Below are 72,089 nucleotides of genomic sequence, written 5' to 3'. Positions count from 1 at the left end.
GGAAATTAAGTTGGAAACCCCCGTCATGACCTATTGTCATGAGAACTGTCTGTTCAGCAAGAAAATAAGACATTGTGGTTGATTTGAATGGAGTTTGACATTGATTACAACACTGTTGCAAATATTTAGGATGTTGGGCTAGAAATTATTCAGTGTGTGAGATCTCTGAGGAAAGGAAATTCTTTTCCACTTTTCAGTAATGTGTTCCTAAGCTTAACTTTTTTTAAAAAAATTTATTTTATAGGGTAGTTCACAATATTTGACGACATTTAATATTCAAACGCCAATCCCACCACCATTACACCTTCCCACCACCATATTTGGAATGTTTTCATCCCAAGCCCCAATCCCCGTCCCAAAGCACAACCGAAGTAATATATTTTGTATTGTTTGTTATGAAAAACCACTGAAGATGCTACAAAAAATGTATCCTTAGAGGAAACTGTGAAGATTGTTCTATTTTGACAGGAGCCATTAAGACATTCTTTAGGATATCACTAACGTTTTGTTAAAGGTTGAGTGATGTGAGCGTTCATATATATAGATAGATAGATGATAGATAGATAGATAGATAGATAGATATCTAAAAATATGAATATATGAGTATACATGTATATTTCCCTCTATAATTTGTTGCCTACTATTTGAACCCCATCAAATGTGGTGCAGTACCCTTGGAGAATGAATAGGGAGTGTCTTATTATGTGCCACACAGCCACAAATGCGGAATACATTCACTCATGCATGAGTCTCAGCCCTTGAGCGGCTGTGAGCATGGCAGCAGTTAGGTTGTGGAGGTTTTTGGTTGTTGGGACTGGGTCCCTTGAGCTCTCACTCACCCTGCTCTGGGACCCCCAGATTGAAACAGCCGAGGTCTAACATTTATGAGGGGCATCATGAATCTCTCACATTATACAGATTTATCTCTAACAAATGGATGAATAATGAGTAAATGGGAACTTTAAAGGTAAAGGAAATGAATTAAATGTAAATAAAGACTACGTGACTTCAATGATCATCAGAAAATACACATATTACAAGTAAATTTTAGAAAATAATTTCTTATCCATCTGTGAAAAGTTCTTTTTACCTAAGAGTGTTTTTATATGGTATAATAATTACATTACTTATTATGGAATTTTTAACTCAAAACATTGACTGGGCACCAATAAATATTAAATATATAGCTCAAGAAGATAATTTACAGTTCATCATATATCCTAAAAATTATATTAGAGAAGATTTTAGATTGGGGAAGATGAAGGCAGTGAAGTTGAGAAAGAGATGAGTCACTGAATTATTCATTGAAGATAAAATATGTTTACTATGAACTATATAACATACGCTTACCCATGCAGTCTCTCACATAATTAGAAGTGGTGTAAGGTTTTGTTTCTGTTTTATTTTGGAATATGTAACTAAATAGAGGATTTTTACAGAAGGGGCTGGGATATAGAAATGGTGCCTATGTCTACACTGAAATGCTAGGGATTAAAACAGAGGCTCCAGAAAGGAAATGGCACAGCTGTTATGCACTAACAAGGATTTAATTCCTAGAACCACAAGACCTTCTGACCATTGCAGATTGTAGCTCTGTTACAGGTGGTCTGGGTGGAATATGGTGCCTCAGGACTCAAGTAACACCTCATCTGTGGACCCTAGCATTGAACTGTTGGCCCAATTGACAGAGTATCACTGGAAGTGGCCCATTAACCCCTTAGGCACTTTTCATCGTTCAGCCTTTCTAAATCTTTAGAGAACAAGTTAATATTAACAACTATGGTCATTATCAGAGGAAAATGAAGGTCATTTGGGAGGAATGGATGGAAGGATTTTTATTGGTGGTGGGATGACCTTGGAACTTTAGTGCTGAGTTTAGGGAATATTATTTCACTTTAGACTCAACCTTGAACTTGATAATATTGTGAGCCAATGATAAAAGTATTTCTAAAGAAATTAATGATAGATTAAAAAGAACTCAGTTTATTACATACTATCACTACCACTTACAGAAATACAACCTGGAGCACTAAAGACTTGAGTGATATGTGCCAGGTCTCATGAAAATTATCAGTAGAAGCCAGCATTGAGCCCACAAGTCAGTGTCAGGGTCCTTTGCCTTAATTAGTCCTGCAGCTCCACTGCCTGGAAGAGTGCCATCTAGTCAAGGAAGCAGAGAAAGCCATGAATAATATTCATATAAAGCCAATTGGAATATCTAAATGGAGGAAAGTTTAGAGTAGATTAAGAAAATTTCAGAAATTAAGGAAGAGAATTAAATCAAATGAGGATGTGACCAAAAGTCATCCGAGAAAAAGTATCAAGATTATGCAGTTTTTCCCAGTAAAAAAAAGAGAAACAATACATTTGAGGATTCACATTATGGAAGACTTCTAATGAAAGAGGACTTCTCATGCCAGGAAAGAGAGGCGCATATTGAATCATCTGCTCTGTGTGGTCTTTGTTCCTGCAGCATTGGTAGGCTAATGAGAAGGTGGAGGAAAACTGAAACTTATGATGCTTATTTCAAGGTACCTGTGATTTTTACTCATGTTGCTGAACATAAATTGCAGTTGTGATATTGACTGCATGTCTTTTGCCCCTCCCTGATAACACAAAATCCTATAAGCCTGAGCTTATCTTATGTTGTTTGTTGTTGTTCAGCATTTAAAGCTCTTTATCTAGTCATTATCTCTTAAGAATCATCTATTAGATGATCCTTGGAAGCAAAGGATGACATTTAAAGTGAATTAAATGAATAATATCTTTTAATAAAGAGTAGGTCCATTATTGACCCTGGTCCTGGAACCCACCTGAGAGATCTCACTCTTGTGCCACATTACTTATGTCAAGGAAGCCCAATAAAAAATGTCAGGGCATCAGATTATGAGGAAAAATAGGGATCATAAAGATTAAATTCCTTTTTTAAAAAAAATTATTTTATATTTTACAGCCCATGTCCTCTTGTGAAGAATTAGTATTCACAGAATGTTTAAACTTAAAGGATCCATTTATCTAATAGTCTTTGATGCTGGATGACACTTTCTAACTATGCCCTAACAAAAGGAAGGTGAGTCAAGAAAGATGCCCTCTCCTGTGCTCTTCTTTTCTTTCTCTTCACAGAGCTGAAGCTCATATGTTCTGGAGGCTTCCTAGAGAGTAGAGTAGGAAACAACATCTTTGTAACTGGGAGGAGCATGTAACCAAAGACATGCACTTTCATCTCCTCACAGTGAGTCCAGTTTTATTTATTTTGTTTTAATTATTAGTGAAACACCATGAGGTATAGTTGTAGACTTACAAATTTTTGTGCTTGAGTTTCAGTTATACAATGACCAAGTACCCATCCCTTCACCAGTGCCCATTTTCCACCACCATGGGTCCCAGTATTTCTCCCACTCCCCATCCCCCCATCCCACCCTGCCTCTGTGGCAGGGCATTCCCTTTTGTTCTTTCTCTCCTTTTGGGTGTTGTGGTTTGCAAAAGGCGCATTGAGTAGCAATCATGTTCGGTCTATAGTCTACTTTCAGCATGCTTCTCCCATCCTGGGAGGATCCTCCCAACACCCTTTATTTGGTGCTCCCTTCTCTATCTGAGCTCCCTTTTCCCCTTGCATGCGTGGCTGGCCTCCAAGCCATGGAGCAAAATTCCTGGTACTAATCTCGGCCACTCTTTGGTAGTCTCCTATTTTGTTACTTTATGTTCCCCAGATGAATGCAATCTTTCTATGTCTATCCCTCTGTTTCTGGTGAGTCCAGTTTTAGTAATGAATGTCACAATAGCACTGGTATTTTGAATGAATAGGCTTAAGATACTTATTAACACATGTGCACCAAACTTTTAAAATAAAAGAACTAATTCTGTTGTTCATGATGCATTTAACATGACTGTGAGAAATCATTCACTCAAAAGTGGCAAAGATGGAGATGTGCAAACAGACACAAAGGCCAAGAAATAAGAAACCAATTCAATTATATGGGAAAATTCCCAAGACAGTCCTACTCTGGTTAGACTGAAGGTTGCCATCAAGCCCCTTTTTTGTTTTTTGTGTCTCCAGTGAAATGGAGAGACAAACTGGAGAGTGAGGACAGGAGGAGAGATATTTGGGTCTTTAGCTTTCTGGATGTCTCTTTGTCAGTTTGTGATTTGACTGTGGTTGTTATATAATCTACCCAAGGTTCTCCTAACGTACCTGCCTGGTGTCTTTTCTTACACCCACAGCTACACTAATTGCTTCAGCTGTATTCCTTTCTTAGTTCTAACATCTACTCTTTCCTTTCTTCCTTTTTGAAAATTTTACTTTAGACACCATGGTTTACAAAACTGTTATGGCAAGGCTTTCACATGTAAAAACTTCCAGGACCTCACCCTTCACCAGAATGTTCACTGCCCTCTGTCACTGTCCCAAAGTCCACCATCCTATCTTCCTCTGTGGTAAGAAATATGGAAAGGAAGAAAAGAACTTCAAAAAAATAGGTAAAAGAAAGGGCTCAATTACTCACAGAACTTTAGATAAGAGATACTTGTACATAGTCTACCATCATCTATCAGTTAGAAAAGCAATCTATTTATTCTAGTTACAGCCATTTCAAGTAGGGATGGAGTGGAGAATGACTAGAGGAAATAGTAAAAGTAAAAAATATTGCTTACTATATTTCATCTACCAAAGTTTACCCCCCCATCCCCAAAATTCTGAAAGGGACACTCCCTCTTTTCTCCTGCTGCCCCCATGTGGATCCCAAGGAAAGGTATAAGGATGGGTCTGAGAGCAAAATACACAGCGGTGATAAAAGAAATAAGTGTTGTATAACATACCTTTCCTCCATTCTTCCTCAAAGATGAAAAACAGACCTCTGGCAAAGGAAAGAGCTTCTTGGGATGAGCAGTCCCTTATAAAGGAGATTACAGAGGAAATGGAACTTACTGCTGGAGAGAGGCTTATCAGCTTTCTGGACAGCTCCAGTGGTTTCCTGTACAGGGACATGATGGCAAATGAGAATGTAGAATATTTGAGTCATGACTGCTGTGGAGTTGTTTCTCAATATTCAATCCGATTTTACTTCTGTCTCTCAACATCTCCACCCACAAGTGATTGCTTGCAAGTTATAGCTATAGTTCAATTCTTTCGTTCCCAAAGACATGCTTGGGCAGCAGTGTGAGTTATTCCTGGAAGATTTTATCACTAAGATCCTCCTCACCAAGCATTTAAACCCCTCTATGGTCTGTCCTATAGATTTTCCTTTATCATAATTCTAATTATTGAATTTTATGATTAGCTAGTAATTAATAAATACATTTAGAATTTTTATAAATTCTAAATGCAATTTCTAAATGTAATAGATCAAATCAGTAATGAAAGTCTTTCTGACATTCTCAGAATAATCAAATCATTTCAAGTTTCTTTATCAACTCTTTTGTTATGGTTGCATTTTGAATAATATATTTCTACTTATCACACTATAAATAGATCAATTCCTACTTATATGAGATGATAAAATTTTAGAATATAGAAGAAAATTTAGGTTGATCATATTTGGAATTTAAATTAACTTTAATTACTAGTCTAAAATTCTAAATAAAGTAGAATATAATAAGCAGTAAAAGATAAATAATATAAATGCAAATAATGGAACATGTACCAGAGAAAATGTAGAATAAATATTGTAAGAACAATAAAAATTGCCTTTGTATTTATTGTGTTTGAGGTATCACCAAATCTTAAGACAAATGCATAAAAATTTCTGATTTAAAAGCAAAGAGTAAATAAGTTTTAATGTGGGTTGCTATTGCAAATTGAATATTTTCAAGAAATTTATAGTAACCACTAAAAGTAATATGTAATGGGAATGAAGAGTGAAAAAATAGGTGAGAATATTCAAAGTAACAATGATCAATACTTTTTTTGGCAAATGTTTGATATCTAACCAGTTACCTTGATTTTTCAAAATTACCTGTTTATAATACCATTAACTGATTGTCTTACTGTCTCTCTGTCTAGACAGTTACACCCACCAACTTCCCTCAGCGCCATGTAATCCCATCAATGGCCAAGATCCAGAGACTATAAAACCAAGCTCCCAGAAGAGAATGACGCAGAGTCTCCTGCCCCCACGCCTGGCTGTCCTCACCGGGCCCCTTGGAGGGGGGCGGGTTGAGTTTCCCTCCCCACCCGAGCAGAACAGAGCAGAGACAGCTGAAGACCTCCGGAACACTGCGACAGCTATGCTTAAGACCACTCTCCACATGCTTAGACAAGCCTCACGTATGAAGGAACCGGCAGAGGAACCCAGGTGTGCGGGACCCAAGGCTGAGATCTCCAAACCTGCTCAGATCGGGGCTGAGCCTCCTCCATCCAGATCCCCCATCTTCCAGTAGCTAGACAGTTACACCCACCACTGCCCCCGGCACTGTGTAATCCCATCAACAGCCAAGATCCAGAGACTATAAAACCAAGCATCCAGAAGTGACCTCTTATTGTCTAATTCTCACTCTCAGAGAACCCCAAAGGCTACCAAGAGTATCCTGCATGCACAGCAGAGTCTGGCAAGCTCCCCGTGGCGTATTCGATATGCCAAAACCCAGTAAAAATGATGGGTCTAATTCCCTTGTCCCTGAAAGAGCTCCCAATGTGGCACTTGCTAAAATCTCAAGGCTAGGATAAATGGAGATGTTACTGGTGCTGCTAGAGGAAATCGATGAACAACAGGATAACAGTGACAGTGACAGTGATAATACCAATAGCACTCAGATCATATTTGCGGCAGAAAATTTATATTGGTTATTTATTAAAGTTTTATGAAAATTGATTTTCTGTGGTTTACAGTACTATTAATAATTATTTCTCAGGCACATAATTTCAACACCATATATCACCAGTGTACCCCCTCCTTCTCCTAAGACCTGAAGCTCTCTCTCTCCCAACCCATTCCTTAACTCAATTTTGTGGATCAGTTCCCCCATTATGTTACCTTTGAACCTTTGTTGCTAACTTGCTGTGTATTTTGCTATGTAAGTCTCACATATGAGAGAGCTCATTGTGTAACTATTTTTTCTTCCTGTCTTCACTCAGCATGATATCCTCTAAGTCCATCTCTGTTGCTATAAATTGCATGATTTTATTCTTTCTTAGAGATGTATAGTATTCTATTGTGCATATATACCATAACTTCATGGTCTGAAGTTATAGAAAATTTAAATTCTTAGAACTTTACACTCATTAATGAAGAAACATTGTTTATAATATTATGTTACTTTCAAGAGTATGACATTTCAAATCAACATTTGCCTATACCATTGTTTACTACAAAAATAGTACCATTTTATGATAGAAATTAGTATACATATTAATTCCTATGATCCAACATTTAATTTCAGACTATTAACTTGAAAAAAATGAAAACAAATGCTCAGAAAAATGTTGAATAAGTGCAGATGACAGCTTGTACACTAGAACTAAAACTAAAGTGTTACTCATATATCTCTCAACATTAAAATAAGCCATGGCATATTCATATCAATAAATAGGACTCATATCTCTACATGGGAAAAACCATTAATGCATATAGTATAAAGTTGGTAAATCCTCCCAAAATATTATTTTGATTAAAAGAAAGTTGTGAGAGAAAAGTTTATTCTATGATCTTAAATATAAGAAATCAGATGGCTGCCCAAATCAATCTTTAATGATACAATTAGGAATGACAGTTTCTTCTAGGGGAGAGGATGTCAGGGAAATATCTTTCAGTAGTGATGAAATGGTTACATGTTAGGGCTTGAGTTAGATGAGTGGGTTCATTATCTAAAATTGAAAGTAAACGTGTGATCTGTGAATATGTTTCTTTTCTTTATACATCTGCTACTAATAATTAAAAATTATAAATTTATATTATTTAAAGTTAATTATTTAAAGTTACTTAGATCATGTGCACCATAACCATATTTTTGAATGGATTGATGAAACAAGTTTCTAATTCTTGGAATATAAGATAAATTTGAAAATTATCTGGTCCTCAAAAGACATAGAGTCTGGTAAACCCTACTTTATCTTATGTAAAGGGTTACAGAGGAAGAATCAGGGTAAAGGAGAAAAGATAAAAAAAAGATATATCAGGGGATTTACTTGAAACATGTGAATGGATCATGTTCCTAAAAAACACCTCAACGATTAAATATACACTGATGTTGACTTATTTGCTTATAAAATTTCTCATTGTTCATGAAAAATTGATGAAAATATTGTAAAAGAATGCACTAAAAATGGCAATTGAGAGCTTTGCATGGACCCCAGGCAAGTTCCTAGGAGGTGAATGAGCGGAATTCAAACCCATGAAACTCTGCTAAACACCACCCACAGGTTAGAAAGGCAAAGGGCATGGTTTTTCCAGCCTGCGGCCTAACCAGATGCCAGTTACACTCCCCCAATTAGCCCATAAGATCCACTTCCAAAGTAGCTCTATATAGTTACAAAGGAACACCAAAAAAGTAAGGGACTATCTTAAAAGGGATAAGAAGCAATCACCTAACCCAGACTGCCACAGGCACTATGGGAAGACAGATCAGAACTCCACGATGAGGAGGGGAGGAAGATAGGAGTCCTGAAGCCTCAACACACAAAATCTCTCAGATAAAGCATTCAGAGACCATGCACAAAAGTTAGATCAAAATCAACATCAGGCCAAAATCCATAAGATACATCAAAGACAAGGTCAGCAAAACCCTCCATGATATTGAGGCTAATGGTATCTTCAAAAACAACACTCCACTGACAACCAAGTGGAAACAGAGATAAACAAATGGGACTATCTTAAATTAAGAAACTTCTGTAACTTAAAAGATATAGTGACCAGAATACAAAGACTATCTACAGAATGGGAAAGGATATTCACCCAATACCCATTTGATAAGGGGTTGATATCAAGGATATATAAAGAATTGGTTGAACTCCACAGGAAGAAAACACCCAACCCCATCAAAAATGGGGTAATGAAATGAACAGAAACTTTCTCAAAGAAATCCGAATGGCTAAAAGGCACATGAGAAAATGCTCTACATCACTAATCATGGAGATGCAGATCAAAACAACAATGAGATATCACCTCACACCACAGAGACCGGCCCACATCCAAAAGAATAAAAGCAACCAGTGTTGGCATGGATGTGGCGAGAAAGGGACCCTCCTTCACTGCAGGTGGGAATGCCGATTGGTTCAGCCCTTTGGGAAAACAGTATGGACGATTCTCAAGAAAATTCAAAATTGAGCTCCCATTTGATCCAGCAATACCACTCTTGGGAATATATCCTGGAGAGGGAAAAAAAAGTATAGCCGAAATGACATCTGCACTTCTACATTCATTGCTGCACTATTCGCAATAGCAAAAATCTGGAAAAAACCTGAGTGCCTGAAAACAGATGACTGGTTAAAGAAAATTTGGTACATCTACACAATAGAGTACTATGCAGCTGTTAGAAAAAGATGGAGTCAAGAAATTTGCATACAAGTGGTACTACATGGAAAGTATCATGCTAAGTGAAGTGAGTCAGAAAGAGAGGGACAGACATAGAAAGATTGCATTCATCTGGGGAATATAAAGTAACAAAATGGGAGACTAACATCCAAGAATAGTCGAGGTAAGTACCAGGAGGTTCACTCCATGGCTTGAAGGCCAGCTGCACATGCTAGGGGAAAGGTCAGCTCAGAAAGAGAAGGGAACACCAAGTAAAGGGTGTTGGGAGGATCCACCCAGGATGGGAGATGCATGCTGAAAGTAGACTATAGACGGAACATGATTGCCACTCAATGCCTCTTTTACAAACCTCAGCAATCAAAAAGAGAGAGAACAAAAGGGAATGCCCTTCCACAGACATGGGATGGGATGGGGGGGGTGGGAGGGGTGGGAGAGATACTGGAATCATTGCAAGTGGAGAATGGGCATTGGTGGAGGGATGGGTACTTGATCATTCTATAACTGAAACCCAAACACAAAAACTGTAAGGTCAACAACTGTACCTCATGGTGTTTCACTAATAAAAAAAATAATTCAGAGATGAAATGGTGAGAATGTTCAATGGACTCAAAGAAACACTGGAACAGACATCCAATTAAATTCAGAAGGAAATGTGAGCAGAATAAGGAAACTACAAAAATGTCATCAATATAAAACACGTTACACAAATGAAAAACTCAATGGGCACCCTCAACAGAAGAATGACAACAGCCAAAGACAGAGTCAGTGAGCTTGAAGTTGTGCTCCAGAAAGCATACAGGCAACATCAGAAGATGGAAAAAGACATCAAAAAAGCTCAAGGTTGGGTAAGAGACATACGGGATGAATTCATGAGGAAAAATATAAGAATCATTGGAGTCACAGAGGGACAGGGAGACAACCCCAGTGAGGTAGTAACAGTTAAAGAAATCATCGCTGGAAAGTTCCCAGAGCTGGAAAACACAGGCATCCAGATCCAAGAAGCCCAAAGGGTACCAACTAAAAGAAACCCCAATTAAATGACCTCAAGCCATATCCTAATCAGAACATTGAATATCATAGATAGAGATACAATATTGAAAGCAGCAAGACCAAAGAAGAAAATTATATACAAAGGATTATCCCTTAGAATTACAGCAGACCTATTATGTGGAACTCTTCAGGCCTGAGTTTAATGGTAGGAGGAGGTTAATGGTGGGATGTAGTTTTTAAAAAACTTGATGAATGCCTCACCAAGAATACATTACCTGGAAAGACTTTCATTAAGATTTGAAGGAATCACACACAACTTCATGGATAACGAATAGCTCAGGAACTTCATAGGATAAAATCAGCCTTAAAAGAAGGACTGAAGAGGCTACTGTAAGGCAAGACAACCCCCACAAACACAACAAATTTCTATCGAAGGATGGCACAAAACCCCATAATAATAATCTCTCTCAATGTCAATAGACCATATGTACCAATTAAGAGACATAGAGTGGAAAATGGATAATAAAAATGAATCCAACATTCTATTGCCTACAAGAGACACACAATATATTCTATTATATTATATTATATTATATTATATTATGAGACTAATATCCAAGGTGAGGGTAAACTGGGGCCAGGAAGACAGGTCAATGGTTGGAAGCTTGCCAAAAGAGTGTATGGGGGGTGAAGGACACAGGTAAAGGGATGAGGCAGATATCACAATCACAATCATCCTGTTGTATATTGATTGCCTCGAGCAGGCCCCAGTAACGTCTCCTTCATCCTAGCCCTGAGATTTTAAAAAGTGCCATATTCAAGGCTCTTTCAGGGTTAGAAGAGTGAGACCCATCATTGTTACTGGTATTTGGCATATTGGGTACGCCACGAAGAGTTTGCCAGACTCTGCCATGTGGGCAGGTTACATTCAGTCGCCTGCCAGGTTGTCTAAAGTAAGAATGAGATAATAAGATGTTGCATGGCCGCAAATGCAGCTGCATGCTTCCAGGAGCTGGGTTTTATAGTCTCTGAGTCTTGGCCATTGATGGGATTACACAGCACCAGGGGGCCAGTTGGTGGGTGTGACCCCTGCCTACTGGAAGATGGAGGATCTGGGCGGAGGATGCTCAGTCCCAATCCAAGCAGGCTTGGAGATCTCAGCCCCAGGACCCGCATGCCTTTGTTCCTCTGCCGGTACCTTCATGCGTGTGGAGAGTGGTCTCAGCATGGTGGTGGCTGGTTCTGGAGGTCTTCGGGTGCTGGAGCTCTGCTCAGGATGGGGAGGGAAACTCAACCCGCCCCCCTCCAAGGGGCTCCAGCGAGGACAGCCAGGCACAGGGGCAGGAGATTCTGCCGGTCAGATAATCTTTTGGGCAGATAAACTTTCATTATCTGTATTGCAAACCATAAGGCCCAAAAGGAGAGAGTGAGAGAAAGAGAGAGAGGGGGGAGAGAAAAGGAGAGAAAGAGAGAGAGAGAGGAGAAGAAGAAGAAGAAGAAGAAGAAGAAGAAGAAGAAGAAGAAGAAGAAGAAGAAGAAGAAGAAGAAGAAGAAGAAGAAGAAGAAGAAGAAAAGTGCCTGCCATAGTGGCAGGCAGTGGGATGAAAGGGTGGAAGAGGGGGTAGAAAGGAAACTGGGACCATTGGTAGTGAGAAAAGTACACTGGTGAAGGGACGGGTGTTAGAACATTATAAGATTGAAATCCAATCATGAACAACTTTATAATGTGCATACCACTGTGATTTAATTAAAAGTAAATAAAAAGGCAACTGAAATCTGGAAAATGGCCTCGAGGCATATGAAAAACTGTTTACCATCATTTACTTTCAGGGAAATGCAAATCAAAGCAAAGACTAGAAGTGGGAAAATAACCTATTAAAAAATTAAAAACAAACAGAAACAACCAGTGCAGCTGAAGAAGTAGTCACAATGGGACTGCCCCGGCTCCCAGGCAACCTCTGAATCCAGAAGTCATGCCCACAATCCACCCCCAGCACCATCTTACAGCACACAGCAGTAAAGAAAAAAACTGGCTGGAGGGCCCCACAGCTCCTGGAGAATTCTCCGGGCCCCACCCAAACCGATATCACCAGGAGGTCCCAGATGGGGTAGGTGCTGTCTCCCCGCCTTCTTCAGATGAAATCCCGTTGACCATGAGCTTCTACAAGCATGGCCCTGGCATGCGTGTACCAGGACTATTTTCCGAACCAGGTGGCCGCATAAGCGGTCGCGTGATATTTCCTGATATGCAAAATGATCAATGGAAAGTAAAATGACGTAGCATTTGTCCCTGAAAATCAGGCTTGAGTGGTGGTGGAAAAATCTGAGCAAAAGATAATGCCCAACCGAAATACATATGGACTGTGTATTTGATTATGGTGCTATGCCGCCCTGGGAGGGAAAGGGTGTCTGTCCCTCCGCCTGTCCCCCTTTGCAGCGGTGACATGGTGGCCTGCATCTTTTAGAGCCAAATGAACAGTCAGGTAAGAGACTGCATTGACGAGGCACATGGGGCTTCATGGGATAGGGGTGCAATTTGCCCTGCTCCCCACCATGACAATGATCCGGGTTGCCATCCTCAAATGCCTCCTTCGGCTTCTGACCCACCATGATCCCAGAGGCACACATACCAATCTTGGAACCCAGGGACTTCTGTTAGTAATCCCTCTAGGTTTATTACTAAAATATCAGAAATCCAAATTCGCCTGGCCACTATTGTGGCCACACGACATCATATGCTCTTCATAATCAGCGATAGAAAATAAATTTTCTAATGATGTCTTTATGGCAGGTCTTAGTGTTGGGGAAAATTACAAATAACAATGTTGGGTCTTTTGTCATAATATTGAATGTGATCAACGTAGAGAGAGAGAGAGAGAGAGAGAGAGAGTAAAGTGGAAATCTGCCACACAGACGGGAGGTGGGTGGGAGGGGGCTATACTGGGGTTGTTGGTGATGGAAAATGTGCACTGGTGAAGGGACGGGTGTTTGATCATTGTATGACCGACTGAGTCTTGAACTGAAAGGCTTTGTGACTGTTCTCACAGTGATTCAATAAATTAAAAAAAGGTGGCTTAAATGAATTTATAATAACAAAAAAATCACCTTTGTAATATACTATAGAACACTAATAAAATTATAATTATTTTTAAACATTCATGAACTGAAAATATTATACTAGTACACTATGAAAAAATAACATTACTTTGTTTATCTTAATAAAGAGTATGTCTAAAGAGTATGTCAGTAGTACTGTAAGTGACCATAGAAGTAGTGTAGGAAATGAATTTTCAGTTAAGGGCTTGATAGTGATAATTTTTAGAGATAGTGATAGTGATAAGTATAGGAGATAGTGATGGTTTTAAGTTTTGTAGATTGTTGGTCTCTTTTACAAGTCCTTCTATGTAGTGTGAAAGCAGCACTGTACTTCCACTAACAAAAGGAGAAAATCCAGCTTCCCTATATTCTCATAACTCTTCCCACAATCTGTTTTTATTAATGGTTGTGACTCTCTTTCTCAGTAGTATAGTATTATCTCAATAAAGTTTAGATTTCTACAATGACTGATGATTTTTCAGATTTATTTCATATGCTTGTTTGATATCTTTTGCACGTTAATTTGTTCAAGTTTTTTACAGCTTGCAAAAAATTGTAAAAATATTTTTACAAAGTACAAAACCTTACTTTTTATATTCTAGAAAAATTATTTTCATGGGAGAAGGCATTTCCCAAACATTGTTCAGGGACCCAAGAGATATTGCCAGGGATACTTGATCAACTTGGCTGCTGGTGCAGTACTAGAATCCAAGGATGTCGTGCTGCTTGGGTCCAGAACTGTCAGGGGTTACCAGGATCACCACTTAATGGAGTCTCTAGAACCTCGCCTAGCAATTTCTTTGTCCCCAGAGGTACGTCTAGTGAGGATTTAGAGAAAAGTGAAGTCCTGAGGAGGAATCCTGGGTTGGACACATTAGTTATTATCTCTTCTAATTCCCTGACCTCTTAAATTTGTTTTTGTGAATTTATATTCTGTTTTTGTATGTAGGCAAGGTGTGGTTGATTTGAACAATGTCTAATACTTTAGCAACTAGAAAATGCATACACTATTCTTTCAATTAATATAGGACATTTTCTGTAAAGCAATATGACATTTATATATAGGATTTTCTCCTGACCATATATCTGTTTTTGTGAATTGTCTTAGTTAGTTGTATTTTTAAAAATACTGAAATAATATGGCTTTCTAAATTGTTTTTTTTAATTGTTTCAACAGTTATATATTCATAAATTTTATAAAATTCATTAATTTCTATTTGTTCAGGGTGCATCAAATAAATAAATTTTCTTTCTGTTAAAAGATTAAAAAAATATGCTTGTTTAGGACTCTGGGTCAGGCTGTCCTTGAAAGGTGGTACTTAGTATTTGCTTAACCGTTAAAGTCTTATTTCATCCTCATAGGCGTGAAAATTATCTCAACTGATTTAATATCAATGACTAACCATAATGTTAAGACAACATCTCAAACTGATAGATACATGGTTGGATCTCAGTGTACCATCTTGGTGAGGAAGAAGATCCTTAATCGTGACATCTCTAGGGTCTCATGTGCAGGGATACTTCCGTCTCATTAACTTCATAAACATCTTTAAGTGCCCTCTGGAGAAGTGTTCTGAGTGCATGTGGCTGTCATTATTGCTGCTGGAACAGTCCATACTTAAAGAAGACATAAAGTAAGTCAATTATAAGTTTGACCTATCTACTGATACTGAAAAGGACAATCAATTTGAAAACATTAAAGTCAACACATCCAAAACAATTGAATCCAAGTTAAGAGGAAGAAAAAATATAAAGTCAGTCCACAGGGAAATTCTGTATACCTAGCTCAATTCACACATGCAGCCTGGTCAGCTGCATCCACTGTATCCACATAGCAATCTAGGGGCTCTGCCAGATACAGAAAATTAGTTTGTAAGACACACAAACCCTGTTACAGACACTTGCAGCTCCCACAGTTTCCAGAGGAGACTTAATGTCACTTACCTGCTTATTTTGAAGGAAGCAACATAACTCATATATAATACCTACATGAAGTATTGTTTAATACTAGGGGAATCATCTTTCTTATATCAGGAAATTATATAGGACACAGTTAAGGATCTCATCGAGAAAAGTCTTTCCAGATATCAGATATTTCTGGGTGTAATACTATACATCTGTTAAGGAGTGGAAATCCTTTGCCCACTTTCCCCAGTCTCCAGTGACCCAGGGATCATGCCTATAAGCCACCTCCTGCCAGCACCAGATAATCTTGTCATAGGCCACCATCCAGATCCCACGTCTGCTTCTCCCAAAAGGGAGTATTACATGAGACCCCCATAACCATGCCACCATGCCAGACTATTTCACATGGGATGTCTCGGAGGGGGGATAGGTGAGAGCTCTCCCTGTCCCATGGGACCCAGCTCTGGCAGCAAAAAACCTTCACAACCCAACCGCTGCCACGCTCAAGGCCACTCCCCATGCGCTTGGGCCAAGTCTCACATACGAGTAAACATATTCCTAGACTGGGTGGCTGCTTTCGCAGCCATGGAACACATAATAAAATACTCCCTACCCATTCTCCATTCATCACAACAGGAGTGACGGTGACAGTGACAGTGATACATATATATGTATACATACATATTTTCAGATATTTATACCAAAGCTCACATCACCCAAATTTTAACAACATGTTAGTGATATCCTATAGAATATCTCAATGGCTCCTGCCAAAATAGAACAATCTTCACAGTTTCTTATATGAACACTTTTTTGTAAGAATGTTCAGCAGTTATTCATAACACACAATATAAAATATACTATTTCGGTTGTGTTTTGAGACAGGGATTGGGATTTGGAATGGAAACATCCCGAATTTGGTGGTGGAAAGGTGTAAAGGTGGTGGGGTTGGTGTTTGAATATTGAATTTAATCAAACATTGTGAAATAACTTATAAAACAAAAAAATTTTAAATAATGTGGAATTCATGTCCAATTTAATCTGCTTAATCAATGGATAAATAAATACCAGTGCTCCTACATTACACTATAGCACTGTCCTCCCATTGTTCATTGATTTGATTGAGCAGGTACCAGTAACGTCTCCATTGTGAGACTTGTTGTTACTGTTTTTAGCATATAGAATATGCCACAGGGAGCTTGCCAAGCTCTGTTGTGCGTGGGGGAAACTCTCAGTAGCTTGCCGGGCTCTCCAAGATGGATTGAGGAATTGAACCTGGGGCTGCCGCGTGCAAGGAAAATGCCCTACCCGCTGTGCTATTGCTCCAGCCCAACTTTAATAAATGCATATTACTGTTCTGAGGATAAAATATAAATGTCTGAGAATTACACAGAGAATGAAAATTTTCAGTTTGAATTAATAATTTTTCTTGTAAGTTGTCATTGCTTTATTATTTCAGAAATATAATTTTGAAATAGAGAATTAAATGTGATAATAAAGATAAAAGAAGAATATAAACGTTTGAAAAGAAAAAGTGAAATTAGGAGGCTAGTGAAGGAAGAAAATACTGGAAAAGCATAGAGATATAGAGAATAGATGAATAGTCGATATGGAGTGATAAAGAAACAGAGAGAAATTGTGACATACATTTTATGTGTGTGTGTGTGTGTGTGTGTGTGTACGTTTAGAAAGATAGTCTCTATATATGTTTAGAAAGACTGAAGAAATGAGGATAATAGAATCAAAACATTCTTAAAATCACATGCTATAAAGGGAAGGAGAGCAATCAAACAAAGAATAGAACAGAAAGTAGGCCCTGGTTATTTTAAGCAGGAGTTAGGAGTCTCTGGAAATCCCATGAAGAAAAGTCTGTTTCTCTTCTCTGTAGAAGGAATCGCACTACAAGATTGAGACACATGAAAACCACATGATAACCACACATGATAACCACAACCACGAGCTATTTGAAAACACGAATAAAATTGAATAATTTCCGACAGACCTTCCAATAATAAAGAGACAGCACCATGTTAAACAGGATTATGAATGAAACAAATGGAGTTTCATTCATCCCAAATGATATGGGAAAATACAAATTATTATAATGAACGAATGCATACAAACGAATAGTATTATTTTGAAGAAATGGACAAATTTTAGAATAATAAAGTATATAATTAGTCATAAAGAAATACAAATGTTGAATAGATTAATGGAAAATACAGAAGCTAAAATGTAATCAAAGGTCTTCCCAAGAACAAAATGCTATGAGCATATGTCTTCACTAGTGAATTCCACAGAACTTTGAAAAGAAAATTAATGCACATGGCTCTCAGACTCTCTTCAAAATTTGATAAAGGCAAATATGCCCAAATATATTCTGAAATACCAATATAATTTTTTCCAGAACCTCAAAAGGATGGCACAAAAAGTTTATTGAATAAAACAAAGAAAAATGTATAATAATATCTCTGATGAACACAGGAGCAAAATTCTTCAAAAATGTCTTAGCTGGTGAAATAGCTCAGAAAGTTTGGGCAAGTGTCTAGTATACAAAAAAGAGATAATATATAGAAAGAAGACCAATAATATGTGCAAAACTGATGAACTGAAAGCTATAAGATATTATAAAGGATAGAGGAAACAAAAAGAAATGAAAATATTTCTGGTTCATAGATTGGAATATTTGACATTATTAAAGTGATCATCTTACCTAAAGAAATCTACCTCTTCAACACAATTTCTATGAAAATACTAATGGTACTTTTCAAGGAAATAAAGCAAAAAGTTCTAAAATTTTTATGAAAAGCTCAAAATCCTGAGATGCAAAAGCAGTTATTAGTAAAAAGAAGATAAAATGACTCGTGCATATCGCTAACTTCATACTATATTATGAAGGCCCTCCCGTTGATCATCGATTTGCTCGAGCGGGCCCAGTAACGTCTCCATTGGAGACTTTGTTGTTACTGTGTTTGGCATATTGAATACGTCACAGGGAGCTTGCCAGGCCCTGCCGTGTGGGCGAGATACTCTTGGTAGCTTGCCGGGCTCTCCGAGAGGGGCGGAGGAATCGAACTCAGGTCGGCCATGTTGGCTGCATGCAAGGCAACCTCCCTACCGCTGTGCTATCACTCCAGTATGGAGCGGTATGGTATAAGATTAATAGCACAAATTTATGCCTATGGAATAAAATAGCTCAGAAATAAAATCACAGCTCTATTGACATCTAATCTATGGCAAAGGAATCAAAGGCATACAATGGGGCAAGGAAAGCCTCTGCAAGAATTTATGTTGGGGAAACATGATAGTCACACATTAAAACAGTGAAACAAATCACTGATACTACACTCAGGTCCTAAAATGGACTTAAGAATCGAGATAATTAAGAAAAGAAGTCAAGCCACCAAATTGTTCCTGGTAGATTTATTTCCGCTCCCATGGCATATTCAATATGCCAAAAACAGTAACAACAAATCTCACAATGGAGACGTTACTGGTGCCCACTCGAACAAATTGATGAACAATGGGAGGACAGTGCTACAGTGCAGTGCAGATTTATCTCTGAGCTGAAAATGCTGAGACCTTCTCAGAATGGTAGTGGACAGATTTTTTTCCTTCCAGAGAGGCCCTGGAACCACCATTCCAATCTCCTCTAACATTTAAATGGCTCCGTTTTACCATTACTGGAGTGTGCAGACACATTGGTGGCCATGTGATAACTCCTCCATTTCACAGTAGCAACAGCCAGTAGGAACATAGCAACTTTGGTGGGAAAGTTGCTTTGAATATCACCAATCAAAGCTCACACAAATAATAACCATGCTAAAGCAGCACCAATCAACTCAGTAAATCTTCAGACAATAACTTGAGTAACAGCATTGTGAGATACAATAACCTGAAACAACTCTTTCATAAACATCTTTGTAAATCATGGTGTTTAAATAAAAAGAAAAGAAGAAGAATTCAGATAAACCTGCAGCGGATGTTGAAGGAAAAGGTGGTGTACAAGTAAAATGAGCAGCAATGGTGGTTCTTTGATACTTTGGTACATTTACTTTGTACCCCGAAAGCATAAACATTAACACTGTTATATATAATCATGTTACCTTCCCAACTACATTAACCAAAACTGATTTTTAAAGGGAAAACACGTTGTATCTAATAAAGGTACACAATTATATCTGAAGATAAAAAATAATTTGTCATATTTTGAAAGCTTGAACTTACCAGATGGTAAAATTCAAATAATTCCAATTGATGTATTAGCAATTTTTCAAATTTGTTTTATCTTTTCTCAGATAAAGAAGTTTTATTCTTTTTCTTTTAGGCATCATGAGTTACAAAACTGTTAATAGAAGGGTTTTGTGCATAAAACATGCCAGCATTACCCTGTCCATCACAGAGTCTATTTCCTCCACCACTGTCCCAGTGTCTCCCTGTCCCCATGTCCTTCCCCCCCCCACCCCCACAATAAACTTACTAGTAAAGACCAGTTCTTAGTTTCTGTTGCTGATTGAAATTTGTTATCCCCCTACAATGCTTCTTTATGTTCCCCATGTGAGAGATTATTCCGTATCTGTCTCTTTCCTTCAGACTAACTTCAGTCTCCAGATATGTACCATAGCTTCTTTATCAAGTCTTCATTGCTGGCATAGATTCAATCTGTGATAATTAAGCATGTGATGAGGAAACTAGCCACACAGTTCTCTCTCTCTCTCTCTCTCTCTCTCTCTCTATCTCTCTCTCTCTCTCTCCCTCTCTTCCTCCGCTTTTGGCATTGTGATTTGCAATACAGATACTTAATGGTTATTGTGTACATCCCTTTACATACTTTTAACACTCAGTTCTTGTAAAGCGTGATCATTTCCAGCTATTATTATCATAGTTATCCCTTCTCTATATTACCTACCATACTTGTGGTTGATTCCAACTAACACTCAGTTCTTGTAAAGCGTGATTATTTCCAGCTATTTACAGTTATCCCTTCTCTATATTAGCACACATACTTGTGGTTGATTCCAACTAACGACCAGTTATCCTAACCCATGTTTAGGGTTAGGATTAATCTTCTACACAGGAAATTAGTTTTCTACTATACATTTTATATACCGCAAATGGATGCAGTCATTATATATTTGTCCCTCTCCTCCTGACTTATTTCAATCAGCATGATATTCTCAGCATCCATCCATTTATGGGCATAGCTTATGGTCTCATTTTTCCTAACAGCTGCATAGTATTCCATGGTGTAGATGTGCCATAATTTCTTTACCCATTCATCTGTTCTTGGGTACTCAGGTTTGTTTCAGTTTTCTGGCTATTGTTAACAGTGCTGCAATGAACATAGCAGTGCAGATAATATTTCTGCTGTGTGTTTTTGGGCTTCTGGAGTACATTCCCAGAGATCATATTGCTGGGTCAAATGGGAGCTCAATTTCTAGTTTCTTGAGATGCATTCATATTGTTTTTCAAAAAGGCTGGAACAGTGGGCACTCCCACCAACAATGAAGGAGAGTCCCTTTCTCTCCACCTCCATGCCAGCACTGGTTGTTCTTGTTCTTTTTGATGTGTGCCAGTCTCTGTGATGTGATATGATATCTCATTGTTGTTAGGATTTGCATCTCCCTGATGATTAGTGATGAAGAGCATTTTATCATGTGCCTTTTGGCCTTTAGAATCTCTTCTTTGAGAAAGTTTCTGTTCAATTCTTCTCCCCAGCTTTTGATGGGGTTGGATTTTTTTTCTTGTGAAGTTCAACCAGTGCCTTGTATATCTTGGATATTAAGCCCTTATCAGAAGAGTATTGAGTGAATAATCTTTCCCATTCTGTAGGCTATCTTTGTATCTTGGTTACTGTTTCTTTTGAGGTGCAGAAGTTTCTTAGTTTAATGTAGCCCCTTTTTTTTAATCTTTGCTTTTACTTTCTTAGTCAGTGGAGCTTCATCTTTGAAGACATCTTTAGCTTCAATATTTTGGAGGACTTTGCCTACATTTTCTTCAATGTACCTTATGGATTCTGGTCTGATGTTGAGGTCTTTAGTCCATTTTGTTGTGACTTTTGTGCATGGTATTAAAAGGTCTGAGACCATTTTTTTTGCATGCAGCTATCCAGTTATGCCGACATGGCATAACTGAGAAGGATGAGAAAGGAGAGGCCGACAAAATCTCAAGGCCGACCTAGGCTGCCACAACGAAGGAAGACAAAAATGATCGTCTGTACTTTCAATGCACGTACGCTAACATCAGATGCATCCATCGAGGACCTGATGGTACAAGCGCGAATGATCAAGTACGACATCATTGGTCTGACCGAGACAAGAAGGCACGAATCTCACCATGCCGTTTTCGACACTGGAGAAGAATTGTTCCTCAGAACATGCAATAAAAGAGGTGTTGGAGGCGTCGGTGTCCTTGTCAACACAAACTTGGCCAAGAGCATTGATTCATTCGAATGCCTAACAACCCGAATCGGACGTTTACATTTGAATAGATGTGGCTCACTGCCTGCAGTTTCTATCTTCGTTGTCTACGCACCAACATCTCATTATGATGAAAGAGAAATCGAGAAGTTCTACATGGAGCTAGAGAAGTTCTATAAAGAAGACCACACCTTCTACAAGATCATTGTGGGTGATTTTAATGCCAAGATAGGACCGAGAAGATCAGCTGAAGAACTTCACATCGGGACCCATGGCCTAGAATGGAACGAACAGGGTGAGAGACTGTCTGAGTTCATCATGTCGACCAAGACCATTCATGGTAACTCACAGTTCCAGAAGGCAGAATCTAAACGATGGACATGGGAGTCTCCCGGTGGACGATTCCACAACGAAATAGACCACATCATATTCAATCGACGGTTTTGCCTGACTGATGTCGCTGTTGTCCCAAAATTTCGAACGGGATCGGACCACCGTCTCCTTCGTGCAAAATTCTACTTCACAGAGCGGGGAGAAAGGGCTGCAAAGTTCAAAAAGAGAACTCCCAGAATGACCACCAACTGGGAACTCTTTGGTACTATTGCGGCAACATGGGAAGATGCCATTGTTGACAACATTGACGAGGAATATGATCGACTGGTTCAGCACCTCCATGAATGTGCGAGGAACGCCAAGAGAGAGATAGCCACAAAAAGTCGCCTATCTTCGAAAACTCTTGAGCTAATTCGCCAGCGTGGTTTGGCGCATGCCTCAGGCAACCGCAAGCTAACGTCCGAGCTTGCAAAGCAGTGCAGAGATGCGATCAAGGAAGACCTCAAAGAGAGAAGAACAGAAGTACTGGTAGATGCGGCAGAAGCCGGGAAAAGTATTCGTAACGCCCGCCTGTCCTTCGCCAACTATAAGACCAAGATGACTGCCCTCCGACGTCCTGATGGATCCATCACATCCTCCAGAACGGCAATGGAGAAGATTATCCATGACTTCTACTCAAATCTCTTCGATAGCCATGTCCACTTGCCGACATACCAAATTCCACAGGATGGGTGTGTCGTTCCTAACGTTTTCCCTTCCGAAATCCGACACGCCATTTCGTTGGTAAAGAAGCAAACAGCACCCGGCCCAGACAAGGTCAGACCTGAACACCTGAAGAACCTGCCGTCAGTACTCATCAATACACTGGCTCGGCTCTTCACTCGCTACCTGTCTGAATGCAAGGTTCCGTCCCAATGGAAAACCAGCAGGACCGTACTACTGTTCAAGAAGGGAGACATCCATGACATTGGCAACTATCGCCCGATCTGCCTATTGTCTGTCATCTACAAGCTGTTCACTTGAGTCATCCTGAATAGGATTGGCAGAACACTAGATGAAGGACAACCATGCGAGCAAGCAGGGTTCCGCAAAGGATTCAGCACCATCGACCATATCCACACGGTAACCAAGCTCATTGAGGTTTCTCGGGAGTTCAAGATGCCGCTCTGCTAAACGTTCATTGATTTAAAGAAGGCCTTTGATTCTGTTGAGACGGAAGCAGTCATTGAAGCCCTAGCCAATCAGGGCATTCAAGCCCAATACATCAGGATCCTCCGTGAGCTGTATTGCGGATTCACTACCAGGATCTCACCATTCTACAAAGAAGTGATCGTTGATGTCAAGAGAGGGGTGCGGCAGGGTGATACCATTTCACCGAAACTCTTCAGTGCCACCCTCGAGAACATCATGCGACGACTGGAATGGGAAGGAATGGGTGTGAAGATAGATGGTCGGCAACTACACCACCTCCGCTTTGCTGATGACATTGTTTTAATAACACCAAACATCAGCCAAGCAGCACAAATGCTGGCCAACTTTGACCGTGAGTGTGGAAAGGTAGGACTACAGCTGAATCTTATGAAGACAATGTTTATGAGAAACAGCCTTGTTCCTGACGCCCCATTCGCTCTCAATGGAATGACCATCTCCGAATGCAACAGCTATGTGTACCTAGGTCGAGAGGTCAACATGAGAAATGACCTGGCACCCGAGCTGCGCAGGAGGAAGAGAGCGGCTTGGAACGCCTTCAAGAACGTCGAAGAAATAGCTAAGAGGACGAAGAACCTCCGGCTCCGGGCACATCTCTTTGATTCCACTGTTCTTCCTGCATTAACATATGCCTCAGAGACCTGGGCCCTACGCAAACAAGATGAGAACGCCATTCAGGTCTCCCAAAGAAGAATAGAAAGAGCTATTCTTGGAATATCACGTTTCACTCAAATGAGAGAACGAATCCGGAGTTCTGACATCCGTCGACGATCAAGGATCAGGGACGCTGTCTCATATGCCAAGGTGTCGAAAATCAGATGGGCTGGTCACGTAATGAGATTTAAAGACGACCGTTGGACTAGAGCTGTTACTGATTGGATTCCACGGGATGTCAAGAGACCGCGTGGCCGCCCACCTACCAGATGGTCAGACTTCTTTGTCAAGATCATGAACGATCGGTTTGAGGCCCTCCATGTTCCCGGAGCGAAGAGATGCCATTGGGCTACACTAGCACGCGACAGGGACAAATGGAGACGTTACTGGCGCCCGCTCGAGCAAATCGACGACTAATGGGAAGTTAAGTGATTAAGTGATTAAGTGATCCAGTTATGCCAGTACCACTTGCTAGAGAGACGTTCTTTGCTCCACTTCTTATTTCTTGCTCCCTTATCAAAAATTCAATGATCATATATTTGAAGGAATATGTCAGGATCTTCAACCCTATTCCCTTGGTCTGCTGGTCAGTTTTTATTTCAATTACCATGCTGTTTTAATTATTACTATTTTTTAGTACTGTTTGAAGTTGGGGAAGGTGATGGCTCCCATATTTCTTTTTCCGGGGATTGTTTTCTTAGTATTTTAGTAGAAAAGACAAAATATGCAAGCAGATGCATGATATAGGAGAAAAGGAAAATCTGAGAAAAATAAATATAGAAATAATTTTAATATAATAAAAATAACATTTGGGTTATTGAGACTATATAGTAATGTATAGACATATTTATAATAGCCAGTGAATGTAACATATGCCAATATTGCTGATCAAACTAAAAAGGAGAGATCATTTTTTAAAAAGTGAACAGGAATTTTTTTTAATTTTATTAATTCACCGTGAGATGCAGTTACAAGCTTTCATGTTTGAGTTACAATCACATAATGATCAAACGCCCATTTCTCCACCAGTATACATTCCCCACCACCAATATCCCCGGTATACCCCCACTTTTCCCACCCTCCCACTGCCTCCATGGCAGACAATATTCCCCATACTCTCTCTCTACCTTTGGGCATTATGGTTTGCAATGCAGATACTAAGAGGTTATCATGTTTGGTCCTTTATCTTCTTTTGGCACACATCTCCCATCCCCTCCAACTATCATTTTCTTAGTGATCCCTTCTCTATTCCAGCTGTCATCTCTGCATCGGTTCATGAGGCAGGCTTCCAACTATGGAGCAATCTTCCTGACCCTTATATCTTATATCTACTGTCCTTGGATGTTGGTCTCATGTTGTGTAATGAGTGTAGTCCTTCTATATCTGTTCCTCTCTTTCTGACTCATTTCGCATAGCATGATACTCTCCATGTTTATCCACTTATAAGCAAATTTCATGAGTTTATCTCTCCTAACAGCTGCATACTATTCCATTGTGTAGATGTACCAAAGTTTCTTTAACCAGTCGTCTGTTCTGGGTTGTTTCCAGAATTTGGCTATTGTGAACAGTGCTGCAATGAACGTATAGGTACAGATGTCATTTCTCTGTGATTTTTGCACCCTCATAATATATTCTCAGAAGTAGTATTGCAGGGTCATATGGAAGCTCGATTTCTAGTTTTGAAGAACTGTCGATATTGTTCTCCAAAAAGGCTGGACCAGTCAGCATTCCCACCAACAGTAAAAGAGAGTCCCTTTCTCCCCACATCCACACCAGTTGCTTTTGTTCTTTTGAATATGTGCCAGTCTCTGTGGTATGAGATGTTATCTCATTGTTGTTTTGATTTGCATCTCCCTAATGACTAGTGATGTGGAGCATTTCTTCATGTGCCTTTTGGACATTCGTATTTTTTTTGAGGAATATTCTGTTTATTTTCTTCTCCCCACTTTTGGTGGGTTTGGGGGTTTTTTTCTTATATAATTCGACTAGTGTCTTGTATATCCTGGATATTAATCCCTTATCAGATGGGTATTGTGTAAATATTTTTTCCCATTATGTGGGCTCTCTCTGTATTTTCATCACTTTTTTTTTATGTGCAGAAGCGTCTTATTTTGATGTAGTCCCATTTTTTTATGTTTGTTTCCACTTGCTTGTTCAGTGGTGTTTCATCCTTAAAGATGAAACACATGATTTTTAGTTTCAATGTCATGAGAGTTCTGCCTACATTTTCCTCTATGTACCTTGTGGATTCATGTCTGATATTGAGGTCTTAAACCACTTTGATCTGACTTTTGTGCCTGGCACTAGAGTATAAATAAGAGCATTATATGCCTGAAACTTATTAATAGCATTGGAAATCATGATGCTGAAATAATTTTTTAAAACTATTGCTAAAAAGGTTCCAAGTTATAAAGACTCATCAAAGTACACAGATCCAGGTAGTTAGATAATGTCAGTCAGAGTATATACAAATAAAATTTTATGGGTACATATTTGATAGACTTTGGTGGAAAGTAACTATTCCATATAGTACTGTCTTAGTAGATACATGGTATTCTGCATTTGTCAAATTCACTGAACTATATAACAAAAAGAATAAAAGCTGCTGTGTACTGTGGATTTCCCTTAATAGTGTTGTACAGATATTCTTTCAAAATGTTATATTTATGCCTTAGTAATAGAAGCTGGAGCGATAGCACAGCGGGTAGGGCGTCCGCCTTACAAGCGGCCAACATGGCCGACCCGAGTTCGATTCCTCCGCCCCTCTCGGAGAGCCCTGCAAGCTACTGAGAGTATTCGATATGCCAAACACAGTAACAACAAAGTCTCCAATGGAGACGTTACTGGGCCCGCTTGAGCAAATCGACGATCAACGGGAGAGCCTTTACCTTTACCTTTACCTTAGTAATAGAAGAGAATAGAAATATAAGAACTCAAAATAAACATTGAAGGTAGAAGTGTAAAAAGGGAGTAATGTGAAAAAGGGAGTAGAGAGATCCAGCTCCTAGAAAGCCTGTGTTCTCCCCTGATCTGTGCGGGACGGGCAAGGAGGCCCAGCTTTGGGCAACAAAGCTGAACGGCTCCAATTCCAAATAGGAGACGTTCCCAACTGCTAGCCCAGTGCCAGGGACTCTTTCCGGAGCCGCAGCCACCAACGCAGCCGCGAAATATTTTCCCACTATGTATGCCATAGTAACCATAAGCTACCTTCTTATTTAGCTTAGCCACTAGAAACACAGTAGCCAATAACTCATAAGCCTATCTTAACTCACACTGCATATCAATCAGAATAGTAACAGTGAACGTGAAGGACTAAACCACACCTCTCACAATGGTAAAGCAACGCAAAAGCCCACCAAACTTTCATATTGAAGAGTCTAGCCCAGATGACACCAACAGTACTGTAGTGTTAGACAACCTCTCTGACAAGGAATTCAGAAGGGAGCTACTTAGGATGCTTAGGGAACTAAAAGAAACAATGGAAAGCAATGCCAATAGAAGACAAGAGGATTTGAAGGCAGAAATGAGGAAAATGCAATCAGAAATGTCAGACCTGAAAAATCTCGTAGGCGAATTCAAAAGCTCAGTGGAAGGCCTTAGCAGCAGAGTAAGAGCTGCTGAGAACAGAATCAGTGAGCTCAAGATGAAGTTCAGAGACTCTCCAGAAAAGAGCAGAAAATGGAAAAGAGACACACAATTCGGGAACAGATGGCAAGAGAAGATCGTGATGAAGCCAAGAGGGGTAACATAGGAATTATTGGAGTCCCAGAGGTACAGGAAGAAAACCTTGATGAAGAAAAAACTGTCAAAGACATCATTGCTACAACGTTTCCAGAGCTGAAGAAAACTTGTGACCACATTCAGGAGGCCCGAAGGGTACCAGCTAGAAGAAATCCGAATAAAAATACCCCAAGACACATTCTCATCAAAATGACCAAAACCTTAGACAGAGACAAAATTCTGAAAGCAGCAAGATCAAAGAAAGAAATCTCTTACAAAGGAGCATCCTTAAAATTCACAGCTGATTTTTCTGATGAAACCCTCAGGGCCCGAAAACAGTGGTGGGACATAGTGAAAAAACTCAATGAAATAAATGCCTCCCCAAAAATACTTTTCCCAGCAAGACTCTCATTCATAATAGAAGGAACAACACACAGTTTCACAGACAAACAACAGCTCAGGAACTTCATAGACTCAAAACCATGGTTACAAGAAAAACTAAATGGGCTACTTTAAGGCAAGAAAGGCCCCTCAAATACACCAAATTTTAACAGAACAATGAGACAACATCCCATAACAATAATCTCTCTCAATGTCAATTGGCTAAACGCACCAATTAAAAGACATAGAGTGGCAGGATAGATTCGAAAATTGAACCCAACATTCTGCTGCCTGCAAGAAACGCATCTCAATAGTCAAAGCAAACACAGACTCAGAGTCAAAGGCTGGAAAACAATACTACAGGCAAACAGCTCCCATAAAAAAGCTGGGGTAGCCATTCTTATATCAGACCACATCGATTTCAGAGTGAGGAAGGTCATAAGAGACAGTGAAGGCCATTTCTTATTGATCAAAAGATCTGTACAACAGGAAGAACTTACAATAATAAATGTATATGCACCTAATGAGAGACCAGCAAAGTACTTAAAACAACTACTCATAGATTTGGAAAAAGTCATCAATAGCAACACAATACTAGTGGGAGACTTCAACACTGCTTTGTCACCTCTTGATAGATCAACCAGACACAAGCTTAGCAAGGACATACTTCATCTGAGGGAAACAATGGAAGAAAGGGACATAGTAGATATATACAGGACACTTCACAAAAAGCTGAATACACATTCTTCTCAAGCATACATGGAACATTCTCCAAGATAGACCACATGCTGAGCGACAATACATGCCTCCATAAAGTTAAGAAGATAGAGATTGTATCAACAATCTTCTCAGACCATAATGTGCTGAAATTAGAAGTAAATCACACACAAAGACAGAAAACTAAATCAAACACCTGGAAATTAAACAGTGCACTATTGAACAACAAGTGGATTAGACAGGAAATCAAAGAGGAAATCAAAAGATTCCTAGAAACGAATGAAAATGAGAACACGAGTTACCAAAACTTATGGGACACAGCAAAAGCTGTGTTAAGAGGAAAGTTTATAGCTCTACAAGCATTCCTCAGGAAGGAGGAGCGAGCACACATAAGTAACCTAACCTCACAACTTAAGAGCTTGGAGAAGGACCAAAAAAAGGAGCACAACCGGAACAGGAGGAAGGAAATAATAAAACTCAGAGCAGAGATTAATGAGATGGAAACCCAAAAAACAATCCGAAAGATCAATGAAACCAAGAGCTGGTTCTTTGAGAAAATTAACAAGATCGATAAGCCTCTAGCAAAACTCACAAAGAAAAGGAGAGAGAAAACCCTAATAAACCGAATCAGAAATGAAAAGGGGGTCATTACAACAGAAACTACAGAAATTCAAAGGATCCTCAGGGAGTACTTTGAGAAGCTTTTTGCCACGGAACATCAAAACCTTGAGGAAATGGTTAAATTCCTAGACTCCTACAGACTCCCAAGGCTGAACCAAGAAGACTGGAATACCTGAACAGACCTATCACCATCAAGGAAATTGAAATGGTAATAAAAAGTCTCCCCAAGCACAAAAGTCCTGGCCCGGATGGATTCACTAGTGAATTCTTCCAAATCTTTAAAGAGGACTTACTCCCAATGCTCTTTAAGCTTTTCCACGAAATTGAAATATCAAAAACACTTCCGAACAGTTTCGATGAAGCAAATATCACACTGATACCAAAAGCAGACAGAGATACCACAAAGAAAGAGAATTACAGGCCGATATCCCTGATGAACACAGATGCAAAGATCCTCAACAAACTACTAGCAAATAGAATCCAACTACTCATCAAAAAGATCATACACCATGACCAAGTAGGATTCATCCCAGGGATGCAAGGATGGTTTAACATTCGAAAATCAATCAACATAATCCATCATATCAACAAAAGAAAAGATAAAAAGCATATGATTATATCAATAGATGCAGATAAAGCATTTGACAAGATCCAGCACCCCTTTATGATGAAAACCCTAGCCAAAATGGGTATAGAGGGGACCTTCCTCAACATAATTAAAGCCATCTACCACAAGCCTACAGCAAGCATCATCCTCAATGGGGAAAAACTGAGAGCCTTCCCTCTAAGATCAGGGACGAGACAGGGATGCCCACTCTCTCCACTTCTGTTCAATATAGTACTGGAAGTACTTGCAATAGCGATTAGGCAAGAAAAAGATATTAAGGGCATTCAGGTAGGAAAGGAAGAAATCAAGCTCTCACTATTCGCAGATGATATGATACTCTACTTAGAGAACCCAATAACCTCCACCAAAAAACTCCTAGAAACAATAGACTCGTATAGTAAAGTTGCAGGTTATAAAATCAATACCCAAAAGTCCATGGCTTTCCTATACACAAACAGTGAGAGAGAAGAAAGCAACATGAAAAAAAAAATCCCGTTCACAATTGTGCCCCAGAAAATCAAGTACCTAGGAATCAGCTTAACTAAGGAAGTAAAGGACCTGTACAAAGAAAACTACAAAACGCTACTTCAGGAAATAAAAGAGGACATGAGGAAATGGAAAGATATCCCCTGCTCATGGGTCGGGAGACTTAACATTGTCAAAATGGCAGTACTACCGAAAGCATTGTATAAATTCAATGCAATCCCTATAAGGATACCCATGACATTCTTCAAAGAAATGGAGCAAACACTCTTGAAATTTATATGGAACAATAAGCCCCCACGAATAGCTAAAGCAATTCTTGGGAAAAAGAAAATGGGAGGAATCAACCTCCCGAACTTCAAACTGTACTACAAAGCAGTAATAATTAAAACAGCATGGTACTGGAACAAAGGCAGAACTGCAGACCAATGGAACAGGGTTGAATACACTGACATCTCTCCTCAATCATATGCTCATCTAATCTTTGATAAAGGTGCAAGTAATGTGAAGTGGAGTAAGGAAAGCCTCTTTAATAAATTGTGTTGGCATCACTGGACGGCTACATGCAAAAAAATAGGCTCAGAACTCTGCCTAACACCATGTACAAAAGTAAGATCAAAATGGATTAAAGACCTCAACATCAGACCAGAAACCATAAGGTACATTGAAGATAAAGTTGGCAAAACCCTCCATGACATTGAAGCTAATGGTATCTTCAAAGATGCCACACCACTGGCCGAGCAAGTGAAAACAGAGATAGATAAATGGGACTATCTTAAACTAAGAAGCTTCTGCACCTCCAAAGAAACAGTGACCAAAATACAAAGACAGTCTACAGAATGGGAAAGGATATTCGCCGAATACACATCTGACAAGGGGTTGATATCCAGGATATACAAAATACTGGTTAAACTCCACAAGAAGAAAACATCCAACCCCATCCAAAAATGGGGCAAAGAAATGAACAGAAACTTTCTCAAAGAAGAAATCCGAATGGCAAAAAAGCACATGAGAAAATGCTCTACATCATTAATCATCAGAGAGATGCAGATCAAAACCACAATGAGATACCATCTCACACCTCAGAGACTGGCCCACATTCAAAAGAACAAAAGCAACCAATGCTGGCGTGGATGTGGCGAGAAAGGGACACTCCTTCACTGTTGGTGGGAATGTCCACTGGTTCAGCCCTTCTGGACAACAGTATGGACGATTCTCAAAAAATTAGAAATTGAGCTCCCATTTGACCCAGCAATACCACTCCTGGGAATATATCCCAGAGAGGCAAAAATGTATAGTCGAAGTGACATCTGCACTTGTTTGTTCATTGCAGCACTCTTTACAATAGCCAGAAACTGGAAGAAACCTGAATGCCCAAGAACAGATGACTTGTTAAAGAAACTTTGGTACATCTACACAATGGAGTACTATGTAGCTCTTAGAAAAGATGAAGTCATGAAATTTACATACAAGTGGTACAATATGGAAAGTATCATGCTAAGCGAAATGAGTCAGAAAGAGAGGGATAGACATAGAAAGATTGCATTCATCTGGGGGATATAAAGTAACAAAGTATGAGATTAATACCCAAGAATAGCTGAGATCAGCACCAGGAGGATTACTCCATAACTTAGAGGCCAGCCGGGGATCCTAGAGGAAAGGGCAGTTCAGATAGAGAAGGGAACACCAAATAAAGGGTGTTTGGAGGATCCTCCCAGGAGGAGAGATGCATGTCGAAAGTAGACTATGAACTGAACATGTTTGCCACTCAATGCCTCTTTTGCAGACCACAACACCCAAAAGGAGAGAGAGAACACAGGGGATTGCCCTGCCACAGAGGCAGGGGGGGATGGGGGGATGGGGGTGGGGGGATATTATCCATGGTGGTGGAAAATGGGCACTGGTGGAGGGATGGGTATCTGATCATTGTATAATCGAAACCCAAGCACAAAAAATTGTAAATCTACAACTGTAAAAAAAAAAAGAAACAAAAAAAAATAAAATAAATGCCAAAATTCAGCACAAAAAAAAGGGAGTAGTGTGAAATTTTGCTATAAATCAAAAACTGTTCCAAAATAAAATAAAGGGTCAAAACAAATAGGCATTTGCCTTGAATGTTCTCCTCCACACCCCTAGCCCTCGTGTCCAATCCGTGACATTCCTTATAATTCCTTGAGCATGCTAGGAGCGAACCCTGAGCACCACCCATTGTGGCACCAAAACAATACAATTAAATTAAAACCTATTAAAAAGCAAAATAGGCAAATTACATTTGAAACATTCATGAAGGATTGGTGAGTCCCAGTGAAGGAGAATTAGGGCAAAGGTAAAGGGACAGAATGAAAAGGTGTCCTCTTAGAATTCACCAGAAGCATGTGCACAGAAACCATATGAAGCTCACTACCTGAAATTCTTAGTATGCGTTGACATTACTCATCTGGTTGTAAAACTGAACTTCGGGAATGGCAAGTTGAAAGTGGTAAAGCAAATCAGGTAAATGGCTTTAGCTCACTCTTTTGGTGGGCGGGGGTTGTACTATACCTGGCAGTGCTCAGGACTGGAGTTGTAGGGGACCATATTTGGTGCCAGGGAACAAACCTAGATTGGCTCTATGGCAAATGCCTTACCTACCATACTATGTCTCCAGCCCCTACTTCATTTTTGATGTAAGAATCATATATGTATTATCTATCAGGCCACTTATTCAGGAAACATGTATCAAGTAGGAAGATATTCTGCATATGAGGAATACCACTTGGATGCCTAGTTAGAATGGTAATTCGGAATTTTCTCTAGAATTACTAGGAATATGATAAAAGACTTGTATGATCTCCCTTCATTTTCCTTCTGACTCTGGAACCCAGATCTGGATCCCCTTTCCTCCTTCTCCTTCTGGAGTCTGGATCCTGATCCCGATTCTCCAGCTCACTCTTACTGACTAGTTAAATTCCAAAACCATGAGGGGTTGGGGTTACACATAGGTGTGGCCTCAATCAATAGGGGTAAAGTTCTTTCCCTCAGGGAAAGCCACTTCTAGGATGGAAACTCTCTCAGCAGGACGACCCACGCTAGAGCGAATTCCCTGGGTGTGTTTCTCCTCTCCTTGTCCAACAAACATATAAGCATACATAATATAAATCGTTTTGTATGGATACAAGTTAAAGTGTTTATCCCCATTATCATTACTGAACATATTTTTTGGAAGTCCTAGCCACAGCATTTAGACAAGAGAAACAAAATTAAATGATTCAAGTTAATATCACAGTATTTAGACTATCCCTTGTATAATAATCTCTGGGTCACTAAGGAAGCCCCGGGGGACTCTCCCCCTCACTGCCTAGGTTCAGTGGGCTTGGACCGCTGCCCCAGCTGGGACAGCCCATGTCATGGGCAGACGAAGGAGGATATGAGGGCCAAGCCAGTTCGTGGCCAGTTGCCTTTTATTCCATTCTCCCAACGTGCCTGTTCCAGTCTCTCTAAGCCCCCCATTCTAGTCTCATACTGCCCCTCATTCTTGTCTTCTCCTGTCTCTCCCGCTCCATCTTGCAACCTCGGTTATCTCCATGTGCCTGCTCCTGTATTACTCTTCTACATTCTTCACCCTCTGTCTCCCTTGCTCGTCACTTCTCGGTACTCCATCTTGCTGCCCTGCTTTCTTTCTCTCATTTCTCCAACTTCTCTCTCCAACTCCCTCCTCTCTCTCCAATTCCCTCCCACTGAGGGTAGATGCTATACCCAGTCAGGTAGCAAAATTAACATAAGAAAGCCCTTCCTGGCTGCCCATTAGGCTCAAGGGCAGAAAAGCCACCTGGGGGCCATTCTTCTCCTTAGTCCAATACCTTAATTAACATCTTGACTAACATCTTTTCTTTTTTTGTTTTCATTTTTTTGATTAACATCTTAATTCTACTTTTTAATATTAGTCATTTTGTATGGACACAGTAAGAGATACATTGAGCTTGTAGGGGGAGGCTCTCCTGGAAATAATCTCTCTATGGACTCAGACTACAGTGCTCAGGCCATATTAATCATTCCTAATCCTAGCAGGGTCCGAATCTAGTTATTGCTTTTTGAATAATGACAGTATTTGTCCATGACCAAGCACTTAACTTACAGTTAAACATTATGGCACTTTGGCCAGGCCCATTTCAATGCCAGGGTAGCACATAGTTTACCACTTACCCTGAGTCCATCCAATCCCTCGTTGGGACCCTGCTTTGAGGGTGCTAGGAAGTAAGGACAACTAAGGCTTAGGTTGAGAGAACAGATGTTCAGGAGGTAAATATCATTCAGAGTCAATTAACTCCCTCTTTACAAAAGCATAGCATTAACTGTCTTCTTGTGTCCAAACAAAAGGACATTGCTCTGAATTAACTATGCAGAGGACTTAAGGAGAAGAGAAAAACAATATTTACTAGTCAACAGAGCACAAAGAAAGAAGTTACAAATAAACACAAAGGAATGGGAGCACTGTGATGAGAGTAACCTAATAAACCTAAGCTCCCTGTGGCAAAGTGGAAAGGACAAACCAATGTTATCCTACAATCCCTATCTTCATATTAATAGATGGATTTCATCAAATACCCTAAATATTTCACAAAAATATTTTTGGAAACAATAAACCAGTTTAGTAATGTGATTGATTAAATATATATACAGAAACATATTTCATTTGTATATGCAAACAATAAATTAGAAAATAAATGAAATTTTAAAAACTGTTTACAGTTGCATCGCCAAAATTTAAGTACATTAGAATCAACTTAGCAAAATGGCTGAAAGAGATACATAGTAAACTTTGTCTTTATTAAAAGATGTGAGAGAAGACACAAGCAAATGTAAAAATGTATATTAAATATAAAGATATAGAAAGGGAGTAAATGGGTAAAAAAATGACCCCTGTGAGATTTTATTATGAATCTAAAAGTGCTCTAAATTAAAACCGTCTATTTAAAAGCAAAAGAATTAAATATCAAATGAATGCATTCTTATAGTGCACATCAGAAGCAGTACTTATTCATCAAACAAATCTTGTATATAAATAATGGCACAAGGAAAGACAATAAAAATAAACAAATTTAAATAGATTATTTCTAAATACTTCCAGAAAATATGAGGGTCAATATTCACATATAAAGAGAATCACCTTTTTTTATTAGTTAGACACCATGAGGTACAGTTATAGACTTACAAATTTTGTGCTTGAGTTTCAATTATATCAATGATCAAATACCCATCCCTCCACCAGTGCCCATTTCCCTTCACCACGGATCCCAGTATCCCTCCCCCTCACTCCCCCCCATCCCACCTACCTCTGTGGCAGGGCATTCCCCTCTGTTCTCTCTCTCCTTTTGGGTGTTGTGGTTTGCAAAAGAAGCATTGAGTGGCAATGATGTTTGGTCTATAGTCTACTTTCAGCATGCTTCTCCCATCCTGCGAGGATCCTCCCAACACCCTTTATTTGGTGCTCCTTTCTCTATCTGAGCTGCCTTTTCCCCTAGCATGTGTGGCTGGCCTCCAAGCCATGGGGTGAACCTCCTGGTACTTATCTCGGCTATTCTTGGGTGTTAGTCTCCTATTTTGTTACTTTATGTTCCCCAGATGAATGCAATCTTTCTATGTCTGTCCCTCTCTTTCTGACTCATTTCCCTTAACATGATACTTTCCATGTAGTACCACTTGCATGTACATTTCATGACTTCATCTTTTCTAACCGCTACATAGTACTCCATTGTATAAATGTACCAAAGTTTCATTAACCAATCATTTGTTCTCAGGCACTCAGGTTTTTTCCAGATTCTGGCTATTGTAAAGAGTGCTGCAATGAACAAACGAGTGCAGATGTCACTTCAACTATACTTTTTTGCCTCTCTGGATATATTCCCAGGAGTGGTATTGCTGGGTCAAATGGGAGCTTAGTTTCTAGTTTTTTGAGAATAGTCCATACTGTTTTCCTAAAGGGCTGAACCAGTCGGCATTCCCACCAGCAGTGAAGGAGGTTCCCTCTCTCACCACATCAATGCCAGCACTGGTTGCTTTTGTCCTTGTGGATGTGGGCCAGTCTCTGTGGTGTGAAATGATACCTCATTGTGGTTTTGATCTGCATCTCCCTGATGATTAATGATGTGGAGCATTTTCTCATGTGCCTTTTAGCTATTCGGATTTCTTCTTTGAGAGAATCACTTTTTAAGGTCATATGGACAGGCAAACTGAAGAGCAATGATTTTACTAGACTATGGTAATTATTTTTGCAATATATACTAACATTGAATTATTGTTTTGTTCATATTAAAGGAAAATATAGTTATTTTCAAAGTGTACCTAATATGGTTAAAAATATACAAGAAAATTCTAAATGAAGTACCACTTCACACAAATAGAGTGGAAAATAAATTTAGTCCACACCTGGCAGTGCTCAGAGCTTACTCCTGGCTCTGTGATCAGGGATCACTCCTGGCAGGCACAGGACATCAGATGGGAAGCAAAAGAACAAACTCAGGTCAACTGTTTCCAAGGCAAACATCTTCCACACTACAGTATTGCTCTGGCCCTGAGAACATGTTTTCAAACAGGAAATACAAGGTATTTGGAGCATGGGGTAGAGAAGAACCATGTTGAGCAACAAAAAATATTAAATTCCTAGTGAAAATGTGAAATAAAACAGTCACTTCATAAAAGGGGCTAGGAATTGCAGAGTTAATCCTCTAACTTTCTTGCTTCCTTTTACCGGGTAATTTCACTTTAAATCATTTATCCCTGAGATATCAAACTATACATTCTAGAAAAGAATAATTGAATATGCTGGTTTACATATTATTTATTTACAATAGACAAAATATTTACAATTTTAGTATTATAAGTATCAACACAAAAATAAAGTGTGACTCATGCATAGAAGACTCAGTTTTAAGACTCAGCTTTAAAAAGGCATAAGCCACCAATAAATGAAATGCAATGACATGGTTAATCTAATGAAGTATTTAACTGAGTAAAAGAAATTATAAGCCCATAATTTAAAATATGATCACAAGTGCATGAAGTCAGAGGTCAAGCAAAAATAGACATTGATAATAGAGAAAAATAGTAACTGTAGAACATTACGGCAAGAAAATACATGAAGGATCTTTCATAGGTGATCATAACATTTTATGTCTTGACTGAGGTTTGAGTATCTGACTTTAGTCACAATCAAACATATCAAACTGTACAGGTTTTAATCTGCACTGAACACATTTTTAATTATACTTTCAAAGATTATGAAATAGCATTAAAGATGAAGCTGAGGATCATCTTTTTGATCAAAGTGGATTTTGATATTTAGGCCACATCTTACCTGCTGAAGGCTTACTCCAAGCTCAGGGATCACCCCTGGGAGGGCTGGGGGACCAAATGGGATGTCAAGATCAAACCTAGACTGGGTACAGGCAAGGCAAACAACCCACCTAGTTAACTATGTCTCCCATTCCGTCAAAGTAGATTTTTCAAACACCCTAGACATGGGTTTGCTAAAATCACTTGACATGGTGGTGAATGGTATGGATCATGTTGTCAGGTTATCCTTGAGTCTGTCTTCAGGGTGTCAGACAGGTATAGCTGTGTTAAACCGTTATTAGGAGGGAAGAGCTTATTTTAAAATAAGGGGCCCAGGTATGAAAAACATAGGAAACTTCCCAAACTGAAGGAAATATTGACTCTCAAAGCCATGCCTGCATGATAAATTAGCACCTCTAAATTAGGACAAATGCCTGCTTTCCAACATCTCCAGGGTCTCCTGAGGAGGGCTGCCTTGGTTTCCATCCACGTCAGGAACATCCTGCAGAGCCCTCCTTAGAACCAACCTGAGGTTCTGCCTTTGATGCTGCTTCCGCTGCCGAAAGGAGCCAACAAAGAAGTAAATGATGGGGTTGGCACAGCAGTTAATACAAGTTAGTACATAAGTAGGTGGATAAAGTTTGTAGGCGTATATAGTAATCTTCTCTTCAATCCAGAATAGCAGGAACCAGTTGATGCCCCAGGGCAGACCACAGACGAGGAAGATTAGCACTGTGAGTCCGATGGTCACATACAGTCTGGTCAGCTGCGTCCTTTTGAAGACATATAACAACCTGACCAACAATATCAGATTTGAAATAGATAGAAACAAAAGTGAGAAAATCAGCCATGCAGCAATGACAAAATCAAATTTCCAGCACAATAAAGAAGACCAACAGTATTTCTTATTCAGGATGCTCAGCAACAAGGACAAGGCCCAGAGCAGGGCACAGATGAGAGATGAAATATGATTTTGTCGGTGGCAACGAAACCAGATGGGAAACAGCACTGAGAGGCACCGCTCAGTGCTAATGGCACTGAGAAGACTCAGGCCTGTGATGTAGGTAGAGATGAACATTATGTAGAAAATTTCAGGGATGTCGAAATGACTGCAATTGGTGATCGAAATGACCCTGTTCAGGGAGAAAATAAACTGGGAAAAGAGATAGATAAAATCAGCGCCAGCTAAGTTGAGGATGTAGATGGAGAAAGCATTTCTCTGCATCTGGAAGCCCAGGAACCAAAGAACAATAGCATTTCCTGCTAGCCCAACCAGGGTAATGATGATTATCAGTAAGTTTATGATCAAGATCTTCAAGTCCCATCTTGAGTCACAGCTCCAATCACTGCCACTCAGTGTTGTAGATTCAACGCCCCTAGCTGAGATAGTTGGATCCATGTTCATAAGCCCACTGCTTACGGTGCTCCTGGAAATATAAACAGTACTGAAGAATTTGCAGTGTAATCAGTGATTTCATGGCAGCATTCTAATTGACAACGACTATTCCATGTTACAGAGGAGGATTAGATACTTGCAGAGATAAGATACTCACTGACAGTTACATAGCTTTGGAGAATCCCTGCATTTTGTCTCTGTTCTTTCTGAGTATAAAGTGGGATTTCTCTCCTGAAACCCACCCCTTGACATACATTTACTATTCTATGACCCTATTACCTCCACTAGTTGCTAGGTCCAGCCTTGTTGTTGGAGGAGAGAAGACAGGGCAGGCTATGAGGAACACCATCAGCATGGTCTATACAGCATACCTTTTGTCTGAGAACTAGCTTTCCTCTTTGGTGCAAGATGTTGGAAGTTCCAGGAATTATCTACAACATTAGGGATTGAGTGTGGTCCTCTCAGCAAGAAAATGAGATGTATTATTGAGCTTACAAGTGGAGTTTGAGCTTTGTTAGAATACTGTTGCATATAGCTAGGCTTGTTGGGCTAGTAATTGCCCAGTGTGTCAGTTCTCTAAAGATTGCTGTTCTTTTTTACACTTCATTAATATGTTTCTAAGTCTAAAATTTGTAAGAGACATTGAGAGTCATTATACAGATTTATCTTCAACAAATAGATGAAGAATGAGTGAATAGGAACTTTAAAGATAAAGAAAATGAGCTAAACGTAACTAAAGTCTACTTGAAAGGAAATGTCATTGGAAAAATCACATATAAATACATCTTTAAAAAATAATTTCTCATCTTATTGTGAAAATCTCTTTTCACTTGATAATATTCTTAATGTTGTATAATAATCATTATGACTATGTTGGCCAGCCATAAATGCAATTGTTCTGCTATGTGTATGTCTATTTTCCTTCATTGATAACTAAATATTGATAACTTGAACCTGTCTCATTTTGGTGTTTATTGTTCAATATTTAAAAACCCTTATCCAGGGAGCTCAGATGGAGAAGGGAGCACCAAATAAAGGATGTTGGGAGGATCCTCCCAGGATGGGAGAAGCATTCTGAAAGTAGACTATAGGCCAAATATGATTGCCAGTCAATGCCTCTCTTGCAAACCACAGTACCCAAAAGGAGAGAGAGAAAACAAAAGGGAATGCCCTGCAACAGAGGCAGGGTGGGTTGGGGGTGGGAGGGATACTGGGACCCGTGGAGGTGAAAAATGGGCACTGGTGGAGGGATGGGTACTTGATCATTGTATAATTGACACCCAAGCACAAAAATTTGTAAGTCTGTAACTTTACCTCATGGTGTTTCACTAAATAAATAAATAAATAAATAATGGGATTATGCCAAAAAATAAAATAAAAATATAAACCCTTATCCAGCCATCATCTCCTAGAGGTCATCTATTATATTATTCTCAAAAACAAAAAGGTAACTCAAAAAGAAAATTAGTGATTTTCTTATATTTTGCAATAAAGCATAAGTCCAAATCAGCCCTGATCCTCTATAGATTGTTCTCTTCCCACTATTCTCAATATTTTGTCACATCATTCTTTATGAGAGCAGAGCTCAAGAAAAATCTCCACTGCATCAGATTATAAGGATAACTGGTGGCTATAAGGATCATAATTTATCACCATAGCCCATCTCCTTCACTCAAGAATTAGTGTTCACAGAATTTTTAAAACAGAAAATGAATCTATTTATGTACGACCCTATGTGAGACATGCCCTGACAAAAGGAGGTGAGCTGAGAAAGACATCCTCTCCTTACTCTCTTTTCTTCCTCTTCCCTAGATCTGAAGCCCATGTGTCCTGAAGGTCATGTAGGGAATGGAGTATGAAATCATGTCTTTTTAATAGGGGTCAACTATTGCCAGGGACATGCTCCTTCATACCTTCTCCATGAGTCCAGTCCTAGTAACGGAAGTCACGATAACAGTGGGACTCTTTCTACCACAACAAATACATAGACTTAAAATACTTGTAAATGCATGTCCAACCAACGTTTAAGATAAAAGAACAACTAATTTTATTGATGCATTTAAAATGATTGTGAGTAACCATTTTCCCCAAACTGACAAAGATGGAGATATGTAACAAAACTAAAGCAAGGAAATCAGAAACCAATTCAATCAAATGGAAAAAGTCCCAAGACAAACCTACTCCAAACAGGCTAAAGAATATATGAATGCTCTCCATTTGCCCTCAAACCCCATTTCCTTCTATACCTCCTCAGCATCAAAGGAGTAAATTCGTCTGTATCCCGCAACCAGGCCCTCTTAATTCACTGCAACTGGGATGTTCAGAGAGGAGATACAGAATGGAGAATGAGGACAGGAGGAGATATATTTGGAATTTTAACTACCTGGATTTCTCCTTGCCAGACTATGGCTTGGCAGCGGTTATAAAAATAAATCTATGGTTCCCTTAATATACCTCCCTGGTGCTTTTCCTACCCTACAGTTACACTAATTGCTTCAATTGTTATCTCCTTTCGTCTTTTTTTATAAAAAAAATATTTTTAGGCACCATGGCCTACAAAATTGTTACTGGTGCAGTTGTATGAATAAACATTCCAGCAACACACCCTCCACCAAGGTGTGCACTTCTCTCTATCACTGTCCTATTGTCAACCAAAATTTGCTTCTCTCTATGATAAGCTTCCTTCATATATCCTCCCAAGTTTATAATGTGTAAGTTCTCTGTTATTACTTCTACTGATGGGTTAGTAATTCATATAAATTTCCCTGAACTATTGATATGAATAAATTGCCTCCTTATTAAACTATTATCTGCATTTATATTTTAGAACATCTGAATTTTTTGTAGTAAATTAAGGTATGTAGGCAAGGAAATAACTTTCTAAAAATAAGTAAAGCAATACACTGGATTGCTCACAGAACTTTGGATAAGAGATACTGGCATATAGTCAACATTTATCTATCAGTTAGAGACACAATCTATTCAATAGTGACAGAAATTTCATGTGGGGATGAAGGGAAGAATGTGAGGAGGAAACTTTAAAAGTAAAACATGGTCCTTTACTATCTCTTACATTCTGTGTTGAACTTTCCAGTCTCCAACCATCAGAAAGGGAACCTATATCTTTTGTCCTGATGTATTCATGTGGATTCCAGGTCAAGGTATATGTATGTGCCTAAGAACCAAATACACACCAGTGACATCAGACATAAACTGGTTGTAACATACCTTTCCTCCATTCTTCTTTAAAGGTGACAAGCAGACTCCTGCTGAATTGAAGAACTCCTGGGAAGAACAGCCCCTCAGAGAGGAGATGGCAGAAGAAGGAGAATGTGGTGCTGGAGGGAGGCTTATCAACTTTTGGGCAGCTCCTGTGATTTCCTGTACAGGGACGTGATGAAAAATGAGAGCACAAGATCATTTGAGTCATGACAGCCATGGGGTGGTTTCTCAATATTTTATCTGATTTTAGTCCTATCTCTCAATCCGGACATCCCCACTCACATGTGGTCCTCGTTCCTGCAAATGATTATTGTATTCTTTCATTTCTAAAGGTGTTCCAGGGCAGCAATGATGAGTAATGGAAGTTATTCTTGGGAGACTTTATTACAAAGATTAACACACATCCTACTCACCAAGCATTTAAACCCCTCCATGCTATGTCCTATAATTTTTTTATCAGAGTAATAGTTAATGGAGTTCACATTTTCTTTAAGATTGACCACAGAAGAAGATCAAATCTGTGATGAAAGTATTTATGATCTAATTTTCAAATCATTTCATTTTCTTATAAGCTCTATTTTATCATGACATATTTGAATAATATATTTTTATTAGTTACTAATAACTAGTCGGTAAATTCACCCTCATATGAGATGTTATTTTAAGATATAGCAGAAAATTAAAAATAGTCATATGCATAATTTAACTTCAATTTGTAGTCTAATATTTTTAAATAAAAAGTTTATAATATGCAATAGAAAATGGAAAATATGAACACAAATATAGAGAGCATACCTCTGGAAATACAGGGTAGAAATATTGTAGGAGCAATAACACTACCTTTCATAGTCATTGTGCTTGAAGCATCATTAAATCTTAAGATATATTTATAAAACTTCCTAAGTCTACAAAGCAAAGAACAGGGGAGATTTGTGATGGAACAGAAATCCAAGAAAGTTTCAATTACTGCTAAAGGTAATGCAGAATGAAATGATAGAAAAAGAATAAATATTGAAATAAATCACTTAATCACTTAATCACTTACCTTCCCATTAATTGTCGATTTGCTCGAGCGGGTGCCAGTAATGTCTCCATTTGTCCCTGTTGCGTGCTAGTGTGGCCCAATGGCGCCTGTTCACTCTAGGAACATGAAGAGCCTTAAACTGATCATTCATGATCTTGATGAAGAAGTCTGACCATCTGGTAGGTGGGCAGCCACGCAGTCTTTTGACATCCCGTGGAATCCAGTCAGTAACAGCTCTAGTCCAGCAGTCGTCTTTAAATCTCATTACATGACCAGCCCATCTGATTTTTGACACCTTGGCAAATGAGACAGCGTCCCTGATTCTTGATCGTCGACGGATGTCGGAACTCCGGATTCTTTCTCTCATTTGAGTGGAACATGATATTCCAAGCATAGTTCTTTCAATTCCTCTTTCGGAGACCCGAATAGCGTTCTCATCCTGTTTGCATAGGGCCCAGTCTCTGAGGCATATGTTAATGCAGGAAGAACAGTGGAATCAAAGAGATGTGCCCGGAGCCGGAGGTTCTTCATCCTCTTAGCTATTTCTTCGATGCTCTTGAAGGCATTCCAAGCACTCTCTTCCTCCTGCGCTGCTCGGGTGCCAGGTCATTTGTCATGTTGACTTCTCGACCTAGGTACACATAGCTGTTGCATTCGAAGATGGTCATTTCATTGAGAGCGAATGGGGCATCAGGAAGGAGGCTGTTTCTCATAAACATTGTCTTCGTAAGATTCAGCTGTAGTCCGACTTTTCCACATTCACGGTCGAAGTCGGCCAGCATTTGTGCCGCTTGGCTGATGTTTGGTGTTATTAAAACAATATCATCAGCAAAGCGGAGGTGGTGTAGTTGCCGACCATCTAACTTCACTCCCATTCCTTCCCATTCCAGTCGTCACATGATGTTCTCGAGGGGGGCACTGAAGAGTTTCGGTGAAATGGTATCACCCTGCCGAACCCCTCTCTTGACATCGATGATTACTTCTTTGTAGAATGGTGAGATCAGTAGTGAATCCACAATACAGCTCATGGAGGATCCTGATGTATTGGGCTTGAATGTCCTGATTGGCTAGGGCTTCAATGACCGCTTCCGTCTCAACAGAATCAAAGGCCTTCTTGAAACCAATGAAAGTTAGACAGAGCGGCATCTTGAACTCCCGAGAAAACTCAATGAGCTTGGTTTTCATGTGGATATGGTCGATGGTGCTGAATGCTTTGCGGAACCCAGCTTGCTCGCATGGTTGTCCTTCATCTAGTGTTCTGCCAATCCTATTTAGGATGACTTGAGTGAACAACTTGTAGATGACAGACAATAGGCAAATCGGGCGATAGTTGCCAATGTCATGGATGTCTCCCTTCTTGAACAGTAGTACGGTCCTGCTGATTTTCCATTGGGACGGAACCTTGCATTCAGACAGGTAGCATGTGAAGAGCCGAGCCAGTGTATTGATGAGTACTGACGGCAGGTTCTTCAGGTGTTCAGGTCTGACCTTGTCTGGGCCAGGTGCTGTTCATTTCTTTACTGACGAAATGGCGTGTCGGATTTCCGAAGGAAGAACATTGGGAACGACATATCCATCCTGTGAAATTTGGTATGTTGGCAAGTGGACATGGCTATCGAAGAGATTTGAGTAGAAGTCATGGATAATCTTCTCCATTGCCGTTCTGGAGGATGTGATAGATCCATCAGGACGTCAGAGGGCAGTCATCTTGGTCTTGTAGTTGGCAAAGGACAGGCGGGCATTACGAATACTTTTCCCGGCTTCTGCTGCATCTACCAGCACTTCTGCTCTTCTCTCTTTGAGGTCTTCCTTGATCGCATCTGTATACTGCTTTGTGAACTCTGAAGTTCGCTTGTGGTTGCCTGAGGCATGCACCAAACCACGTTGGTGAATAAGCTCAAGAGTTTTCGCAGACAGGCTTTTTTTGTGGCTATCTCTCTCTTGGCGTTCCTCGCACAATCATGGAGGTGCTGAACCAGTCGATCGTATTCCTCGTCAATGTTGTCAACAATGAAATAAATAAATGTAATATTTAAGGGAACATGCGGCCGACCCGGTTTCAATTCCTCCACCCCTCTCAGAGAGCCTGGCAAGCTACCAAGGGTATCCTGCCTGTATGGCAGAGCCTGGCAAGCTCCCCATGATGTATTCGATATGCCAAAAACAGAATCAAGTCTCACAATTTGTTGTGAGATGTTACTGGTGCCTGCTCAAGCAAATCAATGAACAGCAGGAGGACACGACAGTACTACAGTGCTACTAATAGATAGTTTTGCAAATTAGTGGCAGAAACCTAACTAGATATCTTGATTTTTCAAAAATTACCAACCATTTATTTTAATACCAAAAAATTAAAATATTTAGTTCATGTTTGAGGCAAAAAAATCATACTTTTGATAATGTAATGATAGATGGAAGTTTTTCTGCATTTGTCAAAACCATTTTAGGTTCTAAATGACATATAAATCTAATGCAAACTATATACTTCAGTTTATAATAGTTCGCTAATAAAAATTAATTTCAGTGATTATTCCATTTTTAGATGGCAGTAGGAAAACTGTGGGACTAGAGCATGACTGTGAAACTGAAATTTTGTGCAATTTTTCAGACAGTATGTTATAATAAAATATTCCAAATCTTAATTGAAAAAATCCAATATAATAAAATATTCTAAATTTTAATTGACAAAATCCCAAAATCATAAATATCAATATAGTTGATTACAGTAGAAATTACATTCAGCAAACATAAATATACTTAAAATGAAATGATAAAAATTCAATTTAATTAGAGAATCTAAATTAAATATTTTACTTCATAGACAGTAATATAGCAATTTAACAATATACACAAATATTGAAAAATTTATATGCTTAGGAAGCTGTTATACCAGTATGGTTATCATTAAAAACAAATTAAAAAATCCACAACAAGATCACTTCACACTTATTTTTTATTGAAGTAATACTGTTATAACATTATATCACTTACTATTACACACTTAGCATTATATCACATAATATACTATTACAATCAGCATCTGTACATGCCATATTTATTCACTACCAAAATAGTATGTTATTTTCTCATAGAAATACACATATATATCTTCCTATGATCCAGGGATTTTAATTTCAGGCTATTTATTTGAGAAAAATGAAAACAAATGCTCAGAAACACACATTTAAAAATGTACTTGGCAGTTTATATATTACAGTCAAACTAAACTGCTGCTTGTATATCTCAGCATGTAAACAAGCCATAGTGTACCCATACCAATAAATAGGACTAGAACTATATAAAGGACAAACTGGTGATACATTGTAACCATTTGGTAAATCCTCAACAATGTTATATTAAGTAAAAGAAAGCATAAGAAAAAAATTTTATCCTATGATCCTAAATATAAGAAGTGAAATGACTGACAAAATCAATCTTTGATGATAGATTGGAAATGGCAATTTCTCCTGACACAGAAAAGGCCCTCCCGTTGATCGTCGATTTGCTCGAGCGGGCCCAGTAACGTCTCCATTGGAGACTTTGTTGTTACTGTGTCTGGCATATCGAATACTCTCGGCTTGCCAGGCTGACACAGAAGATGACAGGAAAATACCTGGGGGAACTTTCAGGATGATGAAATGTTTTACATGTTAGGGTTTGAGTCAGGGGAGTGTGCTCATTGTCCAAAATGGACAGTAAATGTGTGATCTGTGCATGTATTGATTTTTCTTTGCACATCTACTACTACTAATTAAAAGTTTTATAATATATAAATATAAATAATATAATTATAGCATAAATATATAAATATTATAATTAAAGTTACTTAGATCACATGTACCATAAACATATTTTGTTTGACAGGATTAATGATGTCAATGTATAATCCTGAAATATAACAAAATCTGACAAAAAGATCTGGTCCTCAAAGAACACAGAGTCTAGTAACTCTTGCTTGTATTCTACATGAAAGGAAGAGTCAGGATAAAGGACAAAGGATAGGATAGATGTGTCACAGGAGCGTCACTAGAGGACTGTGAATGGACAATCATCTATTCTGAAAAAAAATACCTTAAAGTTTAAATATACACTGACTTTGAGTTGTTTTTTTTTATTTATTTATTGAATCACTGTGGGAAAGGTTACAAAGCTTTCAGGTTTAGGTCTCAGTCATGCAAATATCAAACATATTTCCCTTTACCAATACTTATTTTTTACCATGAAGAACCCCAATAAAACCCCACCCCCACCCCTCCCAATCCCTGTGAGGCAAATGAATTCTAGTTAACACTCTATCTGCTTTGATTAGATTCACTGTTTCAATAAAAGATTCACCACTATTATTTAGAGTTTACCCCTCCCCCAAATCAGACACGCTGAAAAAGCATTGTGAAGTGATTTGCTTTCTACAGCTGGGTTCGGGAATTAAATGTTGGTTTTGGATTTCTGCTATTTTACCTATTGACCCTGGAAGTATTTCTACTGAAAGTCAGATAGTTAAGAAATTGGTTTCTGTGTTCTGGAGTCGTGGCCGTGCTGGAGAGCCGCTCGTGGGGGGCAACTGGTGGCCTCGGTAGGGCGTGAAGGGCGGACCGAAACGCCCCCCTTCCCATGAGGTTTTAGTCGCCCCCACACCCCCGGCTCATACCTGCTGTCCACAAGGCTCCCATGCGGCCGCCATCTTTCTTTCCAGAGAGGAGAGGGCGAATGGGGTAACACCCTTTCCCCTCCAGACAGACATGATGGCCTGGATTAACGCATAGTCCGTTCACTTTTCTGCTCCAAGCTGCCGGGTTCTGCATTAAGTCCTTGTGCTTCTGGGGCCGTGGCTGTGCTGGAGAGCCGCTCACGGGGGGCAACTGGTGACCTCGGTAGGGCGTGAAGGACGGACCGGAACACCCCCCTTCCCATAAGGTTTTAGTTGCCCCCACACCCCCGGCTCATACCTGCTGTCCACAAGCCTCCCATGTGGCCGCCATCTTTCTTTCCAGAGGGAGGAGGGCGGAAGGGAGCAACACCCTTTCCCCTCTGGCAGACTTGATGGCCTGGATTAACACACAGTCCGTTTCACTTTTCTGCCCAAGCTGCTGGGTTCTGCATTAAGTCCTTGTGCTTCTGGGGCTGTGGCCATGCTGGGGAGCCGCTCGTGGGGGGCAACTGGTGACCTCGGTAGGGCGTGAAGGATGGACCGGAACGCTCCGCTTCCCATGAGGTTTTAGTCGCCCCCACACCCCCGGCTCATACCTGCTGTCCACAAGGCTCCCATGCGGCCGCCATCCTTCTTTCCAGAGAAGAGAGGGCGAATGGGGCAACACCCTTTCCCCTCCGGGCAGACATGATGGCCTGGATTAACGCATAGTCCGTTCACTTTTCTACTCCAAGCTGCTGGGTTCTGCATTAAGTCCTTGTGTTTCTAGGGCTGTGGCCGTGCTCCAAACTTAACTCTGATTTTCAGGGAGAAAGGTTCGGTGGTTTACTTCCCATTGATCACTTTGTATATAGAGAGATGTTGCGTGGCCGTGTAAGTGGCCGCGCGGTTTTGAGAAAAAGTCCTAGTTCCCGCATACTCGAGCTGTGCTTGTAGAGGCTTCTGGTCACCCGGGTTCCATTTGGCAGAGGCGGGATGCAGTACCTACCCCCTCTGGGACTTCCCAGTGAGCTCGGCTCTTTTTGGAACCTGTTTTTTTTCCCCTCCGGGATCTGTGGTTCCCGCCCTCCATGTGGTCCTTCTCTTGGGCTGTATGTTGTAAAGATCTGACTTTGAGTTGTTGGCTTATAAAATTCACCATCATGAATGAAAAATTGAAAATGGTGAAAAATGTTCTAAAGATGGCAATTGAAATCTGAAAAACTGATTCACCTCAAACCTGATGCAAAAATTCATAAATTTATTATAAAAATCAAGTATTTTATTCATTCAACATTTATTAATATGGGGAAATATTCTAAGCCTTCCATGTTAAAAGAGGTTGCTTTTGGAATTATACCCAATTACCAATCATTCAATTTGCTCCAATATTATAGATAAAATGACAAGAATCTTTTGTGAAAAAGAATCTTTTGGGCTTTTAATTCATAATTAATGTGACCATAATAATTTAGACTTTCCTGAACTGACTTCTTCAGCTGATTAAAAAGATATACACAAACGAATATTTGTTGTAGTTCTTAGTATAATAGCTAGGGTATAGAAACAACCCAATTGTTCAATGCAGGTGGCTGGATAAAGAAATTATGGTGTATATGTGCACTGGAGTACAGAACAGCCACAAATAAAGATAAATTTATGCAGCTCACCACAACTTGGAAGGGACCCATGAAAATATCTCATTCTCAAAGAACACAGAGTATAACTAATTAAGGCAGAAGGAGAAGATCAAATACCAGTTATTCTCACTCATGTGTGATACATAGAGAAAAAGTTGTATAGATAGTATGAATAAAAAACAAACCCATCTGGATTTAAGAACTGAGAATACCAGTTAGAGAGCAAGTGGATGGGAGGAATTGATCAGGTATACACTCAAAGTAACATAGGCCTTTGGTGGAAGTTGTGGGCACTTTGGTGGTGATGATATGAGGTAATTGTATGCATTACTACATTAACACAACTGTAGCTATGTTACCTGAACTACAATTTATAATTATAGAAAAAATATACTTGGTGAGATAAGAAAAATATTTTAAAATATTCAAAGAAGTCTGTTATGTGCATATTTTTCATTTAAAATGAATCACATTTTTACACACACCCCACACAAATAGATCTGTAGCCTATATTAGGCAATATTCATCTGGGGATGGATAATGTTTCCTGATCAGGTAAGCTGTGAGACGCTGACTTCGGTTTTTAACATTTATAAAGTTACTCATAATTGAGTTTTGTACACACAATATTTCAGTTATATTGAATAACCAGTGTCAATTTCCCTCCATCAGTGTCCCCAGGTTCCTTCCCACCTTCAACCTCCCTCCTTGACAGAAAGACTGTAAGGTATTAAGGAGGGGATACCTAGGTCACCTTTGACCCTGAAGTATAGGAAGGAGTAGAAAACTGGAAAGAAAAACATCAAGGGTGGGAATTAAAAGGACATGGACTGGAAGTAACGGAAATAGGGGTCAGGGGCCTCAGGGACATTGGTGGGGTAGAAGTGTGGTATATACATAATTCCAGCATCGCTGAAAGCTGGAGATCCAAACTACAACCAAACTTTAGTTTTTCACAAACTCTAGTTCAGGCTGTCTTTAAAAGATGGCACTCAGTATTTGCGTAACAGTCAAGACCCCATTCCATTTATATGAGCATAAAGATGATCTCAACTTATTTCAATCAAGGGTTAACATAAACAATACCATTAAGACAATGTCTTGAATTAATAGATACATGACTGGATATCAAAGTTTCATCTTGCTAATCAGGACACTTGCCTAATCATGACATTTTCAGGGTCTTATGAGAAGGGATACTTCTGTTTCATTAAACTTCACGAATGTCTTTAAATGCCCTGCTTGGGGAAGAGGCAGCTCAGATAGAGAAGGGAACACCAAGTAAAGGATGTTGGGAGGACTCATTCAGGTTGAAAGGTGTGTACGGAAAGTAGACTATAGACCAAATACGATGGCCGCTCAATACCTCTATCGCAAACTGCAACACCCAAAAGGAGAGAGAATAAAAGAGAATGCCCTGCTGCTGAGGTGAGGTGGGGTACTGGGGATGCTGGGAACATTGGTGGATGAGAATAGGCACTGGTAGAAGAATGGGTAAACGATCACTGTATGACTGTAATGCAATCACAAAAGTTCTTAAGTTTGTACCCCACAGTGATTCACTAATAAAAAGAGAGAGAGAGAGAGATTTCTTTAGTGAATGTAACTGCTGTTTATGCTGTAGGACATTCCATACTTAAAGAACTCAAGAAGTGTGTCAATTATAAGTCAATTATAAGCTACTGACACTGGGAATTATAAGTCAATTATAAGCTACTGACACTGGAAAGGACAATTCAAACTGGAGAACACTAAAGGGGACACAATCAAAACATCTGAATTCAAGTTAAAAGGAAGAAAGGATGTTGATATCTGGCCATAGGGAAGTTCTGTACAGCAACCACAATACTCCACACAGCCTGATTAGATGCATCCACTGGATATCACATAGCAATCGGGGGCTCTGACAGATGCACAAGAAAGTTCGTTAGTTGATATCAAGAATATACAAAGCACTGGTTGAACTCTACAAGAAGAAAACACCTAACCCCATCAAAAAATGGGGGGATGAAATTAACAGAAACTTTCCCAAAGAAGAAATCCGAATGGCTAAGAGGCACATGAGAAAATGCTCTACATCACTAATCGTCAGGGAGATGCAGATCAAAACAATGAGATATTATCTCACACCACAGCGACTGACCCACATCCAAAAGAACAAAAGCAACTGGTGTTGGCATGGATGTGGTGAGAAAGGGACTCTCCTTCACTGCTGGGGGGAATGTCGGCTGGATCAGCCCTTTTGGAAAACAGTATGGATGATTCTCAAAAAATTAGAAATTAAGCTCCCATTTGACCCAGCAATACCACTCTTGGGAATATATCCAGAAGAGGCAAAAAAGTAAAGTTGAAATGACATTTGCACTTCTATGTTCATTGCTGCACTATTCACAATAGCAAAAATCTGGAAAAAACCTGAGTGCCCAAGAACAGATGACTGGTTAAAGAAACTTTGGTAAACTTACACAATGGAGTACTATGCAGTTGTTAGAAAAGATGAAGTCGTGAAATTTGCATACAAGTGGTACTATATGGAAAGTATCGTGCTAAGTGAAATGAGTCAGAAAGAGAGGAACAGACATAGAAAGATTGGATTCATCTGGGGAATATAAAGTAACAAAATGGGAGACTAACACCCAAGAATAGCCGAGATAAGTACCAGGAGGTTCACTCCATGGCTTGGAGGCCAGCCACACATGCTAGGGGAAAAGGCAGCTCAGATAGAGAAAGGAACACCAAATAAAGGGTGTTGGGAGGATCCTCCCAGGATGAGAGATGCATGTTGAAAGTAGACTATAGATGGAACATGATTGCCACTCAATGCCTCTTTTGCAAACCACAGCACCCAAAAGGAGAATGTGAATACCCTGCCACAGGGGTGGGGTGGGATGGGGAGAATGTGAATACCCTGCCACAGGGGTGGGGTGGGATGGGGGGTGGAGGAGTGGGAGGGATGCTGGGAACATTGGAGGTGGGAAATGGGTACTGGTGGAGGGATGGGTACTTAATCATTGTATAACTAAAACCCAAGCACAAAAATTTGTAAGTCTACAACTGTACATCATGGTGTTTCACTAATAAAAACTAAAAAGGAAAAGAAAAAAAAGAAGTTTGTAAAACCTGCAAACACTTATACAGATTCTTCCAGCTCCCACATGTTCCAGAAGAGACTTCATGTCACTTTTGTCTCAGGAAGCACCATAACTCCTACATATACCCTCATGTGGGGAACAGGATGGGAACTTAGAGCAAAAAACACTGCTATGAAAATAAGACTACTCTCAATATCTATTTTTACTCTTCTTCCTTCCATCCTTCTTGCCAGAGTTTGAGAACTGAAATGTCATGAAAGGGAGACTCTTTCTGGGATTGATGATGATTCTTCCACACAGTCCAGCTATTCAGTCATATTTTGTCTTCCTTTGATGTGTCTCATTTCATAATGAACTTAAGCTATTTGAAGTTTTGTTTTGTTTTCTTTGGAGGTAGGTACTCCCAGAAGTACTGAAGGCTTACTTCTATCTCTGCAGTCAGGGATCACATTTGGCAGGGCAGGGAGCTTGTATGTGGTGTCGTTGATCAAACCAAGGTCAGAGGCATGCAAAAAAAAAAATTCCCTGCCTACTATATTATCTTTGCAGCCCTTAACTATTTGAAGATTTTAAGTATGACTTGTATTGTAATTTCAAACATTCAGAAAAATTCTTCAATTCAAAAGATATTTCAAAATAACTTTTTAAAAAATATTGTATTAGTGAATCACAGTGAGGTACAGTTACAGACTTACAAACTTTTGTGCTTGCGTTTCAGCCATACAATAATCAAGTACCCATCCCTCCACCAGTGTCCATTTTCCAACACCAATAGTCCCAGCATCCCTCCCATCACCCTCACCTCATTCCCTCCCCCCATCCACCTCTGTGGTAGGGCATTCCCTTTTGCTTTCTCTCCTTCAAAATAACTTTTTAATATGCATTCAATGGTGCTCTCTAATCCAAACCTGTATTTTTAAGCTAATTCCAAATATATCAGAATGTAACTGTACTGAGTTAGAGCCAAAAGGAGGCATTTGAGTCAAAATTAGATCAACAGAATGTACCCTAACTTGATATGGTTCATGTCTTCATAAAAATGGAGGCAAGACACAGAATATTGAAGGAAGACTATGTGAAGGATCAAGGACAGAAGACACTGATAGAAATCAAGTATGTGCCTTTGTAGCTAAAAGCCCTCCCAATGTCTTTATATTAACGTCTACAAATTTATGAGAAAATTAATATTAGCTATTATCAGCCTTTTTGTGATACTTTTCCTGGTAGTCTCATAATAGATCACTTGATCACTTGATCCCCCGTTATTCATCGATTTACTCGAGCGGGTGCCAGTAACGTCTCCATTCATCCCTGTTGCATGCTAGCATAGCCTAATGGCATCTGTTCATTCTAGGAAGATGCAGAGCCTCAAACCGATCATTCAGGGTCTTGACGAAGAAGTCTGACCATCTTGTAGGTGGGCGTCCACACGATCTTTTGATGTCCTGTGGAATCCAGTCAGTAATGGCTCTAGTCCAGCGGTAGTCTGTAAACCTCTTTACGTGTCCAGCCAATCTGATTTTTGATGCCTTGGCAAATGAGACAGCGTCCCTGATTCTTGAACATTGATGAAGATCAGAACTCCAGATTCTATCTCTCATTTGAGTGAAGCGTGATATTCCAAGCATAGCTCTTTCAATTCCTCTTTGAGATACCTGAATAGCATTCTCATCCTGTTTTCATAGGGCCCAGGTCTCTGAGGCATATGTTAATACAGGAAGAACAGTGGAATTGAAGAGATGTGCTCATAGCTGGAGGTTCTTTGTCCTCTTAGTTATTTTTTCAACGCTCTTGAAGGCATTCCAAGCCGCTCTCTTCCTCCTGCATAACTCAGGTGCCAGGTCATTCATCATGTTGATTTCTTGACCTAGGTATATATAACTGTTGCATTCAGAGATGGTGGTTCCATTGAGAGTGAATGGAGCATTAGGAATGAGGCTGTTTCCCATTGTCTTCCTAAGATTCAGCTGTAGTTCGACCTTTCCACACTCACGGCAGAAGTTGGTCAGTATTTGTGCCGCTTGGCTGATGTTTGGTGTTATTAGAACGATGTCATCAGCAAAGCAGAGGTGGTGTAGTTGCCGACCATCTATCTTCACTCCCATTCCTTCCCATTCCAGTTGTCGCATGATGTTCTTGAGGGTTGCACTGAAGAGTTTTGGTGAAATGGTATCACCCTGCCGAACCCCTCTCTTTACCTGGATGATTACTTCTTTGTAGAATAGTGAGAATCTTGGTAGTGAATCCGTAATAGAGCTCAGGAAGGATCCTGATGTATTGAGTTTGTAAGCCCTGATTGGCTAGGGCTTCTATGACTGCTTCCGTCTCAACAGAATCAAAGGTTTTCTTTAAATAAATGAATGTTAGACAGAGCAGCATCTTGAACTCCTGAGAAACCTCAATGAGCTTAGTAATAGTGTGGATATGGTCGATGGTACTGAATCCTTTTCGGAATCCAGCTTGGTCACATGGTTGTCCTTCATCTAGTGTTCTGCTAATCCTATTCAGGATGACTCGAGTGAACAGTTTGTAGATGACAGACAATATGCAGATTGGGCGATAGTTGCCAATGTCATGAATGTCTCCCTTCTTGTATAGTAGTACAGTCTTGCTGGTTTTCCATTGGGATGGAACTTTGCATTCAGACAGGTAGCACGTGAAGAGCCGAGTCAGTGTATTGATGAGTACTTATGGTAAGTTCTTCAGGTGTTCAGGTCTGATCTTGTCTGGGCCAGGTGCTCTTTGTACCGACGAGATGGCGTGTTGAATTTTGGAAGGGAGAACATTGGGAACGATATATCCATCGTGCGGAATGTGGTATGTGGGCAAGTGGACATGGCTATTAAAGAGATCTGAGTAGAAGTCATGAATAATCTTCTCCATTGCCCTTCTGGAAGATGTGATAGATCCATCAGGATGTTGAAGGGCAGCCATTTTGGTCTTGTAGTTGGTGAAGGACAGGTGGGCATTGCGAATGCTTTTCCCAGCTTCTGCCGCATCTACCAGCACCGCTCTTCTCCTGTCTTTGAGGTCATCTTTGATGGCTTCTCTGCATTGTTTTGCCAGCTCAGACGTTTGCTTGTGATAGCCTGAGGCATGTGCCAAGCCATGTTGGTGAATAAGTTCAAGAGTGTTCAAATAAAGGCGTTTTTTGTGGTTATCTCTCTCTTGGCATTCCTCGCACAATCATGGAGGTGCTGAATCATTCGATAGTATTCCTCATCAGTGTTGTCAATGACGGCATCTTCCCATGTTACCACAACAGAGCCAAAGAGCTCCCAGCTGGTGGGCGTTCTGGGAGTTCTCTTCTTCAACTTTGCATTCTTTTCTCCCCGTTCTGTGAGGTAGAATTTTGCACGAAGGAGACATTGGTCCGATCCCGTTTGGAATTTTGGGACAATAGCAACATCGGTTAGGCAAAACCGCTGATTGAATATGATGTGGTAAGTTTCATTGTGGAACCATCCACCAGGAGACTCCCATGTCCAATGTTTAGATTCAGCCTTTTGGAATGGTGAGTTACCATGGCAGGTCTTGGTTGACATGATGAACTCAGACAGTCTGTCACCCTGCTCATTCCATTCTAGGCCATGGGTTCCGATGTGGAGTTCATCGTCTGATCTTCTTGGTCCTATCTTGGCATTAAAATCACCGACAATGGTCTTGTAGAAGGTGTGATCTTCTTTATAGAACTTCTCCAGCTCCATGTAGAACTTCTCAATTTCTCTTTCACCAAAATTGGATGTTGGTGCATAGACAACAAAGATAGAAACTGCAGCAGTGAGTCATATCTATTCAAGTGTAATCGTCCTATTCGGGTTTTTAGGCATTCAAATGAATCAATGCTCATGGCTAAGTTCGTGTTGACAAGGATACTGACACCACTGATGTCTCTTTTGTCACATGTTCCAAGGAACAGTTCTTCTCCTGTGTCAAAAATGGCATGATGTAATTGAGATCTTCTCGTTTTGGTCAGACAAATGATGTCGTACCTGATCTTTAGCGCTTGTACCATCAAGTCCTCAATGGATGAATCAGATGCCAGCATATGTGCATTGAAAGTACAGACAATCATTTTTGTCTTTCTTTGTTTTGGCAGCCTATTTCTGCCTTGGGATTTTATCAGCCTTTCCTTCTACATCCTTCTCAACTCTGCCGTATTCAGGGTCAGGGGAATGAGATCCATTTATTTTTACTGAATTTGGCATATCAAATAGACCACAGATAGCTTGCCAGGCTCTGCCATGTGGGTGGGATATTTAAGGTACCCTGAAAAATTAAATAAATGTAAAGAAAAAGTCGCACAGCCGCGAATCTATTATGAATCTCATAATAGATACCAACCTGATGTTTTAGGCATTTGTTCAGCAAAAGCTCTTGAAGTTTGATGTGTAGAATTTTAAATTAGACCATTGTCTTTTGGAGATTATCCTTAGTACGCTGGATGAGCATACTCAAAAATTAATGCACTTAATAAAAAGAATCTGAGGGTAAATTTTCATCCCTTGGAAGTCTACAGAAGCAGACTAGCAAATCACATGTAGGTTTTCAATATATGATAAATATAATAAAAATCTCAAATTTAGATACAAATTCATATGGAAATAATGCCATGAGAATGATTACAGTTGATGTAAACCATGAGATTGCTTGGCTATATCATGATGGTGTTTGCAAAGAAAAAGTATCCTGGAAGACTAGGTAGATGGATGTAGGAGATCATTTTATTGGTATGGTGAGAATCCTAGAAACTAATCAGGCATGAAAACATCACACAGATAAGAGATAGCATATGAATGTTGTCACAAATTATTCTATAAACAGCAAATTGCACTTTTATGTACCAAAATAAATACAAGAGAGGGAACCTGGAGACATGTAAAACTGAAGTGAATATACCTTACCCTTGCAGAAATTTTATGAGAGTTAAATAAGTTTGTGGTAAGCAATGTACAGTGGTGGAGGAGTGAGTGTTGGAACATTGTATGACTGAAGCCCAATCATTAATAGCTTTGTAATTGTCTATGCCATAAATACTCAATAACAAAGTAAAATAAAATAAACAGAAGGAGTAATGCTAAAGCATAAACCCCAATCACATCTTCTATAAGGGCACTGCAGGTGGTTAAAATATAGCATTATGTCTGGGTGTCCCCAACATTGTAGTGCTGATCTGTATATCAAAATAGAAAAGTAGAAAAAGGAAGATGGGAGCCATCACCTTCCCCAACTTCAAACTGTACTACAAAGCAGTAGAAATTAAAACAGCATGGTATTGGAATAAAGACAGACCTGCAGACCAATAGAATAGGGTTGAATACCCTGACAAACACACTCAAATATATGATCATTTAATTTTTGATAAGCTACCAATAAATATGAAGTGGAGCAAGGAAAGCATCTTGAGCAAGTGGTGCTTGTCTTGCATCCTGCCAACCTGGGTTCAATCTCAGGCTCCAAATATGATTCTCTGACCACCACAAAGAGTGATCTCTGAGTGCAGAACGATGAGTAAGTTCTGAGCACTGCTGGATTATCCCCACCCTAAAATGAATGAAATGGGGGTCAGAGAGGTAGTACAGTGGTTAGAGAACTTGCCTTGCATGTGACAACCCAGGTTCAATTCCCAGAACCCCACATAGTCCCTTGGGCACAGAGATAGGAGTAAGTCCTGAGCACTGTGAGGTGTGGCACAAAAAACACAAAACAAAACTTGAACAAAATAATTATATGTGTTTTTGATCAACTTGTGAACCACTTCGATGAAGTGGTATAATTTTTTATCAATTTATTGACACCATGATTTATGAAGTTATTAATAGTTGAGTTTAGACACAACTATGTTACAGCCCCAGTTCTATTGCCACAGTGTCAACTTTACCTCCGCCAATGTTCCCTTCCACCCAAAACCCAATCCCCTAGCCTGCCTTTTTGAATGAACATTTTAAAATTTGGTTGCACAATTTGGTGAAAACTAGAAGTTCGCTGACTTCACTTTGAGTGCTTGTTAAGGAACACTCCGCCTCTAAACACCTTATTTCATTAGTATTATTAGCATGGTTATTAAATGTGTCATTAAATATCATTGAGATGCACCTGAGGGCACATGGAATGATAGCAATGAATTTTAGAACTCAGGGTGATTTCTAGAAACCTCAGAATTTATTCCTTTGGATAGCGGACTTCATGGAAAAACTGAGTAGAGACCTTTAATGCATATCTTGATAGAGCTAGCCTAGATCTAATGATTTGACTACTAGAACTGAAACAAGATGCTTCTTCAATCAACCTATTAAATGAAAAATGCTTAAACAAAACTTAAAGAAAAACGTGAAGGCTCTGTAAAACAGTACATGACAAATATCTTGATATAGAAAATTTAACAACTGAAGGGCTAGAAAGATCGTAGAATAGGTAGGGTACTTGCCTTGCATGTGGCTGACCTAGGTCATGCCACATGTGGTCCCTCCTGAAGCCAGAGTCAGGAGTAAACCCTGAGTACCACTAGATGTGGCTCCTCAAAAACAAAACAGTTGGACAGTTAGCTATGGAGGTTTTATTGTCCATTCTAAACACATAGGAGACCAGTTTAAAGAAGAACTATCACATTTGGGTATTCTTGGATCATACTGTTGATAAAGTAAAAGAACATGTGGATCACTGTTATCGGTATGAGAATGAAGAGAAACTAGAGGCCTCATCTGGGAAAGCGGAGAGATGTTTATAAGCTTTAGAAAGTATAGTTGAATTTGCTCAAGCGGGTACCAGTAACATCTCCATTGCGAGACTTGTTGTTACTGTTTTTAACATATTGAATACACCACAGGGAGCTTGCCAGGCTCTGCTGTGAGGGCGGGATACTCTCGGTAGCTTGCCGGGCTCTCCGAGAGGGGCAGAGGAATCGATCCCGGGTCAGCCTTGTGCAAGGCAAACGCCCTACCTTGATAGCCTAGAAAAACTCACAACTAATTGACTCATTAACTAAGTAAAGCTTTACAACATTGTGAAGAATTGACTCAGCACTAAAACCATGCTGCAAATAGTATTTGTTTACTAGATAGTAATCATCTGCCTCAGCAAAATGAAACTAAGCACGTGGGCAAAGGAGAGGAAAAATGCACGAGAGCCAACACTGGAGAGTGTTGCTCAATGTAACTAATGAAAATAAGTGGGGGAGCATCAAAACAGGAGAGAAGGATGGTTTAATTGCCACAGTAATGAATTGTGTGCTTCAGATTTCCAAGTTCTTAAATCAGGAGTAAAAATTTGCTGTTCAAGTGCTGTGCTTAGGTCTACTGATAAATCTTGTGGACTAAATGCTCATCATCTTCACAATATCATCATCATGGAAAGGCCATGTTATTTTGATTCTTCAATTTGTAGTGGAGAATACAATAGCTTTAGAATAGTTGGACAAGTTAATTCCATTGGTGCTTTAATGAAGCTATTCTCTGAGAAAGAGCAGCCCCATTGGTATAGAGTAAAACAGGAGTTGAGCAAAGGTTCTCCCACCATTCAGCATAATAAGAGTGAAGAGTGGTAAGAAACAAATGGAAAAGTATAGCAAAGAATGGGTTTGCAATACAGATACTGAGAGGCCTTCATGTTTGGTCCTTTACCTATTTTCAGCACACATCTCCCATCCAGAATGATCCCTTCCAACCATCGTTATCATAATGGCCCCTTTCCTCTCCCAACTGCCCACTCCATGAGGATTCCAGTCCTTGAGTTAGGATTCCAGCCATGGACTAATCCTCCTAGCCCTCGTTTCTATTGTCCTTGTGTGTTAGTCTCATACTATGTTTTTTTTTTTAATATCTAACCCCTTTTCAGTGTATCAACTGAGAAGAACAATAAAAAAGGAGAAGGAGGATGAAGAATTTCACCTCAATAATGTCCTTCAGCATACTGGTAAACACATGGAGGATTGCATTGTTGCCTCATCCACATCACTAATCCTTGAGTGTCTCTGCCAAAAGAGTTCTATCAATGTTACCACTGTTTAGAAATATCTTCCAGAAGGGGACTTTTCAATAATGGTGGAATTGCTTTAAAAGTTCCTGAGCTGGAGGTTTACTACACGGCTTGGAAGCCAGCCTCAAATGCTGGGGGGGAAGGCAGCTCAGATAAAGAAGGGAACACCAAGTAAAGGGTTCTTAGAGGACCTGCTCGGGTTGGGAGATGCATGCCGAATATAGACTATAGATTGAACACAATGGCCACTCAATGCCTCTATAGAAAATTACAACACCCAAAATGAAAGAGAGAACAAAAGCGAATTCCCTGCCACAGAAGTAGGGTGGGGAGAGGGAGAATAGGGTGGGGTGGTGGGAGGAATACTGGGGTCATTGGTGGTGGAGAATGGGCACTGGTGGAGTGATGGGTACTCTATCATTGTATGACTGAAATGCAAGTACGAACGTTTGTAAGTATGTAACTGTACCTCATGGTGATTCACTAAAAGAAAAAGATAAATAAAAAATAAAATAGTTCAAATATTAAAAAAATAGTTACTGAGCTTCATGAATCTTACTTGGGCTGTTGGAACCACAAGCCAGATTAAATGGCTCTCTCATTGCTAGCTGCTTTACTTTTGCATCAGATAATCAGTGTTGCCGTAGCTATTTTTAGATAAATAAAATTCACAGGAAAAGTCCTTGAAGACATAGCAACAACATTCATCGACATTGCTTATACTTGAATTCTTAAGGGCATCTGATTTCTTCGTTATGCATTCAACATTTGCTAGTGATGGTTACTACATCAATGTGCAACTGTCAAAATGAGAAAAGGTGAATAGAAATTAAAGAGGTTGAGGCACTTGCCTGGCAAGAGACTAATTTCATTTAAAATCACTGGCACCACATACTGTCCCTCTGAGCACAGCCAGGAGTGATCCTGACCAACAGGCAGGAGTAAGCCCTGAGCACAAAAACCAAAAATTTTAAAATGAGGGGAAAGGTTTTGGCTCTTAACAATTTCATATAGTATTTAAATTCACATACTTTGGCAGAGTTATAGTCTATCTTTGTTCTCTTGCTTTGTTCTGGGCAAATTTAATGAGGAAAATTTGTGTTGCTGCTAGTGCAACTCCAGTATATGTTGGCATTACTGTTGACATGTCATCCACATTAAAAGACAGCTTATCAACTGTGGTATCAGATGATCTGAGGACAGTCTAAACAACAGCTTAGTTACTTTTATCAGACTCATTTACCTCTTTACTGAATGATTCCAGTCATAAATAAGAGTTTAATAATTTCATAATTTTTTGATTATTGAACTATCACTGTCTAATTTAAATCAGATTGCATCCAACGACATGAGGGATTAAGAGAATATTTTTATTCTCGAGCGAGAAAAGGATCATCTATATGGGAGTCTTACACCAGAAATAAAAACATTGAGAATGTGGTTCAAGATGTTCTAAGATAATAATGCAATAAAAAAGAGCAGGAACTTCTCTTTTCAACTCTGATTTTGTTTCTCAGCAAAACAAAGTTAAAAAGTAAAGCAAAGATGAATGTTATATAATAATCAAGGAGTTAACCTAACAAAAACTATATTAACTTCAATATTTGTACATACATCATGGTCCACTCGAATATACAGAACAATTGTGTAAAGACACAAGAGATACATTGAAAGTGACAAAATAATTGCTGTGGATTTAACATGCTTCTTATTGCAATAGACATTTTACGCAGTCAAAAATTTTTAAATAAGATAATTAACAGAAATATTTAACGAGATGAATGGAATAGACATACAGAAAGTTTCATCCTCAATACAATGAATATACATTCTTCTGAAGTATATGTGGAAAATTCTAAAAACACAGATTGCATGTGAACACACACAGAGAAAGTCATAAAATCCATATAAATTGGAATAAACTGCCAAGCTACCAAATCATCTTGGGTACATTGATCTGACTGAAAGTGCCTGATTTAAAATGCTGTGCCCTTCTTGGAATGAGAAGTAGGCAGATTCTCTTTTGTTCTGGATAGGCCCAGTAGCCATTACAACTAACCTGCTCTGACATGTAACCAGCCCAGTTTCAGAGCTGGACTTCAATAAGCCGCCATAGCACCAGATTATCCTAGGTAGATCAATCTCTCAACTGAGAACTCTGTGATCTTCTTCGAATGGGGGTGGGAAGATTCTCTGGTCTTCAGGATAGACTCAACAGTCACCACACCCAACCTCCTTTGACATATGAAAGACCCAGCTCTACAGCTCGAGTATCTTTGGAACATCTCCAAATTTTTCAATACTAACAATACTAGTAGGAGCACAGAAAATCTAATAAGACAGTTTCATAGAAGCCCACTAAGCTCAGTGAGAAAAAGCAATAACAAATAAGGCTCAACCAGCACCAACCAACTCAGTAAATCCTCAATTACATTAGTAACACCATTTTGAGATATAAGAGCAATCACAAATTGGCTCTTATTGATCTATTTTCTGATAATTCTATTTACCATTTTATTGTCACAGAAAAATATGAAGTAGGGGCTGGAGCAATAGTACAGCAGGTAGGGTGTTTGCTTTGTATGTGGCCGACCCGGGTTCAATATCTGGCATCTCATATGGTACCCTGGGCACTGCTAGGGTAATTCCTGAATGCAAAACTAGGAGTAGTCCCTGGCAATTGCCAGGTATGCCCCAAAAAGAATATATATATTATCATATATATATGATTTTGCCAGTTAAGGGGGCAGCCTTGGAGACTTGGGGGCTATATGAGAAACTTGGGACATTGGTGGAGAGAAGGTCACATTGGTGATGGGATTGGTGTTAGAACACTGGTTGTGGGATTTGTGCCTAAATAAAAACTTTATTATAAAGAACTTTGTAAATCATGGTGCTTAAATTAAAAAATAAAAAATATATAAATCAGATAAGAGAAGGAACACATGGAGGGTGCGGGATCCCGGAGGAAAAAAAAAAAAGAAAAAACAGGTTCCAAAAAGAGCCGAGATCACCCGCAAGTTCCAGATGGAGTAGGTGCCGCATCCCGCCTCCCCCAGATGGAAACCCGGTGACCAGAAGCCTCTACAAACACAGCTCGAGTATGCGGGAACGAGGACTTTTTCTCAAAACCGCGCGGGGTTACGCGGTCGCGCGACATCTCTCTATATACAAAGTGATCAATGAGAAGTAAACCACCCAATCTTTCTCCCTGAAAGTCAGAGTTAAGTTTGGAGCATGGCCACAGCCCCAGAAACACAAGGACTTAATGCAGAACCCAGCAGCTTAGAGCAGAAAAGCGAACGGACGATGAGTTAACCCAGGCCATCATTTCTGCCCAGAGGGGAAAGGCTGTTGCCCCATTCGCCCTCTCTTCTCTGGAAAGAAGGATGGCGGCCGCATGGGAGCCTTGTGGACAGCAGGTATGAGCCGGGGGTGTGGGGGACGACTAAAACCTCACGAGAAGGGGGGCGTTCCAGTCCGTCCTTCACGCCCTACCGAGGTCAACAGTTGCCCCCCACAAGCGGCTCCCCAGCACGGCCACAGTCCCAGAAGCACAAGGACTTAATGCAGAACCCGGCAGCTTGGAGCAGAAAAGTGAAAGGACTATGCGTTAATCCAGGCCATCAAGTCTGCCGGAGGGGAAAGGGTGTTGCCCCATTCGCCCTCTCTTCTCTGGAAAGAAGGATGGCGGCCGCATGGGAGCCTTGTGGACAGCAGGTATGAGCCGGGGGTGTGGGGGCGACTAAAACCTCATGGGAAGGGGGGCGTTCCGGTCCGTCCTTCACGCCCTACCGAGGTCACCAGTTGCCCCCCACGAGCGGCTCTCCAGCACGGCCACAGCCCCAGAAGCACAAGGGCTTAATGCAGAACCCAGCAGCTTGGAGCAGAAAAATGAAAGGACTATGCGTTAATCCAGGCAATCATTTCTGCCCAGAGGGGAAAGGGTGTTGCTCCCTTCCGCCCTCCTCCCTCTGGAAAGAAAGATGGCGGCCACATGGGAGCCTTGTGGACAGCAGGTATGAGCCGGGGGTGTGGGGGCGACTAAAACCTCATGGGAAGGGGGGTGTTCCGGTCCGTCCTTCACGCCCTACCGAGGTCAGCGGTCGTCCCCCGCGAGCGGCTCTCCAGCACGGCCATGGCCCCAGAGGCACAAGGACTTAATGCAGAACCCGGCAGCTTGGAGCAGAAAAGTGAAAGGACTATGCGTTAATCCAGGCCATCAAGTCTGCCGGAGGGGAAAGGGTGTTGCCCCATTCGCCCTCTCTTCTCTGGAAAGAAGGATGGCGGCCGCATGGGAGCCTTGTGGACAGCAGGTATGAGCCGGGGGTGTGGGGGCGACTAAAACCTCATGGGAAGGGGGGCGTTCCGGTCCGTCCTTCACGCCCTACCGAGGTCACCAGTTGCCCCCCACGAGCGGCTCTCCAGCACGGCCACAGCCCCAGAAGCACAAGGGCTTAATGCAGAACCCAGCAGCTTGGAGCAGAAAAATGAAAGGACTATGCGTTAATCCAGGCAATCATTTCTGCCCAGAGGGGAAAGGGTGTTGCTCCCTTCCGCCCTCCTCCCTCTGGAAAGAAAGATGGCGGCCACATGGGAGCCTTGTGGACAGCAGGTATGAGCCGGGGGTGTGGGGGCGACTAAAACTTCATGGGAAGGGGGGCGTTTCGCTCCGCCCTTCACGCCCTACCGAGGCCACCAGTTGCCCCCCGCTAGCGGCTCTCCAGCACGGCCACGACTCCAGAACACAGAAACCAATTTCTTAACTATCTGACTTTCAGTAGAAATACTTCCAGGGTCAATAGGTAAAATAGCAGAAATCCAAAACCAACATTTAATTCTTGAACCCAGCTGTAGAAAGCAAATCACTTCACAATGCTTTTTCAGCATGTCTGATTTGGGGCGGGGGGGTAAACTCTAAATAATAGTGGTGAATCTTTTATTGAAACAATGAATCTAATCAAAGCAGATAGAGTGTTAACTAGAATTCATCTGCCTCACAGGGACGGGGAGGGGTGGGTGGTGGGGTTTTATTGGGGTTCTTCATGGTAAAAAATAAGTATTGGTAAAGGGAAATGTGTTTGATATTTGCATGACTGAGACATAAACCTGAAAGCTTTGTAACCTTTCCCACGGTGATTCAATAAATAAATTAAAAATATATATATATATAAATCAAAAATTATCAATCCTTTTCAATCACAGTACTATAAAACTAAAAATCAACCACATACAGAAAATCAAAAAAAAAGAAATATGTGGAGACAAAACAAAATTCATTTGAATAATTCTTCAGTCAACAAAGAAATGAAAGTTGTAATAAAAAAATTGTCTGTAGAAAACCAAAACAAAGAAATAACATCTCATATCCCAAGGGACGCAGCAAAGACAGTACTAAAAGGGAAATTAATCACAATACAACCCCAAATCATAAAGAAATGAAACTTTCTTAGAGACAATCTAACCTTATATGTAAAAGAATTAGAAACAAAAAAATAAGACTCAAGTCTCAGCAAAAGAAGTAAATACTAAAAATTAAAGCAAAGATCAATTAAATAAAAAAAACACCTGGTTCTTTAAAGAAATAGTAAAAGACAATAAATCCACTATCGTAATCATACACATAGAAAGAGAAATATTTTATCAAAATATTCAGAAATGAAAGCAGCAAAGTTATAACTGATGCTTCTAAAATGCAAAGGATCTTAAGAGATCTTTTATATATATTTGTGCAAATTAAGTAGACAACAGATAAAAAAATGACCAATTTTTAGAACCATACATACATCCAAGACTAAATTGGGAAGAAAAAAGCATAAAAGACTAATATAAAGCACAGAAATAAAAACAACAATCAAATGTCTCCCTATGAGCAAATGCAGAAAACAAAGAACAGAAAGTTTATGAGCGATGGTATACAAAAGGTATAATAATATGGGATGGGAATATCAGAACAAACATAACTCAATCCCCAACACCATATATGGTTTCCCTAGCACAACCAGTAATGGTCCCATAACACACAGCTAAGAGTAAGCTTTGAGCATTTCTGGACATGACCTCAATCCCCGTCTCTCTTTTGTAATATGAAGGAACAATAATTTCTCTAATGCAGGAGAATATCTGGGAGAGAATTAAGAAATCTTTCCAAAGGTGATGAGGACATCTTTTGTTGTGATTAGAGTTTGAGTCAGTATTTGGTTGCTGTTGCCCAAATACATCAAACTGTGCAGTTTGATCTACATTAATCATACACTCTCAATTATGCCTCAAATAAATAAGGAAGTATTAATATAGACTCATTTAAATTTATTATCTAGAAAGTATGCACCTAATGTTTTATGTAGTGGCATAAACATCAGTAAAATACAATGAGAATCAGGGGCTGGAGCAAAAACACAGCAAGTTGGGCGTTTGCCTTGCACGTGGCCGACCCAGGTTCGATTACCAGCATCCCATATAGTCCCCCAACCACCGCAAGGAGTAATTCCTGAGTGCATGAACCAGGAGTGACCCCTGTGCATCGCTGTGTGTGACCCCAAAAAGCCAAAAAAATACAATGAAAATCAGGTAAACTCTATACTATACCAATATAATCTAGTAAGATCTTCTGGAACCCTGAAATGAATACCAAAGATCCCCCAAAAAGGGCAATATCAGGGGCCAAATGAGAAGCAATGCACTTGTGTTTCATTAAGACAAGTGATTGGAAACCAAAGGAAGTCAGTCTATTACAGATCTCAAATTTACTCTAATCTTGTTTGATCTGGTTACAATAGCTCATGCTTTCAAAAGCTGAGAACAATGAAAGTCACACACTGACAGATAGCAACTCAAATATGGCATATGAACTTAGTTTTGTCATGCTATGAAGGTTCATAAATTTATAATTTATCAAGACCTTTATTCAGATCATATTTATTTATTTCTTTATTGAAACACCATGAGATACAGTTACAAAGCTTTCATGTTTGAGTTTCAGGCATACAATGATTGAACACCCATTCCTCCACCAGTGTACATTTTCTACCACCAAAGTCCCCAGTATCCCCCACCCCATCTCAACCCTCCCCCCACCTCTATGGCAGACAATTTCCCCCATACTCTCTCTCTACTTTTGGGCATTATGATTTGCTCGCATTTTCCAACAACCATTGAAGCCTGCCTGCCAGGGGCAGATACTTGATAATTCATTTTCTATTACTTGTTATGAATATAATGAGAGGTTGCATGGCCACACACTTCTGGAATTCTAAAATTGTAAATGGTTGGGGTCCGGAGACATCTCTGTAGGGTGCTAATCCATTTTGAGATTCACTTGGGATTACAAGGTGCACGAGGGCAGTTGGTGGGTGTAGTGCCTATATACTGGAAGTTGGGGGATCTGGGTGGAGAAGGCCCAGTCCCAATCTGAGCAGGCTTGGAGATCTACGCCTTGGGTCCCGCACACCTGTGTTCTTCAGCTGGTTCCTTCATGCATAAGGCTTGTCTGAACATGTGGAGAGTGGTCTTAAGCATGACTGTGGCTGGAACCGGAGGTCTTCAGCTGCCAGGGCTCTGCTTGGGGGTGGGAGGGAAACTCAACCCACCCTTCTCCAAGGGGCCCCAGTGAGGACAGCCAGGTGCAGAGGCAGGAGACTCTGCACTGTTCTCTTCCGGGAGCTGGGTTTTATCTTCTCTTAACTTGGGAGTGAGGGTAAAGAATAGGTGATGATCCTGCATTGAGTTTAAGAATTTCAAGATGATAAGATTACTGTGTCCAGGAAGGGTAGGATGTTTGATAGGATTACTTTTAGTATATGCTGAACCTATTCTTTGGATAGTTTCTCTGGGGCCATTCTCTGTCTAATCTCATTCTGCCTATTTCCCTTCTGTCCCTGTATCGTTATATTACTGTTCATTAGTTCCTAGTATTTGTGAGAGACATAGAGAAAAGAGAGTAAATACTTTTGTTAGTAAATATTTTTAAATAAATGGATGAAAAATGAGTAAATAAAAAGATTTTAAGTGGAATGAATGAACAGGTTAAATGTAAAAAAATAAATCTCAGATGTCGGGGCTCAGGAAACACATAAAGAAATGAAAAATTTGTTTCTTATTCTTCTCTGTAATGCATTGGTTTATAAGAATTTATAATAATTAATTTATAAGAATTATATGGCCTTACAACAACTAATGATTAGCATGGTAGATTTGCTCTTGTGTGCACTCAGAGGGTTCACATATACAGAACCCAGATTTATCTGAATACCTATGCATTTTAGTGGAGAATGGAGAAGGTGAAGAAAGGGGAGAAATAGCTAAATAGACAAATTGAGTGTCTATTGAGTTTTTTGGGCTGGAGAGATAGCACAGAGATAGGGCGTTTGCCTTGCACGCAGCCAACATGGCTGACCCGAGTTCGATTCCTCCACCCCTCTCGGAGAAGTCCGGCAAGCTACCGAGAGTATCTCACCCACACGGCAGAGCCTGGCGCCATCTGTGATGTATTCGATATGCCAAACACAGTAACAACAAAATCTCCAATGGAGATGTTACTGGGCCTGCTCGAGCAAATTGATGAACAATGGGAGGGCCTTTACCTTTAACTTTTTATTGAGTTTTTCTCTATTTGAAGATCTAAAAGGAACATAAGGAAGTAGTTTTCCATGCACTTAATATAAACCAAATAATTCATTGCCTCATATTATTTGTAATGATAGTTTTTCTTTGGGATTCTTTACTTATAATGATAATTTTACACTGAATATTTTCTGGACACAAGTGGAATAATGAGAACTTGCCTATTTTTACAATTTATAGTTTGAAATTTAAATAGAATTGCTCATGTGGACTTCAATTTAGGATGATGTGACATAAATCAGGATGAATAATAGTTGCTGGTTCAGTGCTTTTACAGATAACACTCCTTTTAGTCTTCTTTGTAAAATAGAGTTTACAGTGAAAACTATAGCAGTAAACAGAGGAAAGGAGGAATTGTGGAAGGAAGGGATCTTTAGGCCAGGTGGTGGCATCAGAATTGCCATGTTGGGAATAATGAATGTAGCACATATAGGCCAATGTGAATGTAAACCTTTTTTTTTTTGAGAAATAAAATAGATTTTATTTGGAGGGTTTTTGAAGGGAAGGAGGAAGAGAAAGTGGGAGAGAGTAAAGAGTAAGAGAGACAGAGTAACGCACTCAAGAGATAACACGGGCTACACAAGGGCGGGGCGGAGAGAGTCCCTACACACACCCCAGCATTAGATAGGAAAGCACGAAAGTACACATCTCAAGAGGGGAGATGCAGGCGACACATGTGCTCAGGCACTGCATGTGCTCGACCACATGGGCGCAAGCAGCACACAGGCTCAGGCAGCATCTGCGCTGTGAATGTAAACTTTAGTTCTCAAATTGTGCAAAATAAAAAGATACATCATTTTTTAAGTAAAATTACAGGGGCCCAGTAATTAATTAAGAGAATAATTCAGTTAGTAAACACGATTATTCCTAATTGCAAAAAAAGGAAACAAGTGCTGAAAGGTTGGGTGGTATAAGTCTCAAACAAACAAGTAGTAGAAGCCCCTTTGAGTCCTGAAATCTTTGTCAGAATTCTTTCCTTTTACCAGTCTTGTATCCCACTACAGGGTATAATAACATTTTCAGAGAAGAAAGACAAAACATCCTCTAATGCATATGCAAATCCACAAAGGGATATAAAAATTGAAGAGAGTTGTTCATCTAATTAAATAAATTTCAGGCAGCGTGGACGAGGAAGCAGTGAGATGAGAGGAAAGTTGGGTGTAAGAAGCCAATCAGAGCTCATTAGGCTTGGAGTCTCTTACCAACAGTTCTTTTTTTTTTTTTAATTTTTATTAGTGACAAACCAAGAGGTACAGTTGTAGACTTACAAATTTTTGTGCGTTGGTTTCAATTATACAATGATTAAGTACCCATCCCTCCACCAGCGCCCATTTTTCACCACGACGGATCCCAGTATTCCTCCCACTCCCCATCCCCCCCATCACACCCTGCCTCTGTGGCAGGGCATTCCCTTTTGTTATCTCTCTCCTTTTGGGTGTTGTGGTCTGCAAAAGAGGCATTGAGTGGCAATCATGTTCAGTCCATAGTCTACTTTCAACATGCATCTCCCATCATGGGAGGATCCTCCAAACACCCTTTACTTGGTGCTCCCTTCTCTAACTGAGCTCCCTTTTCCCCTAGCATGTGTGGCTGGCTTCCAAGCCATGGAGCAAAATTCCCGTTACTTATCTCAGCTATTCTTGGGTATTAGTCTCCTATTTTGTTACTTTATGTTCCCCAGATGAATGCAATCTTTCTATATCTATCTCTCTCTTTCTGACTCATTTCGCTTAGCATGATGCTTTCCATGTAGTACCACTTGTATGTAAATTTCATAACTTCATCTTTTCTAACTGCTACATAGTACTCCACTGTGTAAATGTACCAAAGTTTCTTTAACCAGTCGTCTGTTTTCAGGCACTCAGGTTTTTTCCAGATTCTGGCTATTGTAAAGAGTGCTGCAATGAACAAACAAGTGCAGATGTCACTTCGACCATACTTTTTTACCTCTCTGGGATATATTCCCAGGAATGATATTGCTGGGTCAAATGGGAGCTCAAATTCTAATTTTTTGAGAATAGTCCATACTGTTTTCCAAAAGGGCTGAACCAGTTGGCATTCCCACCAGCAGTGAAGGAGGGTCCCTTTCTGCCACATCCGTGTCAGCACCAGTTGCTTTTGTTCTTTTGGATGTGGGCCAATCTCTGTGGTGTGAGATGATATCTCATTGTGGTTTTGATCTGCATCTCTCTTATGAGAAATGATGTAGAGCATTTTCTCATGTGCCTTTTAGCCATTCAGATTTCTTCTTTGAGAAAGTTTCTGCTCATTTCGTCACCCCATTTCTTTTATGGGATTGGATGTTTTCTTCTTGTGGAGTTCAACCAGTTCTTAGTCACCTGGAAAATGGCTCAATGTAAAGTTCTCAATGTAAAGAATGTAGTGCTTCTTCACTCTTAAGTAGAGGGGCCCACTAAGCATTATTCTGGGACATATAGGGTTACATCCAACAATTCCCAGGGGCCCATGTGGTGCCAGGGATTGAACTGGTATTAGTCATATGTATCTTAAATCCTACCCTCTGGATCTGAATTCATATCTTTTGTTTCTGGGCACACAAAATGGAAGGGAAATGGCATCTT

The 72,089-nt window shown here is 39.8% G+C and overlaps 1 protein-coding gene and 1 pseudogene across 1 annotated transcript; one reads left to right on the top strand and one right to left on the bottom strand.

Moving 5' to 3' along the window:
- Nucleotides 1-38,331: 38,331 nt before the first annotated feature.
- On the bottom strand, nucleotides 38,332-39,309 carry LOC130016011 (mas-related G-protein coupled receptor member X2-like). Its single transcript, XM_056106769.1, has one exon. It carries the CDS (start codon nucleotides 39,307-39,309, stop codon nucleotides 38,332-38,334), a length of 978 nt encoding a protein of 325 aa, XP_055962744.1.
- Nucleotides 39,310-53,950: 14,641 nt separating this feature from the next.
- Nucleotides 53,951-61,493, top strand: LOC130016002 (wings apart-like protein homolog; annotated as a pseudogene).
- Nucleotides 61,494-72,089: the final 10,596 nt, after the last annotated feature.

This window comes from Sorex fumeus, unplaced genomic scaffold (assembly GCF_029834395.1).
Source record: "Sorex fumeus unplaced genomic scaffold, SorFum_2.1 ptg000007l, whole genome shotgun sequence".
NCBI lineage: Eukaryota > Metazoa > Chordata > Mammalia > Eulipotyphla > Soricidae > Sorex > Sorex fumeus.
This window is presented reverse-complemented; position numbering and strand designations above follow the sequence as displayed.

Bases quoted from the DNA above. Each gene is read 5' to 3' on its own strand.
- LOC130016011 (XM_056106769.1), bottom strand. From the start codon at position 39,309: ATGGATCCAACTATCTCAGCTAGGGGCGTTGAATCTACAACACTGAGT.